Source organism: Mustelus asterias, chromosome 21, assembly GCF_964213995.1.
Source record: "Mustelus asterias chromosome 21, sMusAst1.hap1.1, whole genome shotgun sequence".
NCBI lineage: Eukaryota > Metazoa > Chordata > Chondrichthyes > Carcharhiniformes > Triakidae > Mustelus > Mustelus asterias.
Window position 1 is genome coordinate 13,803,440 of NC_135821.1, and position 72,089 is coordinate 13,875,528.

The following is a 72,089-nucleotide window of genomic DNA, read 5'->3' on the forward strand; positions in this document are numbered from 1 at the left end:
ATAATGTCTCACATTCCACCATATTGTATTAAAAAGGTTACAGAATGGTATACATTTTCACACAAATCAGGCTTCGAAACGGACAACCAGTCTGGATGAACGCAGCCCAGCATTGGACCAGTTAGCGGGTTGTGTCACCGACTCTGATCAAAGTTGTTCGAAGAACAAGAGTGCACACATCAGATTAAGCTCATGTGCCGATCCAATAGACGCCGGCCTGTTTCTCCTGACTCCGAAACACCATTGTATACAAAAGGCAAAAAGTTACAACCTTGCAGCCCGCCAGATGTTGGGAGGGCCAAGTGAGGGAATAACCAGGCTGGTCAATTAACATTTAATATTGAGCCCTGCTGGCACAAGTCAAAGCCCCCCCAACACTTCATTTGGGATATTGTTTTTTGTTTTAAAAATGGACGAGAGCGACAGCCAACAAAAAAAAATAAAAGCTTCAGTCAAACCTTAAAGTACTTCAAAATGTCCATAAACGGATGCTCTGCCAAGCATGCTCCATCAGTACTTTGTCCAGTTGGAAAGAACTACTGCAAATGAGCAAGGTTTACAAGTAACAGCAGCTCTTTGTAACTCAAAAGATTGCAGAACAATGGCAAATCAAAGCTGGTGCGTCGCAAACTGGTTCTCAGCTTTCCTTGAGCAATCACCCTAGGTTTGGTGACGATACAGTCAGATGTTGAGAGACAAACCAGTCGTGCAGTTTTGAACGAAGGTGAATACCAACCGAGGCAGGAGGAGGAGGGGGAAGCAAGCACCCAAACCTAAAGCTTACATTTCTACCAAAATCTAAAAGCAATTACAAAGTTCAGACAATTGCATAAATCTACAAAACATTTAATACATGTTCAGAACACCCTTCATATTTAACCCATAGATTTTTTTTTTTAAACTTTTGATTTGTTTTTTGAAAAAGAGAGAGGTCGGTGCTTGGTGGTAATGATTAATCACTTTCGAAAAGTATGAGGGGGGAGAGAGCTAGCTCAAAAAACTTCACGATTGAGAGTAAAAGATCACAATTTTCAATTTGAGGGATGGGGGGGCGGAGAAAGAGACAAAGTACTGGAGGTTTGGGAATGCAAGGGCACTTTTACTGTTTCAATTCAAAATGTTAAGCTGGCTTCACCCAAGACTTCAGCAGAGTAAAGATTTTAACCGCGGGTTTTCAGAGATTGATTCGATCATGCAATAACCATAGTTAAAGGTCTTCCAGCCTTACAACATGGTGAGCAAGGTGACACACTTAAGACACAGAAACACTACATTAGTCCCAACTGCACGAGGCCATGCAATAGGCAACCATTACAACCATCAACTTTTTTTTGTTTTTTGTTTCTTTTCCAGGGGGAAGGGGGGCAGGGTTCGTTGTTTGGGGAGGGCAGACATTAAAATCAGCATGTTTTCTAAAGACATACCAATTTCATACTCAAAATCCAATGGACTATGAAAAAAAGATATAAAAGTATTGTACAAGTTTACAGCGTCACCCTGGAATACTGATTTCAGTTTTTTAAAATTTTATTTTTGTTGTTTTATCCATCAAAAAAATATAAACAAAGAAAATGGATGTACCAGTGTTCCAAGGGTGTTTTTCTTTATTATTCTTTTAGCAAGTGCCTGTCCTGGGTCAATTGGAATCGATACATAATTAAGGGGGATTGATTGCAAATTATATTTAATCTGTAAAGAGAGAGCGAAGGAGAGAGAGCGAAGGAGAGAGAGCGAAGGAGAGAGAGCGAAGGAGAGAGAGCGAAGGAGAGAGAGCGAAGGAGAGAGAGCGAAGGAGAGAGAGCGAAGGAGAGAGAGCGAAGGAGAGAGAGCGAAGGAGAGAGAGCGAAGGAGAGAGAGCGAAGGAGAGAGAGCGAAGGAGAGAGAGCGAAGGAGAGAGAGCGAAGGAGAGAGAGCGAAGGAGAGAGAGCGAAGGAGAGAGAGCGAAGGAGAGAGAGCGAAGGAGAGAGAGCGAAGGAGAGAGAGCGAAGGAGAGAGAGCGAAGGAGAGAGAGCGAAGGAGAGAGAGCGAAGGAGAGAGAGCGAAGGAGAGAGAGCGAAGGAGAGAGAGCGAAGGAGAGAGAGCGAAGGAGAGAGAGAGGAGAGAGAGAGCGAAGGAGAGAGAGAGAGAGAAGGAGAGAGAGAGAAGGAGAGAGAGAGAAGGAGAGAGAAGGAGAGAGAAGGAGAGAGGAGAGAGAAGGAGAGAGGAGAGAGGAGAGAGAAGGAGAGAGAAGGAGAGAGAAGGAGAGGAGAGAGAGAAGAGAGAGAAGGAGAGAGAGAGAAGGAGAGAGAGAGAAGGAGAGAGAAGGAGAGAGAAGGAGAGAGAGAGGAGAGAGAGAGAAGGAGAGAGAGAGAAGGAGAGAGAGAGAAGGAGAGAGAGAGAAGGAGAGAGAGAGAAGGAGAGAGAGAGGAGAGAGAGAAGGAGAGAGAGAGGAGAGAGAGAGAAGGAGAGAGAGAAGGAGAGAGAGAGAAGGAGAGAGAGAGAAGGAGAGAGAGAGAAGGAGAGAGAGAGAAGGAGAGAGAGGAGAGAAGGAGAGAGAGAAGGAGAGAGAGGAGAGAAGGAGAGAGAGGAGAGAAGGAGAGAGAGAAGGAAGAGAAGGAGAGAGAGAAGGGGAGAGAGAGAGAGGAGAGAGAGAGAGAAGGAGAGAGAGGAGAGAGGAGAGGAGGAGAGAGAGGAGAGAGAGAGGAGAGAGAGAGGAGAGAGGAGGAGAGAGGAGGAGAGAGGAGGAGAGAGGAGGAGAGAGAAGGAGAGAGAAGGAGAGGAGAGAGAAGGAGAGAGAAGGAGAGATGGAGAGAGACAGAGAGAGGAGGAGAAGAGAGAGAGAGGAGGAGAAGAGAGAGAAAGAGAGAGAGAGAGAAAAAGAGAGAGGGGGAGAGAAAGAAAACAAAAAGAAGGGAGAGAGAGTAAAAGCAAGATCTTGCTCAATGCCCAACGTTTAAGTTTGGCCATGATTTTCAACTATGATATTACATCAGATAAGCCACTAATATCAGAATTTCCATTTGGAAGAATATTCCATAAATTTAAGAAAACAACAAAGCGCGTAAATTCCCTTTTCTTCCCTGGAATCTGTATCTTCAACTTTTACTACAAAGTCTCGCTCTTCAATGCTGTACATGTGAATGCAATGTTCCAAATTATCATACATCTGGCCAGGAACAAGCTTGGAGAGCGCATCCTTAACCCATGATTCCACAGGCTCCTGAGGCAACCACTGTTCGAAACTGGACTGCAGAAAGGATTCGTTGCCAGTTGAAATCTAAGGAGGCAGCAGGACCTTCTTGAAAATTACAGTTTACATATATTACTAGATGTTCAATACTGTACACATACAATGAACATTCATAAGCGGTTACACAAAGGATATAACACTGGTGATTGACAGAACTTTAATCAGAGACGCCCATTAGGCACAACCAAGTCTTGCTTCATGTGGCATTGCTCCTCTGGGCACCTACTTCCCATCAAGTCCCAAGTACACCTTAGGAACTCAGCCACGCTGCTGCGGTCCAAACCGCAATGTTTAATAACTCAAATGTTAAAGGCAATACTTAAGAAAAATTTCAACAAGATGTGACACAAGACAGGTTGAGTTTTATCACCATTTATGTAGACCCATTTCTTTCAAGTGACCAAAGTGGCAGTACCAACAAAAATCAACAACCAATGCCTTCAATGGAATGTACATAAAGGATACACTAGGAGCTATGGAATATGATTTAGAAGCAGATAACTTAAAAAGCAACTGTCATAGCCAAAAAAATGGGACTTGGGTTGTATCCTATGGCTCAGTGCATTTACTTATACCACACTGGGGAATTAAAACTATAGAAGTAAAATATAAGTTTCAGCAGGTCCACTAGATTAACGCACAGATTGGGGACTCCTTCCAACACACCTTTTCAAGCATGGTGCTGTCTGCTTAAGAGAAGTTTCAACAGGCTTATTTCACCCTAAGACCAGGCCAATTCACATGTGCCATGCGCAGACGACCTCACCGCATTTTTAATATTGAAACATGATGCACTGAAAGAACACTTAAAATTCCTGGGCACGGGCACACGAATGACGGTGGGAGCCCAGCGGGAGCTTGGATCCAATTTAGATTTTTGAAAAGAAAGAAACAGCAGTGAGCAGCATGGGTTGAAAGACAGACGGACAGACACACACACACAGGGAGGGGCAAGGGCCAAAACCAGAATACACACACACACACAGAGCACACGCAAGAGACAAGGCAGAATGAATCGATAATGATCAATAGTGTTGATAATACACTGCTGCTCCCAGTAAGGAAAGGATGAATAACTTAATTTGCTTCATTCACAAGTATATGCAATAAACTGATGCAATTTAGTAAATGAATGGAGGAATTTTCTGCCTTTAGTAAAAGCCTCGAGCTGTTTAGAGGAATATTTACTGAAAGGGTAACCTAATCCAAGTGTTATTCAGCATGCACGTGCCAGATGTAGAACAGATAGTGTTATAACAAAAGGTTTCAGTAAAAAAAAACCACACAAGGCAGATGTTGCCTTGCTTTGTCTGCCAATTCCTTCCTTCCAAAACTGGAGGCAATCTTCTTCAGGGACACAGCTCATAGGTAGTAAACGCTGGCCTTGCCAGCAACACTTACATACAGGAGAATGAATTTAGAAAAAAGAAAATGACCAGCGGAAAATGCGACTGAGCAAAGCGGGTCAAGAAGCCTGAAGATGCAGCGAGCCAAGGAAAGCTGTTCTGTTACTGGTCCTGGGGTGCGATCCCAGCACAGATAGTCACCTGGATACTACAGGAGAGTTCTACAGTATGCTGCACAAACTCAGAAGTCAGACAGCACAAAGTTAGGTGGAAATCAGGGGTCATTTCAAATGCATCAGGAACCCATTACCTTAGCAGATCAGGCTCCCTGTACTTTACAAATGGATGGCAACATCACTAAAAAAGGTACACTTTGAAAGCATCAACTTTCTAGAGAATGAACACCTCAGGTCGGTCAACAAGAAGGTGCATTCTTGGTACTCGTGGAACAAAAAACAGCAGCATTATAACCTGCCACGTCTATAGTACTGAAGTTCAGGTCTTTTGACCAGTTCAAACATAGGCATCCTTCATCTACAACAATGACAGGAGTTGTATCCGCCGATACTAAAACAGTCTCGCATGTTGTGCTCCAGATCCATTATACACCATGCTACCAAATGTAATGGTTGTAATTCCAAAATGTGACTACAGTGACAACGTAAAAAAGGTTCACACCCCAACATGCAAATCAAATTGAATTTGATGGTTCAGTAGTAAAAACGGCCACAAGTGTTAATTACCTTACTACTGTCTGCCTGATTGAATCATGAATTACAGGTATTTGCATAATTATACTCAAACTGTCCAGCAGGTTCTAGACTCAAGCCTGAAAGACAAACAGTACAAGCCTCAACTGTTTAGAAAATCAGAATAGTCCAAAGAGATTCTATTGTAAATGGGATGTAATTCCAGCAAATTTTACAATGCTCCTGAAAAGTAAGAGGACCATGAAAAGAACGGTACTTCCGACCAGTTCCCCTTCACCAAAAAGTAGCAACTTTTCTCCATTGCGTTCTGAGCATTAAAAAAAAACAACTGGCCTCCTGAAAAGCAGCACACTTGAATCGAAGTACGACCTTCCGACAGTCAACTGAAGGAAGAGGATTTTGTCACCAGTAACGCCTCAAGCATGCAAAGCCCGAACCTGCTTCACTTCCAAAACGAGTGAGTGGGATCGTGGGGGGGGGGGGGGGGGGGAACTGTACCCAATTAAACTTGTGACCAGACATCTAAAAAAAAAACCTTTTGCACTATTTCCAGGGGTGCGTAAAGCGACTGCTTAAAGCAACCACCACCAAATCTTCTTGCCGAAAAAATTGAGAAATACGGGTTCATAAGCAACCCCTACTTGCAAGTGAGATGCAACTGTCCACAGTCCAATCTTAAACATGCACTTTGCTTTGTATGGTTAAGTTTGTTTTGGTAAACCAGCTTTACACCATTTCAAATGCCTTTCTGCAAAAACTAGTAACCCTGCGCAAAAGGTGCCTTTTTAAAAAATATATCATTTCCAGATCTTTTTTTAAAAAAAAAACAGGACACTCGTAAAAGGTTACTTAACTTTGAAGAAAGAAAATTAAGGACAGTGTAAATTTACCCCCAAAAACCGCACAGTGAGGAAGCCCAGAGCAAAACAAAAAAAAGAAGTGAGAGCAGGTGACGGAGAGTATACACATGCAGGCAGCTACAAATCACATGTACCATGCCACCGCATTTAAAAAGGAGTTACCCGATTAAAAGAAAAAAAACGTTAAAAGCAAAACGTGCCACGCTGCGGACCGAGAACATCCACCCAGCTTCCGTGGATCAGAAACTGCTCAGGAAGAGCTGCAAGTCCTTTCAACTAAGACAGCAATCTCAGATACAGGGCGACATCACACACGCGTTTTTCTGCAAGTACTGGGGGTGGGGCAGAATGGGTGGATAGAAATAACATTTTATTGACGGTTCCTTTTTGTTTTAAAATACATTTATTACAGGACTTCCAAGTCTCTCATTTTTTTTTGTTTTTAAAGGGCCAATGTGGATTTAAGAAAGCCTTGGTGTTTAAAGAGCAAAATGCAGATCGTGGTATGCAAATGGATATTTTTTAATAAACTGTTCTCACTTTCTTCTTGTAAGACCTTTCTCCTGATGAATGGTCCGGAGGCTTGATTACTATGCCAGGATGCTTAAAAGGATGGGCCTGAAAACCATTCATGGTGGGCATAAGCTGGGAGGGGGAGAGAAAAGAAAATCCAACCGCATTTTGCAAGTTAGCCAGCATTAAATAGGAGCCCCAAATTCTGGCTACACTGAACGTCAATTGAACCATTGAACATGTAGGGGCTTTTCTTTTTTAAAAAAAAAACATTTTTACTACAGCCGCCACAGAAACACAGCAAGTTTCGTGCCGAGATGGTTTGCCTCTTTTTTGTTTTTTTTTGTTGTGAACTAGAACTGTCCGGGTAACGATGCAATTTATTTTCCCCAAAGACTGCCAATTGCTTGTAACAGGAACTTGCTAAATGTGAAAAGCGTGCCTCCTTTTCTCAGCCGACAATCAGAAATCCACATCCTTGAGCTGCTTGGATTTTATGTTGGAGCAAATTTCTTGGCCTGTGCTCGCACTCGTTTTTCATACTCTACTCTGTTCTGGCTGTGAATGGAAGAAGAACACAAGAGGGAGGTGTTACGGATTTGAGAGAGAGAGAATATAGAAATCTTTGAATGCTTTTTCACCTCAGAAAGTACAGTTAGTTTAATTTCGTCATCCCGGATCAATTAGGTAACAACCCATTCAAAAATGTTCTGCTGAGAATATACCAGAAAAGGAGTTTCTTCCGCAGCATTATTCGGGTAGCACTGCTGCCTCACAGAGCCAGGGACCTGGGTTCGATTCCACACTGTCTGTGTGGAGTTTGCACGTTCTCCCCATGTCTGCGTGGGTTTCCTCCAGGTGCCTCACAGCGCCAGGGACCTGGGTTCGATTCCACACTGTGTGGAGTTTGCACGTTCTCCCCATGTCTGCGTGGGTTTCCTCCAGGACCTGGGTTCGATTCCCGGCTTGGGTCACTGTGTGTGGAGTTTGCACATTCTCCCCATGTCTGCATGGGTTTCCTCCGGGTGCTCCGGTTTCCTCCCACATTCCAAAGATGTGCGGGTTAGGTGGATTTGGCCGTGCTAAATTGACCCTCGTGTTGGGGGGTTAGTAGGGTAAATATGTGGGGTTACGGGAAGAGGGCCTGGGTGGGATTGTGGTCGGTGCAGCCTCGATGGGCTGAATGGCCTCCTTCTGCACAGTAGGGATTCTACGATCCCAACCCCATGTACATCACTAAGACGAAGATGGGCAGTTTGCGTCCAGGTGGCCAATGCCTCAATTCAAAGCAAGTAAATGTTTCTTAAGAAATCTGGTGTTGGAGAATGGCAGCGTGGACTCTGGTGCGTCTCTTTTAGTTTTAATAGCCTTTATGGATAAGGCAGCGTTACAGGTCTATCCCGCAGGACTCAAACTGCTCAAGCTAATTTTGTCCAAACCTAATGCTGTCCAACAGCTCCAGTAACCCAGGTTCGATTCCTGGCTTGGGTCATTCTGTGGAGTCTGCACGTTCTCCTTGTGTCTGCGTGGGTTTCCTCCCACAGTCCAAAGATGTGCGGGTTAGGTGGATTGGCCATGCTAAATTGCCCCATGGTGTCCCGGGATGTGTAGGTTAGAGGGATTAGCGAAGTAAATGTATGGGGTTGGGGATAGGGCCTGGGTGGGATTGTTGTCGATGCAGACTCGATGGGCCAAATGGCCTCCTTTTGTACTGCAAAGTTTCTATGAACTCTATAATGCAAGGGAGGGGAGACTCTCATCACAATCTAAACTGGATTTCAACCTCATTCCCAAAAAACGTACCAATTAATTTAATAAAAGGAGCGCGAAAGCACAAATGGGTCTTTGAAACAACCCAAGACTTGCCGGCTCTTTTGTCTGTTTTTGAAGACATGAATCACAGGATGGTTAAAAAGTGAGACCATCTGGCAGAGACAGTGCCAGCTCTCAGCAAAAGCAAGTCAACCGGTCACTATCAACTTGGCCCTGTGTGTTTTCTTCCCAGATAACTATCCAAATCCCTTTAGACACAACTGACTGCCTCCATCACACTCGGGCACGACAGTTCAGATCCTAACCACATGCTACATCAGGCTTTGCCACTTTAAATTGGTGTCCTCTGGTTCTCGGTCCTACCAAAGAGAACAGTCTCCCCCCCCCCCTCCATACTCCCCCACATCCCTCAATTTTGAGCAGCAGTCAAATCTCCTCTCAGCGGAGCACAGCCTCAGCTTCTCCAATCTAGCCACAAAACCAAAATCCCTCATCCCCTAGAACCATTCGCAATCTTTTTCTGCAACCTTTCCAATATCTTCACATCCTTCCTGAAACAAGCCGCCCAGAACTGAATATCCAGTTGAACTAACCCACACGCTCACCATAACATCCTCGGCTTTTACCTTGCTGAAGAGAGGGGCATGTTGCTGAAGCTTTGCATCTTGCAGTCATCGGGACACATGCAAGAATGCCACATCTCAAGCAATTGCCACGTTGTATAGTACAGGAGAAAAGGGTGCCGATTGGTTGACAAGTCAACTCTGATTGCTTTCTCCATGGCAGGAGAAATGGGGAAATGGGAACTGTAGGCTTTCCAAACTCCCTCAATTCAAAAAGGCTCAAGGCTTTTGGTTATAGAGAATGCGCCCCTGTATTACGAACGTGTCACTTCTAGCACTGGTAATGAGTCATGTTACGAGTTCAACTGATCTCAGCTTGGTTGTTAGTGTACCCATTAGCACAGATTGTTCAGCTAGTGCTGTCAAATCATAGAATCACATCTTACAGTAGAAATTTTGGGGTTTTGCAAGCACAGGCTGGTTGTGTACTGTCTATACTCTGTCACAAACAGCCAAAGGAACATGATGTTGGATTCAATCAGCCAATCACTAGAACGTACGGTTAACCTACCTGGCATCACACTGGCACTGAAATTCATACATGATATTGCTCTATTGCATAGTGGGCAGGATATCTTTTTGGACCGATGGCAGCATCCTGTTAGTGGAAAATACCACTTGTTGCTACAATGCAGTAGCTGTACATGAACCGGCTTCACGCAGGTTTGCACAATACACGATGATCTGCTCAGGATTGTCCTGCATGATGCGCTTTGTTTCTGCATCAAGCTTTCAAGGTGAGCAAACAACTGGGGCCCTGTTCACAAGATTGCTGGTACGGATATTCTTAGTGTGTGCACCTACAACCTGCAAACTCACAAATGGGCCAAAGGCAGTCAGTTTTGGCCAGTCCACTAAAGATTAGTTTATTTATTAGTGTCACAAGTAGGCTTACATTAACGAAGTTCCAATGAAAATCCCCTAGTCGCCACATTCCAGCGCCTATTCGGGTACACTGGAGGAGGAAATTTACCATGGGCAAAGCAAACAACATCTTTTGGACTGTGGGAGGAAACTGGAGCACCCGGAGGAAACCCACACAGACACGGGGAGAATGTGCAGACTCCGCGTACACAGTGACCCAAGCCGGGAATCGAACCCAGGTCTCTGGCGCTGTGAGGCAGCAGTACTAACCAAATTATTTGCAAAGGCAAAATATCTGAAAAATCTGAACAAGTGCAAGCCGTTCCACGCTGCTACAACGCAGTGGCTACATGAATGATATTGTCCATAAACAGGATGCTACCGTCAGTCCAATAATTATGTAATGTCTACCACACAATTGAGCAATGTCATGTTATAAATTTCAGTGTCGATGCAATGTCAAGTACATAGGCTATACATCCCAGTGATTGGCTGATGGAATCAAACATCATGTTCTTTTGCTTGTGTAATCGGCAGAGTGTTTACTGCACTCAACCAGCCTAAAAATGCATCGATTAGTAGAGGTTTGGTTTTGCAAGTATACAATTGGGCAGCACTTGGTGAATAATCCTGAGTGTGCTCATAGCTGCACTAACCATCAATGTTGAGCTCATAACGTGGCTCATTTACACTTGCTAGAAGCCATATACATTCATGCTTAGGGACCCATTCTCTGCAAACAAAAGGAATATCTTCAAGCCTTGCGCCTTTTCCACCCCCCGTTGATTGTTCATGGCAATGCTCGGCCAGTCAATCGTTCTCCGATGGTATAAGCTGTTGATTGTTTGAAATTTGACATTCTTGCACTGGTCCTGAACACCTTATTAACCACTTTCTCAACCTGCCCTGTCACCTTCAAAACAAATGTACATATGCCCCCAGGTACTTCTTATTGCAGCCCCTTTAGAAATCCATTGGTTATTTTATACCGTTGTTTCGTGTTCCTCCTATGTCACACTTCTCTGCATTGAATTTCATCTGCCACATATCCACCATTCCGTCAGCCAACCCTCTTGAATTCTCTCACCATCTTCCTCACAATAGTTTCAAGGTTCGTGTCATCCACAAATTTTGAAATCGTGCCCTGCACGCAGTCAAATCTAGGTCATTAATATAGATCAAGGAAAGCAGAGATATTAGTGCCGTTCTCTGGGGAGCCACTGTATCCATGCTGTCCCTTCCTCCTCCCAACCCGTGTGATTTAACTTTGATGACAAGCTTGTTATGCTGCACTTAATCAAATACCTGTTGGAAAGCCAGATATATATCACATTACCCCCCATCAACTCTTACTTCATCAAAAACTGCTTTAATAAATCCAGGCTGGCATTCATTGATCTAAATTTGTCAAGTGACTGTTAATTTTGTCCTAGGTCATCATTTCCAAAGCCTTCCTACAACTAAACCTAACCTGAACCAATGATTGCTGTGCTTATTCTTGCACCTTTTTTTGACACAAGGATGTAAAAACATTTGCAATTCTCCAGCCCTGTATCTAAGGAGGTTTGAAGATTATGGCTAGCGAGCGGATCCTCAATGCTTATTTTTACTTCCCTCAGTATCACTTGATGCATCTCCTCTGTTGACTTATCAACTTTAAGTACAGACAGCACACCCCAATCTGGGGCACTAATATAGGTCAAGAAAAGCAGTGGGAAATAGGCATAGGATGCCCTTTTATGTTAGCTGCCAGTCTCTTCTCAAATGAAACAGTATACTATTGCAAATTGCGGGAAACATGTTGTATGATTTAAATCTGCAATCTTTTGGCTTTGAACTTGGAGCAGCTCATGATTAAGTTATACATACCCTAGTCTAAATCAATAGTTAATATATTTCCATTGAAGACAAATATTAGCAAAGTACTAAACACTGTCAATGGAACTGAAGCACTAATGGCCAACTAACCATTAGGGAAGTTGATGGCCTAGTGGTATTATCGTTAGACTATTAATCCAGAAATTTAGATAATGTTCTGAGGACCCAGGTTCGAATCCCACTTGGGTAGATGTCAAATTTTTCTTTTTAAAATCTGGAATTAAGAATTTACTGATGACCATGAAACCATGGCCGATTGTCGGAAAAACCCATCTGGTTCACTAGTGTCTCTTTAGGGAAGGAAATCTGCCGTCTTTACCTGGTATGGCTTACGTGACTCCAGGGCCACAGCAATGTGGTTGACTCTCAACTACCCTCTGAACTGAGCGGCTTGCTAGGGCCATTTGAATGGGCAACTAGGGATGGGCAATAAATGCTGGCTCAGCCAATAGAACATAGAACATAGAACAGTACAGCACAGAACAGGCCCTACGGCCCACGATGTTGTGCCGAGCTTTATCTGAAACCAAGATCAAGCTATCCCACTCCCTATCATCCTGGTGTGCTCCATGTGCCTATCCAATAACCGCTTAAATGTTCCTAAAATGTCTGACTCCACTATCACTGCAGGCAGTCCATTCCACACCCCAACCACTCTCTGCGTAAAGAACCTACCTCTGATATCCTTCCTGTATCTCCCACCACGAACCCTATCGTTATGCCCCCTTGTAATAGCTCCATCCACCCGAGGAAATAGTCTTTGAACGTTCACTCTATCTATCCCCTTCATCATTTTATAAACCTCTATTAAGTCTCCCCTCAGCTTCCTCCGCTCCAGAGAGAACAGCCCTAGCTCCCTCAACCTTTCCTCATAAGACCTACCCTCCAAACCAGGCAGCATCCTGGTAAATCTCCTCTGCACTCTTTCCAGCGCTTCCACATCCTTCTTATAGTGAGGTGACCAGAACTGCACACAATATTCCAAATGTGGTCTCACCAAGGTCCTGTACAGTTGCAGCATAACCCCACGGCTCTTAAACTCCAACCCCCTGTTAATAAAAGCTAACACACTATAGACCTTCTTCACAGCTCTATCCACTTGAGTGGCAACCTTTAGAGATCTGTGGATATGAACCCCAAGATCTCTCTGTTCCTCCACAGTCTTCAGAACCCTACCTTTGACCCTGTAATCCACATTTAAATTAGTCCTACCAAAATGAATCACCTCACATTTATCAGGGTTAAACTCCATTTGCCATTTTTCAGCCCAGCTTTGCATCCTATCTGTCTCTTTGCAGCCTACAACAGCCCTCCACCTCATCCACTACTCCACCAATCTTGGTGTCATCAGCAAATTTACTGATCCACCCTTCAGCCCCCTCCTCTAAGTCATTAATAAAAATCACAAAGAGCAGAGGACCAAGCACTGATCCCTGCGGCACTCCGCTAGCAACCTGCCTCCCATCCGAAAATTTTCCATCCACCACCACCCTCTGTCTTCGATCAGACAGCCAGTTACCTATCCAATCGGCCAACTTTCCCTCTATCCCACACCTCCTCACTTTCATCATAAGCCGACCATGGGGGACCTTATCAAACGCCTTACTAAAATCCATGTATATGACATCAACTGCCCTACCTTCATCAACACACTTAGTTACCTCCTCAAAAAATTCTATCAAATTTGTGAGGCACGACTTGCCCTTCACGAATCCGTGCTGACTATCGCGTATTAATCCGCATCTTTCTAAATGGTCGTAAATCCCATCTCTAAGGACCTTTTCCATCAATGACGCCCATTTCCCACAAATTAATTTTTTTTAAAAGTCATTTCAGGACAAAAGCTGAATTGAGTACATAACCGAAGCAGCAAGAAAGTGCAAGTATTTTGGTCCCATGTTCAATCCGTAGATAATCCCAGACTCAGAACCAAAACTATTTATTTACAATCACCCAAAAACGGCAAAATCCTAACCAAATAGGACAGGGTTGTAAATCATATGGCTTCGGTATACTAAAGTTTATTTATTAGTCTCAAGTAGGCTTACATTAGCACTGCAATGAACTTACTGTGAAAATCCCCTAATCGCCACACTCCGGCGCCAGTTTGGGTACACTGAGGGAGAATTTAGTATGGCCAATGCACCTAACCAACACATCTTTCGGACTGTGGGAGGAAACTCACGCAGACACGGGGAGAACGTGCAAACTCCGCACAGACAGTGACCCAAGCCGGAATCGAACCCGGGTCCCTGTCGCCGTAATCACGGAGCTGCCCAGGCAACTGCTGTTGACCATGACGTACTAGGAAGTGGATAGCTGAACAGGATGAACATTGGCGAGGCAGGGGAGAGTGGGGATGGAGTAAATATGTTGCAGCGATTCAATTAACATTTTTCCCTAGCAGAATTATTTCTCAAGTTAACTGGTCACCAGATGGGGAGTATAACTATCACTAGGCTTATTGAAACCATGCTTTTTGTTAACAAGTCCTACGTACCAGTAGATTGTGTATGCTTCTGCTTGTGCTGGGTCTTGAATGTTTGGCTCGTTAAGAAGTTCTTGAATTCCTAGCAATATCTGTTTTGAAAGAAAGAGGGAGGACGGTTCAGTGGTGGAAAGCAAAACAAATAGTGAGAAGGAGCAGGCTCCACAAAAGGTTTTTTTTTTAAAGAAAGTGAAAGTTAGTTCTGACCTGCTTAATAGTAATAGCAGGCCTCCAATCCTTATCCTCCTCTAGAATGGATAGACACACAGTACCAGAGGGATACACATTCGGGTGGAATATTGGAGGCTCAAATTTACCTGTTGGGAAGTTAAAGAAAAAAATGTCATCTTGAACCATGCAGGTAGATTTTAGGATACATACATACACGTATACAGACACACAAGATTGCCCAGCGACAGGTAAAATGAGTAAACTTCTTGCATCATATTCCTTCTGTTCCAGTTAACCGTAAAACAGGAGATTACCACACAACAGAAGCAAAGTTTTCAGGTTTCATTTGTTCTACCCCAAGCTCCTTCATCAACCACCCCACCCAGTCCACTTGCTCCACACAGTGTTTAAAAGTTTTATTAGTGTCACAAGTAGGTTGACATTAACAGGGCAATGAAGTTACTGCGACAATCCCCTAGCCACCACACTCCTGATCGGGTACACTGAGGGAGAATTTAGCACGGCCAATGCACTTAACCAGCATGTCTTTCAGACTGTGGGAGGAAACCGGAGCACCCGGAGGAAACCCACGCAGACACGGGGAGAACATGCAGACTCCGCACAGACACAGTGACCCGAGCCAGGAATCGAACCTGGGTCCCTGGCGTTGTGAGGCAGCAGTGCCAACCACTGTGCCGCCCAGTGAGAGCATCTTGCAGACTTTTGCCTCGGAGGCATCCATTTTTTTTTTAAAGTTAAAATAAAATTTAGGGTTTACAAGTCACAACAAACAGACTGGAATAGGTACCATTTGAAATCGCGGAACAAATCTTTTCAGGGCATAAACATTTCCTTAGTATTAACGGTGGGGGTTGTGTGCGAGTGCAGAAGTCCATTCAAATTGGTGACAGCCCCATAATAAGCAGCAGACCAGGTCAGTTATCAGAATATGGTTGCCTTCCCCCACCTACTTAAACATCTTGTGTTCTGCATAGTTCAGTCAGATTCACATACAGGACAAATTGTCTCCACATGAAGAGGCTACTCCACAAAATAATATAGCTTAATTGCTACCAGCGAAATGCTTTCCACAGAGCAATTTCTAGGCTTTAAAAGATGCACTTAATAAAAACCCTTTTAAACTCAGATGACAGCAGAGGCTGCTGTCGAGTGGCTTGAAGAAAATGCTTCATAATCTCCACATCTGCTGCAGTAGATCATGAAGAACATATAGTACTCCAACTTCTGAGTGCAGGATTCAAATCCAACCAATGTTGATTCAATCTTTACTTTCCATTCACTGGGTTGTCATTTTATCCTGTGTGCAAATTGCAGGGGTACTGCATGTACACAGAATACAATAAAATTGCCTGTCTGAATGTCCGTTCAATCAGGTAACTGCTCTCCCAAGAAATGTCCTCCAAAAGTCAAAATGAATGCTGAATAATTTCAAAGTAAAAAAACAAAATCTCAATCTTCCATGACTGTGACTTTTCACAGTAAGAAGTCTCACAACACCAGACTTCATACTGTGCCCAACCCAATCCAACACCGGCCATCTCCACATTGTGACTTCTCAGTTCAACTGACGAAATAAAAATTGAATTAAATGGCACCAAGCCCCTCTCATTTACCCCAGAGCATTCAGCACTCAAGCACTGACAGAGGTTTGGAGCAAGTCAGTTATTTGGGCCAAGAAAAGAAAACCAAGACAAGAAATGCTTACACTTTGGTGGCGACGAAGGGTAGTCATCCTTGAACAGCATTCGAAGCTTATACTGCCCACCTTCCCACGGCGTCTAGAAGAGAAGAATGTCTTGTTAGCAGACAACCAGATACACCGGTCTAAGTTATTAATCAACACAGCTTTAGTGGGTTCAGTCAACCACTCGCCACAATTCTTAGATATATACAAGCTCAACCCAAACCAATTCTCAAGGTATTAATAACTGATAATGCACAAATTACTTTTGGTAAACAATTCCGTTGTATACGGGCTCTTATTCTAAAGTACTGCTCAAAGCTACAGGAGCCTCTCTTATTTCTAAGAAAATAAATGCAATACAAAAACTAGATTAGATTAAATACAAAAACTAAATTAGATTAATGAACAGACTGATAATTCCAACCAATAAAAATACAAAGCATTCTAATGGTCTAGTGGTATATCATTAGACTATTAATCCAGAAACTCAGCTAATGATCTGGGGTCCCAGGTTCGAATCCTGCCATGACAGATGGTGGAATTTGAATGCAATAAAAAAAAAAATCTGGAATTAAGAACCTACTGATGACCATGAAACCATTGTTGATTGTCAGAAAAACCCATCTGGTTCACTAATGTCCTTTCGGGAAGGAAATCTGGCGTCCTTACCCGGTCTGGCCTACATGTGACTTCGGAGCCACAGCAATGTGGTTGAATCAACTGCCCTCGGGTAACTAAGGATGGGCAATAAATGCTGGCCAGCCAGTGACACCCACGTCCCATGAACAAATAAAAAAGGTATTTTGGAACTTGTGAATGATAAATTTGGGAATGTCAATCATTCTCCTCAATTGTACTACTCTGACCATAATTTACCAGCTTCTACTTACCAAACTACCTCATACCAATCCTATATCAACAGGACCTACAGGGGTTCAAGAATCATAGAATCCCTACAGTACAGAAGGAGGCCATTCAGCCCATTACATACATAGAACAGTACAGCACAGAGTCTGTAACGACCACAATCCCACCCAGGCCCTATTCCCGTAACCCCACACTAGGTTCAATTTAGCATGGCCAACCAACCAAACCCGCACATCTTTGATTATTGGTAGGCAAGAACGTGGGGCTGAAGTTACAAGCAAATCGGCCATTGTCTTACTGAATGGTCGATATGCGTGATCTTCTTGGAGATCCTCTCCACTTTGAGCTGGCGGTTTGCAGTGTCGGTGGTCACCATGATGTGGAGATGCAGGTGTTGGACTGAGGTGGGCACAGTAAGAAGTCTCACAATACCAGGTTAAAGTCCAACAGGTTTATTTGTTATCACGAGCTTTCGGACTGCTGCTCCTTCATCAGGTGAGTCTCACTGAATCGTGGAACAGGTTCAAGGGGCCAACTGGCCTAAAGTAGGCTACTGGCCTACTCCTGCTCCTATCAGATGTTTGCACAGAAAGCAGCAATATGTCTTGTCCTTGGCTGGTAAGGCAGCCAAAATAATCATTCGCATCTCATTCTATCCATTCCCCTCTAATGTCCTATCTTCTGTAGGCAATGTTCCAACATGAAATACTGCCATAGAAGAGGTTGCAAGTCACCATGCCTAAGCGGCAAGTCAACAACTGTAAACTCGAACAAAAGTTGTGCAACTGTGAAAGGCATCACAGCTGAGCCAGGTGCTGTTAGCATCTGGCATCCCATTTCCAGGAAGGTTTGCTTGGTTAGTATACAATGCAGAAAGCTCAGTAAATCATACTGTGATTCGGAGTTCAGTGGGAGACACCAATTCTGGCAATTACACAAACAAATTTGTGATCATATTTTGAAATCCAACCTTCCCCACCCTATTAATATCCAGTCTTAATATCCCAAATACAGTAACTGGCTTCTTGAAAAGTCAGTTTCCCCCTCACACTCCTCCGCCACCCCATAACTTTCCTGGGTCTCTACACGTACTATCTAGCGAGTCATTGGAATATACACTTCTTAGCACCTAGAGGAAGGAAGAAAATAGGAAAAAAAAACACCCAACTGAGCAGGGAATGGGAGGACTGAACTCAATACAAAGCTGTTGGGTGTGACCTATATTGTCACTGTTGATACTGATTTTTATTTAAGTACAGATCATATCACGCTATTACACTTTTTGTCTACAGATCTTATTTGAATGGAGGTCATATTGGGTCTTTTCCCCAAGGAGAGGCAGTGGCGTAGTTGTATGCACACTAGACTATAATTCAAGGACCTGGGTAAAATCCCGTCACGGCAGATTGTGAAATTGGAGTTCAATAAAAATCTGGAATTAAAAGTCTAATGGCGACCATGAAACCCAGTCGATTGTCGTAAAAACCCATCTGGTTCACTACTGTTCCTTAGGGAAGAAAATAGTCTGGCCTACATGGGACTCCAGATCTACAGCAATGTGGTTGACTCTCAAATGCCCTCTGGAATGGAGGGCAGTTCAGGATGGGCAATGAATGCTGGCCCAGCCAGCGACACACACATCTTATATAGTGAATAAAGTTCAGGCTTCCTGGTTTGATGGAGAAACCTAATAAGACGATTTCATCAGGCAATCAAAATCACATTGGAGAGACGAGGCTTACCTTCCTTAAAGGCACGAGCAAAACCAGTTGGATTTTTATCACAATCCAACAGTCTCATGATCACTTTATTGATATTGACTTTACTTTCAGATTCATTTAATAAAACTGCCTTCAGATCTTATTCTCTGGGTCACTAGTCCAGATCTCTGTATTCCTAATGCAATCACATACCAATCCACTACCCTTCCGATATGCCTGCATTGCCGTAAAACACAGTAGAGGGGGAAATTTCAGCAAGTTTCAATTAAGCTAGATGTCACATCCAACAGCAAGAAACTGCCAGCAAAGTGATCGATTCTCACTAAAGCAAAACTCGGCTTTATTGTGTTACTGGTACTATACAGCATTAGGTAGGAACATCGAAACGATGACAAAATATAAAAGGAAAGGATTACATTAGACATGAAATTCAGCTAAACTTTGGGAACACTGAAGCCATTGGCTTTGGCCCCCGCACAACATCCATTCCCTCAATTTAAACATTGCACACACTACTCTCAGGCTAGATTATTCACATTGACCGAATCCTGTGTGACCTAGCCGAGTTCCCAACGCCACGACCTCTCCATCTCAAATACGACCAACGTCTAATAGTGCCCATCTCAACCAGTCGCAGCCAACCTGCTGCTCAAATTCTCATCCAAGACGCTTGTTATCTCCAGCTGAATACTCCAAAACTCTCCTGGCTGGCCTCCCACCCTCCAAAACTCTTTTTTTATTCATTGATGGGAGTCGCTGGCTGACCAGCATTTATTGCCCACCCCTAGTTGCCCTTGAGAAGGTGGTGGTGAGCTGTTTTCTTGAATCGCTGCAGTCCATGTTCTGTGGGTTGCCCCACAATGCCATCAGGGAGGGAATTCCAGTTGCCCACATCATAACTTGCACAAACTTCCGCTCACCCATCAGCCCATGGCTAAATGACTTGACTTGGGGCCCCATCAAACCTGCACCATCCTCATGCTTAAATACTACTTTGGCATCACCCTCCCTTTGTGTTCCAGCTCTACGACCCTCCATTCCACGTGCACCACCCCTAATAATTGTGCCTTTGACTGCTGAGGCTCCTAGCTCTGAAGCTCTGTCTCTAAACCTCTTCACTTTAAGATCCTCAAAACCCAGCTCTGAATGAAGTGCAAGGTCACTCAAATATCTCCCTTTGGATCAATGCCATTTTTATTCATTTATTCTCCCGTCAAGTGCCTTAGATCAGCTTCTTACCACAGAGAGTGTGTAAATTCAAGTTGCTGCTGTTAATTTAAGATGCCATACATATAAATGAAGTGCCAGCAAGAAATTTGCGATGCCATTTTACACAGTCAGAAGCGCTCGAAACTAAAACAGGCCGGAAACGCACAACTGAACTACTGTTACCACGGAAACACTAGTGCTGGACTCCAGCTAATAGCATTTTTTAGGCTCTCAAAATAAACTGAAATTATCACTCACAAAGAGGTGCTTAGCTCAGTGTAAACTTGGTCCTCAGTTCCCACTGCTTGCTGAAGCCTTTCATGGGAAGAAACCTCTATGCGCACACTCACTGTTGCTATGGAATTATAGTATGTCTTAATGAAGGGGGAAGTGGGAGATGAGAGAGAGAGAGAGAGCACTTAGTGGCAAAGATCAGTGTTCAAAAGAGACATGCGACAAAATTATTCTGGAAGGGAGAACAAAAAAAGGGTAAGAATGGCGAACTGAACATTGGCAGGACAAAGAAAGATGTTCTGCTTAGTCAATATGAGGAGCTAAGCAACAAATTAAGATGCTGAACCTCAAGAAGGTAATAATCTTTGGATTATTACCTGAGCCATGTGCAAATTGGCATTGGGCAAAGATGATTAGAGAAATGAATGCATGCCTCAAAGACTGGTGTGGTAGAAGTGGGTTCATGGAGCACTGGCATCAGTACTGGGGAAAGTGGGGGCTGTGCCCTTGGGACAGTTTACCCCTGAACCATGCAGGGGCCAGTGTTCTAGCGAGCTGCATAAGCAGAGAAGCAGACAGGGTTTTAAACCAAATAGATGCAAGGGATCAAATTTGGGAAAACGTGGTGAATCAAAAAGTAGACACAAGGCAAGAGAGAAAGGTACTAACATAGGAAAATGATAAACAGACCGTGACAGAAAGGGTTGGTGTACAAATCTAAGAGCAAATCAGCAGACAAGACTATAAAGGTTACAAAAACAATAAAAGCACAAAACTAAAGGCTTCGTATCTGAATATAGAACATAGAACAGCTACAGCACAAACAGGCCCTTCGGCCCACAAGTTGCGCCGAACAATTTCCTCACCTTCTAGGCTCATCTATAACCCTCTATCTTACTAACCTCCATGAACCTATCCAAAAGTCTCTTAAAAGACTCAATCGAATCCGCTTCCACCACCACTACCGGCAGCCGATTCCACGCACCCACCACCCTCTGAGTGAAAAACTTAATAGAATATAACATTCCCTAACTGGGAATGTACATAGCATTCTAAACAAAACAGACAAACTGATAGTACTTGTTTATTTCCACTTGCACTATCTTATAGCCATTAGAGATATGACTACAGAATGAAATAAATTGGGACCTGAATATTGATGGGGACATGATACTTAGGAAGGACAGGAAGCTAGGAAAAGATGGAGGAGTGGCTCTATTAATTACTGACGGCATTAGCACAATAAAGGGGGATGAAGAGAGTTCAGGAGGCCAGGATGCAGAAGCAATAGAGTTGAGAAATGATAACAGCAAGAAGCCACTTGTAGGAGTGGTGTACAGGCCCCCCTAACCATACCCACAGAGTTGGATGGGAGAAATAATGGGAGCTTGTCACAAAAGGTACGGCGATAATTATAGGGGATCTTTAGAATCATAGAAACCCTACAGTGCAGAAGGAGGCCATTCTGCACTGTAGGGTTTCTATGATTCTATGATATAGATTGGAAAAATCAAACAGGCAAAGATAACCCAGATAAGGAGTTCATAGAATATTTTTGGGATTGCTTCTTAGAACAGCACAATCTGGAGCCAACCAGAGAGCAGGCTATACTAGACCCGGTATTGTGAGATAGGATTAATGACCTCATACTAAAGGCACTCTTGGGTAACTGCAGTCATAAACTGAAGGTAATATTCAATCATATTGAGGGAGAGAAGATTGGGTCCAAAAATCAGCATTCTAAACACAAATGAGGGCAATTATGAATGTATGAAAGCAGAGCTAGCTAATGTGCACTGGCAAGTGAGGCTAGGGATACGTCAATAGAGATACATTTGAAAGGATATTTCAGAATACACAATATAGATACGTTCCATTAAGAATGAAACACTCCAAGGGAAAGACTGACCATTTGTGGTCCATTAAAAAAAAGCATATAACTGCGCAATGGTGGCAGGTGAGAAGCAGCAAAGAATAACTAAAAGGAGGAAAAAAATTGAATACGAGCCAAAGCTAGCTAGAAATTTAACAGATAGTAAGAGTTTCTATAGGACCAACTATAGAGAGTCTGGGGAATCAGGAATGAAAAATAAGGAGATGACAGATGAATTGAACAGGTATTTTGCATTGGACTTCATAAGATACAAGGAACATCCCAGAAAAAGCTGCAAGTCAGGAAATGGAGGGAGGGAGTGGAAGCGGATACGGTAGTGACTTTTAAAGGGGCGTCTTGACAAGTACATGAATAGGGTGGGAATGGAGGGATATGGTCCCCGGAAGGGTAGGAGGTTTTAGTTAGGTCGGGCGGCATGGTCGGTGCAGGCTTGGAGGGCCGAAGAGCCTGTTCTTGTGCTGTAATTTTCTTTGTTCTTAGGAAAGTTGCAATCACCAGGAGAGTAAACTGTTGGAGCTGCAGGCTGATAAGCCCTTGGGTCTTCATCCTAGGGCCTCAAAAGAAGCACGATAATTGTGCCGGTTTAATTTTCCTAAACTCCCTCGATTCAGGGAATGTTCCATTAGGTTAGAAAACAGCAAATGTAGCTTTTTTATTCATTTACGCGAAGTGGCCTTCGCTAGATAAACCAGCATTTATTGCCCATTCATAATTGCCCTCAAGAAGGTGGTGGTGCGCTGCGTTCTTGAATCGCTTTAGTCCATGTGGTGTACGAATACCTACAGTGCTGTTAGGAAGGGTGTTCCAGTATTTTGACCCAGCGACAGTGAAGGAATGGCGATATATTTCCAAGTCCGAATGGTGAGTGGTTTGGAGGGGACTATCCAGGTGATAGTATTCCCATCTATCTGCTGTCATTGTCCTTCAAAATGGTGAGTGGTCATGGGTTTAGAAGCTGCTAAGGAACTTGTACTTGATACACACTGCTACTACTGTGCATAGGTGGTCGAGGGAGTGAACGTTTGTGGACGAGGTGCCAATCAAGCAGGCTTCTTTTATCTTAGATGGTGTCAAGGTTTGAGTGTTGTTGGAGCTGCACCCATCCAGGCAAGGGGCGAGCATTCCATCACATTCCTGACTTGTGCCTCGTAGATTGCGGACAGGACTTTGGGAGTCAGATGGTGAGTTGATAGTGGGATTCAGCGATGGTAATGCCATTGAATATCATGGGGCAATGGTTAAACTCTCTTGTTGGAAATGGTCATTGCTTGACACTTGTGTGGTACAAATGTTACTTGCCACTAGTTGGTCCAAGCCTAGATATTGTCCAGACATGGATTGCTTTAGCATCTGAGTCGCCGCATATGGTGGACATTCTGGAATCATCTGCAAGCATCCCCACTTCTAACCTTACAATGGAAGGGAGACCATCGATGAAGCAGCTGAAGATGGTTGGGCCTAGGACATTCCAAGGAACTCCTGCAGTGATGTCCTGGAGTTGAGATGTCTGACCTCCAACAACCACAACCACGTTCAGTTGTGCTAGATATAACTCCAACCAGGAGAGGATTTTTCCTGATTCCCACTGACTCCAGTTTGTCCAGGCTCCTAATGCCATACTGTCAAATGCTGCCTTGACATCAAGGGCAGTCACTCTCACCTCTGAAGTTCAGCTCTTTTGCCCATACTTGAATCAAGGCTGCAATGAAGTCAGGAGCTGAGTGGTCCCGGCAGAACCCAACTGAGCATCAGTGAGCAGATTAAAGCTAAGCAAGTGTCACTTGATAGCACTGTTGATGACCCCATCCATCACTTTACTAATGATTAAGAGTAGACTGATGGGGCTATAATTGGCTGGGTTAGATTTGTCCTGCTTTGCATGTACAGGACATACCTGGGCAATTTTCCAACTTGCTGTGTCGATGCCAGTGTTGTAGCTGTAGAGAACAGTCTGGCTAGGGGCGCAGCAAGTTGTGGAGCAAAATTCTTACAGTACCATTGCCAGAGGACTGTCAGGGCCTATAGCTTTTGCAGTGTGCGTCTTCAACCATTTCTTAATTATCACATGGAGTGAATCAAATTGACTGGAGACTGGCATCTGTGATGCTGGGGATCTCCAGAGTGGGTGGAAATGGATCATTGGCTCAGCGCTTCTGCCTGAAGATTGTAGCAAGTGCCTCGACCTTCTGCACTGATGTGCTGGACTTCTCCACCATTGCAGATGGGGTACGTGTGGCACCTCCTCCTCCAGTGAGTTGTTTCATTATCCACCACCATATATGGCTGGAAGAAGCAGGACTGCAGAGCTCAGATCTGATCCTTTGGTTGTGGAATCACTTGGCTCTGTCTATCACATGCTGCACACAAGTACTCCTGTGTTGTAGCTTCATCAGGTTGATATTTTATTTTTAAGTATGCCTGGTGCTGCTCCTGGCATGCCCTCCTGCACTATTTTGTTACATATTTATTAGTGTCACAAGTAGGCTTACATTAATACTGCAATGAAGTTACTGTGAAAATCCCCTAGTCGCCACACTCCAGGTACACTGATCGGGTACACTGAGGGAGAATTTAGCATGGCCAATGCACCTAACCAGCACCTCTTTCAGACTGTGGGAGGAAACCGGAGCACCCGGAGGAAACCCACGCAGACACGGGGAGAACATGCAGACTCCGCACAGTCAGTGACACAAGCCGGGAATCGAACTCGGGTCCCTGGCATGGGGCAGCAGTGCCACCATGCCACCCCAATCTTCATTGAACCAGGGTTGATTCCCTGGATTGGTGGTACAGTTGGGGATCTGCAGGGCCACGAGGCGATTGTGGTTGAATATAATTCTGTGGCTCATCAGTGCCTCATGGTTGCCCAGCCTCAAGTTGCGAGATCTGTTCAAAATTTATAAAATCTAGCATAGTGGTAATGCCACACATGATGGAGAATATCCTCAATATGAAGACAGGACCTAGTCTCCAAAAGGACTGTGCAGTGGTCACCCCTACCAATACTGTCACGGACAGATGCACTGATGTGATCAAGTATGTTTCATTGGTCCCTCACCATTTCCACAGACCCTTTAGGACTTAGCCAGTAGTGCCAAAAGAGAAAATGCTGGAAAATCTCAGCAGGTCTGGCAACATCTGTGAGGAGAGTAAAGAGCTGACGTTCCGAGTCCAGATGACCCTTTGTCAAAGCTAAAAGGCATAGAAAATTTGGAGATATTTATACTGCAGGGGGAGGGAATGAAAGAGGAGTCACAGCCACGGAAACCGGGAGAAAAGACTGCTAATGGCAGTCCACAGACAGAATAAAGGGTGTGTATGGCCAAACGGCAGAGAAGCTGCGACAGATAAAGAGGTTGGGAGAGGAGGGAAAAAATGGGACAGAGGTAGAATGTAGAAAAGGGGAAGTGGGGCGGAGAAAAGGTAAGGGAAGGGGATGAAGTAGGGAGAAAGAATGGGGGGGGGGGGGGGGGAAGGAAAAATGAAGAAAGACAATAAAAGAAATAAAAAGATAGAGAACAGTAACAAAATTAAATAAAATAGAATGAAAACAAAAGAGGGCCAAGGTGGGGTAGAGCAAATCGTCTGAAGTTGTTGAATTTGATGCTGAGACCGGAAGGCTGTAAAGTGCCGAGTCGGAAGATGAGATGCTGTTCCTCCAGTTTGCGCTGAGCTTCACTGGAACATTGCAGCCGGCCAAGGAGAGACATGTGGGCATGGGAGCAGGATTGTGCATTAAAATGGCAAGCAACCAGAAGTCAGTCAGTAGTGCTGCTGCTGAGCCACTCTTGGCAATGGATGTTGAAGCCCCCCGCCCAGAGTATATTCTGCACCCTTGCCACCCTCTAGTGCTTCTTCCAAGTGGTGTGGGGGTGAGTGGCGAGGAGGTTATAGCAGTGCTTTTAGGAAATCTTAATACAGTCAGGCTGAGTCAACATGGTTTTGTGAAAGGGAAATCACGTTTAACCAATTTATTGGAGTTCTCTGAATTAACATGTGCTGTGAATAAAGGGGAAACCAGTAGATGTACTGTCCTTACATTTCCAGAAGGCATAAGGCACCACATCAAAGGTTATTGCAGAAAATCAAAAATCATTGCGTGGGGGTAACATATTAACATGGAGAGAATATTGTCTAGCCAACTGGAAACAGAAAATAGGCATAAACAGGTCATTTTCTGGTTTGCAAAATGCAACAGGGATCAGTTCTGGAGTCTCAACTATTTACAATTTACATAAATAATTTGGATAGATGTACGATAGCTAAATTTGCTGATAATGCAAAGACAGATAAGATAGTAAGATGTGAAGAGAACATAAGGAGGCTACAAAGGGATATATAGGTTAAGTGAGTGGACAAAGATCTGGCAAAAGGTGTGCAAGGTGGGAAAATGTGAGATGTCCATTTTGACAGCAAGAAGAAAAGATATTATGGATTACAGAGCTCTAGATGCAGAGGGATCTGGGTGCCCTAGTGCATGAATCGCAAAAGGTTAGTGTGCAGATATAGCAAGTAATTAGGAAAGCTAATAAAATGTTATATTTTATTGCAAGGGAAACCAAGTACAAAAGTAGAGGTGTTATGCTTTCGTTAGTAAGAAGTTTAACAACACCAGGTTAAAGTCCAACAGGTTTATTTGGTAGCAAAAGCCACACAAGCTTTCGGAGCTCCAAGCCCCTTGGAGCTTGGAGGGGCTTGGAGCTCCAAAAGCTTGTGTGGCTTTTGCTACCAAATAAACCTGTTGGACTTTAACCTGGTGTTGTTAAACTTCTTACTGTGTTTACCCCAGTCCAACGCCGGCATCTCCACATCATGCTTTCGTTATACAGGGCATTGATGAGACCACATCTTGAGTAGTGTGTGCAATATCAGGTCTTCTTATTTAAGGAAGGATGTAAATGCTTGGAAGCAGTTTAGGGAAGGTTGATGGGCCTTATACCTAGAATGGGAGGGATGTCTTATGAGGAAACATCGGACAAGCTAGGTTACTATCTGCTGGAGTTTAGTAAAGCAACAGGCATCACAATTGAAGCCTTTAAGATCCCGAGGGGTCTTGACAAGGTGGATGTGGAGATGATATTTCGTTGTGTGGGAGAATCTAGAACTAGGTGTCACTGTTTAAAAATAAGAGGAAAGAGGAGAATAGTTTTTTTTAAGAAAGCGGATCATGGGCCTTTGGAACACTTCCTCCAAGGGCAGGGAAAACAGTCTTTGATATTTTTAGAGTGGAGCTAGATAGATTCCTGATGGGGAAGGGGGGAAAGATGATCAGGGGTAGGTGGGAACATGGAATTGAGATTACAATCAGATTAGCCATAATCTTATTGAATGATGGAGCAAGGTCAAGGGATCAAGAGGTCGACGCATGCACCTAATACACGTTCACAAGTTTGTATTTCGCCGACCACAGATTTTCAGGATTGTAACTACTGGGCTAACCTGTTAAATTGCAGCTGCAAGAAAACTCCTAACTTAGTGCACAAGTGTCAGATTGAATGAGACTGAATTAGTTGACAAAAGAATTTTGTCCCCCCCCCAAAAAAAGTCAAGCTATGGGCAGCACAGTGGTTAGCATTGCTGCCTCACAGCGCCACGGACCCGGGTTCAATTCCGGCCTTGGGTGACTGTCTGTGTGGAATTTGCAAATTCTCCCCGCATCTGCAGGGGTTTCCCCCACAGGCCAAAGATTTTCAGATTAGGTGACACAGTGGTTAGCACTGTTGCCTCACGGTGCCAGGGATACAAGTTTAATTCCTGGTTTGGGTCATTGCCTGTGTGGAGTCTGCACGTTCTCCCGTGGCTGCGTGGGTTTCCTCCAGGTGCTCCAGTATCCTCCCACAGTCCAAAAAAGGTGGTTAGGTGCATTGGCTGTGCTAAATTCTCCCTCAGTGTACCCGAACCAACGCCGGAGTGTGGCGACTCAGGGATTTTCACAGTAACTTCATTGCAACGTTAACGTAAGCCTACTTATGACACTAATAAATAAACTTGAACCTTAAACTAAATTGCCCCTTAATGTCCCGAGAGATGTAGATTAGGGAATTAGCGGGGCAAATGCATGGGGTTACAGGGATAGGGTGGGGGCCTGGGTAAGATGCTCTGTCGAAGAGTCGGTGCAGACTTGATGGGCTGAATGGCCTCCTTCTACAGTGTAGAGATTCTACGATTTGGAGTGCAATGCCTGAAAGACTGGTGGAAGCAAATTCAATAGTTAGTTTCACAAGGATTTGGATAACTACGGGAGGGAAAATTTGAAGGACTATTAGGAGGCGAGACTGGCACCAATTGGATAGCTTTTTCAAGGGCTGGCATGTACACAATGAGGCAAGTGTCCACCTCCTATGATTCTACGAATGTAATCCTGACATACTTTTTAAAATAAATCAGCGCATCCTTGACTTCATGCTTTGGGTAAGAAAATTTCCCTTTCGACCAAGTGCAATGATAAAGGAAGACAAGTTGCTTTTGGCTGACTGTAAACCAAGTGAGAAACAGACTCTGAGCTGCACCACTAGTCTACGACCACAACAGACTTAAGTTTTATGTAGCACCTTATCACATCTTTCAGAAACATCGCAGTGTTTCATATATATATAATAATAGAGACAAATTACTTTGATGTCTCATCTCTCATGCAGACAAAAACTGCAGCCCTTTCTGCATACAGAACAGCACGGAGATTAACAACTACTTTCACTTTGAGTGAACAATGTTGAACTGGGCATCAAAAAAAAAGCTCCCAGTTCTTCCTGAAAGATACCATGGAGGGGGGGGAATATAGCCTATCTGAAGCACTGACAGGAACATCTCAACAGAAGGAGGATGCCTCCTCCTCCTGTGTCATGCACCAGAGATGGTTCAATGTTTTTCCACCCTTACTTCTCCAAGGCAAGACCGACGGAGCACTAACATTTTAAATAAACATTATGGTAGGACAAACAACAACTTTTGAGCTTGTAAATCAGATTTAAAAGGAGTGGCACAAATTTTTAAACAAATGTTTAATTTTAAAGTTTTTTTTCCCCTTTCCCCTAATGTCACAAGCGTCCCCTGCTCCCAAGCAACTAAACTTCCCATTGGAGTCATAACTAAGTTGAAGTGCAGATGCATATTATACTTACTGCCTTTTTACCAGGGATAGCACATTCCCAGTTCATTAAGTTTAGAGTACCATCTGGATTCTTTGTGGGTACTGCAACAAAGCCCTGTCAGTAAAACAGAACAAAAGAAAGAGTTAGGACTGACAGAGTACACTTAGTATAAGCGATTCCTTCATATGTGGGCATCCAGACAGGGGTGTAACTTTGATTCAGCTTCACTGAAGAGTATTATAGGGCACGAAATACACTAAATTTCACATGAGAAAATAAATTTGCTGCTTATATTTAACCGTGCTACTCACAGAGGAGGATTTTCAGTAATTACAAGAAACGAGACATGAAGACTACATTTGTTGGCTGCTCCGATTTACATAAAGACAAGCAGATTGAGCTTTAAGCTACAAGTCAAAGGCTGACAATTTGGAGAAAAAATGTATTTAGTGCCCAGTCAGTCGTTTTTCCTTTTAAGTATATCTGCTCCCTATTGCCACGGTCCAAGCAGTACCACTAGTACAAGAAAACCAGGTGACACCATATAGCTCACTGGTCTGCGGGGGTCAACTTTTTTTTCCCTTCAAATCTCTGCCGAACAAGAAATGCCTTGGATTCTGCAAGTTTGGGATGCACTGAAAAAATTGAATAGAACATAGAACAGTACAGCACAGAACAGGCCCTTCGGCCCACGATGTTGTGCTGAGCTTTATCTGAAACCAAGATCAAGCTATCCCACTCCCTATCATCCTGGTGTGCTCCATGTGCCTATCCAATGACCGCTTAAATGTTCCTAAAGTGTCTGACTCCACTATCACTGCAGGCAGTCCATTCCACACCCCAACCACTGTCTGCGTAAAGAACCTACCTCTGATATCCTTCCTATATCTCCCACCATGAACCCTATAGTTATGCCCCCTTGTAATAGCTCCATCCACCCGAGGAAATAGTCTTTGAATGTTCACTCTATCTATCCCCTTCATCATTTTATAAACCTCTATTAAGTCTCCCCTCAACCTCCGCCGCTCCAGAGAGAAAAGCCCTGGCTTCCTCAACCTTTCCTCATAAGACCTACCCTCCAAACCAGGCAGCATCCTGGTAAATCTCCTTTGCACTCTTTCCAGCGCTTCCACATCCTTCTTATAGTGAGGTGACCAGAACTGCACACAATCGACCAAGTTTTAAACTTAAGTTTACTCTGCCTGTGGCATGCTGTAGATGGGTGCTAACTGCTGGCAGTCTCTCAAAGGAAAAGCAAAAATTAAGAACTCTAATCTGCTCAAATCGGGTGGTATGCTTTAGTGGGAGGCATACCAGGATATCATTGGATTTGCATCTAAATATTCTGGGCAGGAGAACATTGGCTCATCCAATCTATTTTTCTAATCATCTAATCAGATTCGTTAATGAGATTAGAGAACCAATGAGTTGTGTTTCATAACCAACACGCCTGGTGTCCTACCCAGTGTAAACTTCACAGTGGCACAGCGGTTAGCACTGCTGCCTCACAGCAGCAGGGACCAGGGTTCGATTCCCAGCTTGGGTGACTGTGTGGAGTTTGCACGTTCTGCCAGTGCCTGCGTGGGCTTCTGGTTTTCTCCCACTCTCCAAAGATATGCAGGTCAGGTTGACTGGCTATCGTAAACTGTCCCTTTGTGTTAGGGGCACTAAAAGGATAAGTACATGGGGTTACGGGGATAGAGCCTGGGTGGAACTGTGGTCGGTGCAGACACGATGGGCCAAATGGCCTCCTTCTGCACTGTACGGATTCTATGACCATCTAAACCTCTGCTACAGATGTCCCAACTTGCACCAAGTCCTGTTCAGTCACCATTCCTGTGCTCGCTGACTTTCACCGACCTCCAGTCCAACAACATCGCAAAGTTAAAATTATGTTCCATTCCCTCCAGGGAATTGTTACTCCCAATTCCTGTAACCACCTTCAACCCTACAACAGAGAACCTGAGAGCTGCTCCAATTCCAGCCTCTTGAGCATCCCTATTTTTCATGGCTCCACCACTGACAGTTGCCTAGACCCCAAGCTCTAGAATTCCATCCTTAAATCACTTTTTTTTTTTACATAGGACATCCAAATTAGGAGTCGGCCATTTGGCCCTTCGAGCCTCCTCTGTCATTCAATATGATGGCTGATCTGATTTCAACCTCTGTCTACCCCAATAATCTTTCATCTTTGCTCATCAATAATCTACCTAACTCTGAATATTTTTAAGGCAAAGATTCTGCTTCCACCGCATCTTGGAGGAAGCAAGTTCCTAAGACTCGCGATCCTCAAACAAAAATTCTCCTAATCTGTTTTAAATGGACGACCCCTTATTTTTAAATAGCAGCCCCCCAATTCTAGATTCTCCCACAAGGGGAAACAGCCTCTCTACATCCACCCTGTCAAGTCCTCTCAGGATTCCTACATGTTTTAATCAAGTCGCCTCTTATTTCTCTGAACTCCAGCAGATACAAGCCTGGCTTGTCCAGTCTTTCTTCATAAGACAACCTGTCCAGTCTAGATATTAGTCTAGTAAATAAGACCAATAGGAGACACAGTTTCGAGATGTGCTCTCACCAATGCCCTGCACTTGCATTCAATTCCCTTCACAAGTAAGATGCACCTTGAATCTTCCTCCTCACTAAATCTCACCTGCCCTAATATCATGTGGCTCAGTGTCAACCTTTTTTGCTAAGGCTTAAAGTTTATTTATTAGTTTCACAAGTAGGCTTACATTAACACTGCAATGAAGTGACTGTGAAATCCCCTAGTTGCCACACTCCGGCGCCTGTTCGGGTACACTGAGGGATGCCAATGCATCTAACCAGCCGTCTTTCGGACTGTGGAGCACCTGGAAGAAACCCACGCAGACATGGGGAGAACGTGCAGATTCTGCACAGAGAGTGACCTAGGCCAGGAATCGAACCCAGGTCCTCTGGAGCACTTTGGGGCATTTACTACATTAAAGACATGATATATGTATTTTTTTTAAACATATAAAAAGCCTGCCATAACATCCCATTCTATCATTCCAAATGAAAAGCTATTTTACAATCCTACATATCACCTTCTTATTTTCTTTCAACACCAAATCTATCCTGTTCCTCAAATCTTTTTCTGGACGTAAATTCTTGCTACTGGCAAGTCCTTCCTCTTCCGAGTAAACTTTTATGGTAGACAAATATTCCCCACCTCAGCCTTTTGTTCAAGACCTATCACTAATAATGCAAGACCAAGTGTCTTCTACTACTAACCCTGTGCCACAAATGTTCACCCAGGGCCGATCTGGCTTACTACAACAGCTACCCACGTAAGATGGGCAGAGATTGACATTGAACAATTTCAGTCAGCGAATCAATTTATACTGGAGATTCTGAACTTAAGCAGTAAAATTAAACTTCAATATTCTTCTCGTCTGGACCAAGTGGGGGACTACCCACTTCCAGTCCCAACAATTTAATTTAATCAATCTTTATTTTCTGATCAACAGGGAGTCACATTCAGTGCAATTTAAAGAATTGCATTTTAACAGAATATTCCAAATTCCTACCCCTCAGAGCAACAACGCCCATGTTTATACATCACAGGAAACTCAGCAAGGCCAGAGGACCATAGAATCCTGTAGTGCAGAAGGCCAGTTGGCCGATCGAGTCTGCACCAACCACAATCCCACCCAGACCCTATCCCCATAACCCCATGTATTTACCCTAGCTAATCCCCCCAACACTAAGGGGCAATTTGCTATAGCCAATCCACCTATCCTGCACACTTTTGGACTGTGGGAGGAAACGGGAGCACCCGAAGGAAACCCACACAGACATGGGGAGAATGTGCAAACTCCACACAGACGGTCACCCGAGGCTGGAATTGAACCCTCGTCCCTGTTGCTGTGAGGCAGCAGTGCTAACCACTGTCCCACCCACAGTGGGGCACATTTGGTATCAGCGAGTTGCCTACATAATAACGAGTGCACCTCAAAATGTATTCCACTGGTTGTAAAACCCCTTTGAATGTCCTGACCTCATGAAAGATGCTAATACCAAGGTTCTTTTATGGAAGATGCATAAACAACCTGAGTCTAATCCCCAAGTGTGTAGGAGTCCACGGCGCAAGATATTGCTCACCTTGTGTCTCACTACACTAAAATATTAAATGCCACAAAAGGTCAACCAACAGAATGCAAAATAATTTCAATTCAACTCAAAGCAGCTGAGCAAGCGCAGATATTTCTGACAAAAAATAAAAACCCTTGATCAGATCGGATCGGGTCATCCAGACTCAAAATGCTGGCTCTATTCTCTCTCTGCAGATCATAGAAACCCTACAGTACAGAAAGAGGCCATTCAGCCCATCGAGTCTGCACCAACCACAATCCCACCCAGGCCCTACCCCCATATCCCTCTAACCTACGCCTCCCAGGACACTAAGGGGCAATTTTAGCATGGCCAATCAACCTAACCCGCACATCTTTGGACTGTGGGAGGAAACCGGAGCACCCGGAGGAAACCCACGCAGACACGAGGAGAACGTGCGAACTCCACACAGACAGTGACCCAAGCCGGGAATCGAACCCAGGTCCCTGGAGCTGTGAGGCAGCAGTGCTAACCACTGTGCTACCGTGCCGCCCTGATGCTGTCAGACCTGCTGAGTTTCGCCAGTATTTTGTATTTTAGATTCCAGCATCCACAGTATTTTGCCGTCATAAAAATCCTTATCCCTAGGATATTCTGCATTTTTAGCTGAGAAGGGCAGCAGGAAAGTGACCACTTTGATCTTGTACTGGTAGCACAGCAGTTTTCCCGAAGCAAAAAAATAAATCAGCCAAAGCAAGCAGCAATACCAATTTAAATTTGGAACGAGACAGAGAAAAGAGAAGTACACTTAGCTGAGATAGCAAACCACTTGGATTACTGATTCAACTATGCTGCAATTATCAGGCAGGCAAGCTTTTAGGAAGCAATGGCCTCTTTCAGTGCTGTATTCTGCTAGAGTTGAACTGTAGCCTTCAAAAGGGAAATAATAAAGAGAGAAAAATATTGCAGGGATTCAGGACAAGATCAAGAATTCGATGGGTCAAACAGCCACCTCCTGCGCTGTATACTAATTCATGATTCTAAGTGTCAGATAGATTTGCACTTTCCACTACGATGTGTGCTCTGCAGTCAACACTCGAACGATTCAAGCAAACATTGGTAAAACTTGCACAATAATTCAGAAGTCAAGCCTGGCGACCAAGGCTTGCAATCCTCTAAAGGATTATTCCACTTCTTGATATAAATATTCCTGAAGGAGTGGCCGACGTTGCTGCCAAAAAGTATACTTACGAAAGGATGATCCTTTCTCCAGGCTTTCCTTTCTTGCGCAAGTCGACTCAAAGCAATTCCGGACATAGTTTTACTTCAACAGTCCCCTGCAGAATAAATAAGCAATTAGCCATAGCTTTCACGAATCCATCCACCCGGGGCACCGGGGCAGTGTCTCAGGTCAAGGGGTGAATCATTTCGGACGGAGACGAGGAGAAATTTCTGCACTCGGTCAGGAATATTTGGAATGCTCTTCCCCAAGGGCGTTGCAGATGCTCTGTCACTGGTATACTTAAGTCAGAGATTTTTTTGGTCTCAGGGAAACGAGGGACATGCCAAAAGGGTAGGAAAGTGGACATGAGGCAGGAGGCCAGCCATGATTGTACTGAATGATGGAGCAGACTCTACAGGCTGTCTATTTTTTATGTACTTTATTGCCCAGAATTTTAACTCTTTCCTGTGCTCTCACTGGGATTTCAGTAAAGTACAAATGGCAGGTAGTTGAATTTGTCTTTTTTTAAAAAAAAATACCTGTCCTGAAGGAGCTCTTTGGGGAATAACAAAACAATTGCCTGATTCCTTCTCCCAAGCTTGCACTGTGCCTTTGTGCAAGAGGACAACAGCTACAGGTCAGTCACTGATACTGATAACAAGCGCCGGAGCAACTAAGGCAACAAGTTAAAAGCAAAATATACAAAAGCATAACCTTAAAAAAATGCATGAGTAAAAGGTGACCTTTCCCATTGTATACACAAATCAACTTCAATCCACACCCCCCCCCCCCCCCCCCCCAAGGAAAAAATCTTTCATATAAAATCATGAGTGGCAAAAATGAAAGAGTGAACGACGAGCTAAAACATCATGAAGTTAAAGATGAGAATGAAGAACTCCGATCTGATACTTGGAGTGAGAAGCAACTCCGTAAATCGCTCCAAAATATAAAAAGAGTAGGCCATTCGGCCTTGCTCCACCATTCATTCTGATCAAATTCAATATCCCGATCCCATCTTCCCTCCATATCCCTTGAGCCCCCAAGAGCTATTTCTAATTTCTTCTTAAAATCACACAACATTTTGGCCTCAACCGCTTGCTGTGGTAGTGAATTCCACACATTCACCACTCTCTGGATGAAGAAATTTCTCCTCACGGCAGTCCGATCCTCAAATTATGACCCCTAGTTCCGGACTCCCCCACCATCAGAAACATCGTTTTTTTAAATCTACCTTGTCATAGAAACTTAACATTAGACATGCCCCCTCTCTAAATGCCAATGAATATAACGGAGAAATATCAAGCAGCCTCATGTCACAAGAGCAAAGTCAAATGTCAACTCAAGCCCACTCTCCGCAGTAGGAACGATGCAAAAGTCACTGCAGCTTTCAAAAAACTAAACAGGTATTCCACTAAAACCAAGAGAAATAGATAAACCAAACGTTAAAATTTAAAATCATGATCCACCACTTGTTCTTTGTGACAGTATGAAATTACTTTTTGCTCAAAGTTCTACTGATCTGTCTGGAAATACGCAGCAGGTCTGGCAGCATGTGTGGAGAGAGAAATAGAGCTAAACATTTCAATTTGATGACCATTCAAGATCACTGACCTGAAAGCACCAACGTCACTTCTGTCTGCACAGATTCTGCTAGAACTCAGTATTCCTAGTGTTTTCAGTTTTAAGTTTCAGATTCCAGCATCTGCAACATTTTGCTTTTGTCTGAAATTTCCATACGTGCAAATTCCACACCCTCTGTCCCTCTCTACTTTCCATCCGATCGCACATGCACCCTCCCCAGAAAGTGCAATGCCCCACACGCTCCACTCCATTGTGAATTGTTGGTTTTGTCTTGTGTTTATCCACTCAAAAGAAAACCCCTGCATTGCCACTTTCCTCCCGTTTTATAGCACCCAACATTTAAGGACTGTGTTTCCGGATGTATCACAGCTTGGTCTGGGCTCCTGCTCTGACCAAGACCGCTAGAAACTACAAAAGGTCATGAACATAGCCCGGTCCATCATGCAAACCAGCCTCCCATCCAGTGACTCCGTCTACACTTCCCGCTGCCCTGGAAAAGCAGCCAGCATAATCAAGGACCCCACATACCCCGGACATTCTCTCTTCCACCAGGAAAAAGGTACAAAGGTCTGAGGTCACGTGCCAACTGACTCAAGAACGGTTTCTTCCCTGCTGCCACCAGACTTTTAAATGGATCTACCTTATATTGAGCTGATCATTCTCTACATCCTAGCTGTGACTGTAACACTACATTCTGCACCCTCTCCCCTATGTACTCTATGAACTGTATGCTTTGTCTGTACAGCGTGCAAGAAACAATACCTTTCACTGTATACGTGGCAATAAGTCATAGCTTAAAAAATCAAATCTATGGTAGCTGCATCGATTTAAGGTGAAATTGGCAAGCAGCTGTCAGAGCAGGTCTATGTTTGAAATCTGAATGGCCCACACTGACCAAGATCTATAACTGCACACTGTTTATAATTCCAGAGGCACTTTATGATTGTATTGCCATTCAAACTTGAACAAAAACTTAACAGGATAAATTTACAGACTCAATGCACAAAGGATGAAACACCACTCAGCATTGGAACTTGGCCAAGTTTTGTTACAAGTCTAAACCCAATGTGGTGTCCAAACAGGAGGTTTTAATTTGAAAGGTCATCTTCGTAGCCTTGCATTAGACCGTAAGACATAGGAGCAGAAGTAGGCCATTCGGCTCAGAGTCTGCGCCACCATTCAATGAGATGATGACTGATCTGATGTGATAATCCTCAGCTCCACTTTCCCGCCTTATCCCCTGACTGATTAAAAATCTGTCCATCTCAACCTTGAGCCATACTTAATGGCCCAGCCTCTACAGCGCTCGGCAGCAAGTATTCCACAGATTCCCTATCTGCTTGAGAGAAGAAATTCCTTCTCATCTGTCTTAAACGGGCGACTCCTTTTCTCTGAGATTATACCCCCTGGTCCTATATTCTCTCAGAAGGGGGAAGAACCCCACTGCATCTACCCCATCAGCCCCATGAGAATCCTGTATATCTCAATAAGGTCGCCTCTCATTCTTCCAAAGGGTACAGGCCCAACCACTCATAGGAAAATTCCTCCATACCCAGGATCAACCTCGTGAAGCTTCTCTGGACTGCCTCCAATGCATCTTTCATTAGGTAAGGGGACCAAAGCTGTTCACAGCATCCCAGGTGTGGTTTTTTATAGTTTAGTAAGTAGTCTCACAACACCAGGTTAAAGTCCAACAGGTTTATTTAGTAGCACGAGCTTTCGGAGCGTTGCCCCTTCATCAGGTGAGTGCCTCTCACCTGATGAAGGGGCAGAGCTCCGAAAACTCGTGCTACCAACTAAACCTGTTGGACTTTAACCTGGTGTTGTGAGACTACTTACTATGCCTACCTCAGTCCAACGCCGGCAACTCCACATCTTGTATAGTTTAGCAAGACTTCCCTGTTTCACAGAGCATAAAAAGTAACAGCCAACATTCCATTTACATATTGAACTTGCAAGCTAGCTTTCTGTTATGTACAAGGACCCCAAAATCCCTCTGTGCTGCAGTTTTTCTCCATTTAAATGCTTAACTCCTTTATTCTTCCTACCAAAGCACATGATCTCACAATTTCATACGTCACATCGGCCATGTTTTTGCCCACTCACTTAACCTATCTACATCCCTCTGGATACTGCCATCCTCACCACATGCCTTCCCACCTATTTGTGTCATGAATAAACCTGGCAATCGTACATTCACTTCCCTCCAAGTCATTTGTCAATAATTTTGGCTCCAGCACTGGTCCCTGTGGCATGTCACAAGTTACAGGTTGCCATCCTAAAAATGTTCCCCTCATCCCAACTTTTTGTCTTCTATGAGTCAGCCAATCCATGTCAGGTGAGAAAATATTAAAAATAAAAAAGTTTTATTTCAAGGATAAATAAATGAAACAAGCGTAATCCCCAGAAAAGGGGCAATTGGAACCATAAAAACTGCCAAATGATCCACAATTGTGCTGTGATCTGGTAGACAATTCATATTAATCCAAGCTGAAAGGATGGGCAGTTAACCATGGACACAAGTGCATCAGTCCAACTGCCAGGAGCTCTACAACTCAATCCTCAGAGGAGTGACCAGGTTCCCACCTGCAGCTGAAATCTAGCTGTGTGGTGAACTTGTGGGAGAAAGCTACTTCCCCTGTTCTGCCTCCACCCAAGCTCCCCTTTATCCCACGGCCACAGTAAAGCACAAGGAAATGAACCAAGTCGCTATATACTTGAGCAGCAGTAAAAGTTCCACATGTTTTGTCGTTCAGGAATCAAACTAAGGCGAGAACTTACACCAACACAAAATGATTACAGAACCACAAAACTGGTGATGATCCACCAGGTTTTCAGAAAAATCTCAAAACAGGGCTCCCAAACCTCTTTAAATATTTAAATTGATCTAATTTGCAGGTACACCTAAAACAATGAGGATCAATCTGACGGCAGTAGCTTAGACTCACTGCCAATTTGTATAGTTGCGCCCCTCAAAAATACAATTGAAATGCATATCAATTTCCAGCTCAGTGTGCTCAAATATCTTTTGCTGAAGCTGTCAGGATGTTGGATTAAGCCTACCAATGTATATTGAGTAAACACCCCAATTTAGTAGAAAATTGAGGGGTAGGGATTCAAGGGGATAGATGTCATCATAGAAACCCTACAGTGCAGGAGGCGGCCATTTGGCCCATCGAGTCTGCACCGACCACAATCCCACCCAGGCCCTACCCCCATACCCCTACATATTAACCCGCTATTCCCTCGAACCTACACATCTCAGTACACCAAGGGGCAATTTTTAGCATGGCCAATCAACCTAACCCGCACATCTTTGGACTGTGGGAGGAAACCGGAGCACCCGGAGGAAACCCACGCAGACACGAGGAGAATGTGCAAACTCCACACAGACATTGACCCAAGCCGGGAATCGAACCCAGGTCCCTGGAGCTGTGAAGCAGCAGTGCTAACCACTGTGCTACCGTGCCGCCTAAATGTGGAGGAACCTTTTCTTCTTATGGGGAGGTACGGCACAAAGTTGGAGTACTGTGTACAGTTTTGGTCTCCTTACTTGAGAAAGGATATACTGGCACTGGAGGGGGTGCAGAGGAAATTCATTAGATTGATTCCGGAGTTGAGAGGGTTGGCTTATGAGGAGAGACTGGGGCTATACTCATTGGACTTCAGAAGAGTGAGGGGAGATCTTATAGAAACATAAGGTTACGAAGGGAATAGATACGATAGAAGCAGGGAAGTTGTTTCCACTAGAGGGTAAAACTAGAATTAGGGGGCATGGCCTCAAAATAAGGGGGAGCAGATTTAGAACTGAGTTGAGGAAGAACTTCTTCACACAAAGGGTTGTGAACCTGTGGAATTCTCTGCCCAGTGAAGCAGTTGAGGCTACCTCATTGAATGTTTTGAAGGCAAGGATAGATAAATTTTTGAACAGTAAAGGAATTAAGGGTTATGGTGAGCGGGCAGGTATGTGGAGCTGAGTCCATGAAAAGATCAGCCATGATCTTATTGAATGGCGGGGCAGGCTCGAGGGGCCAGATGACCTACTCCTGCTCCTAGCTCTTATGTTCCAGAGTGTGGAATCAGGAAGCAACTCTTCACAAAAAAAATAGGAATCTGGAACTCTCCCAAAAGGGTATGGATGCTGGATCAACTGAAATTTTTAAAAATTCATTTTACAGAATGCTGGGTAAGTCAGCACTTATTGCCCATTGCTGATTACTCTCGAGAAGGTGGTGGTGAGCTGCCTTCTTGAACCCCTGTGGTACAGGCACACTCGCAGTGCTGCTAAATTGTATTTTTGTTGGGTGTCGCCAGGGGGATGTGCAAAAGTACTGTAAATAGAGATAACACAGGTTAACCATGATCTGACTGAACAGGAGCTGAATGTCTTTCAGTCCCAAGTCATAGAGCCAGTGGACCTCAAACAGAGCGAATAGAGAACAGGATATTTTACAGTGTTCAGGTATCTGTGGGCTTTGATAGCGTTTTCCAGGAAAATTCTCATTTATTTGTTGCAAGACACAAAACTGCAAACGATAGAAATACGCAGCAAGTCAATCAGCATCTGAACAGAGATTAATATTCTGGATAGTGCTGCATGATCAATCTGAAATGTTCACTCAAATACAGTACAATTAATTAATAAATAACATGAGAGAGAAATGTTACCAAGTTCTGTACCTTCAAGTTGGTTGTGGGAACCTTAGTGTTTTCTCGTCACCACACGCTCTCAGTCCTGTGTACGGAAGATCAAAAGAAAAGCAAAAATAGGAATGTGAAGGCTGGACATTAGTTGTCATCTTTAAACATTTTCTCACAGAAAAAAGTTACATTTAAAGTACAGGTGCCAATCTTACTCTCGAAACCCAGGGCGATGCCTCAAAGTGAGGAGCATGGTTAGAATTTGATTATTGTCACATGTATTAGTATACAGTGAAAAGTATTGTTTCTTGCACGCTGTGCAAAGCATACCATTCATAGAGAAGGAAAGGCGCGCAAAATGTAGTGTTACAGTCGTAGCTAGGGTACAGAGAAAGATCAACTTAATGTGAGGTAGGTCCATTCAAAAGCTTGATGGCAGCAGGGAAGAAGCTGTTCTCAAGTTGGTTGGTACATTGTCCTCCGTCTTTTTCCCCGACAGAAGGTGGAAGAGAGAATGTCCGGGGTGCGTGGGGTCCTTGATTATGCTGGCTATTTTGCCGAGGCAGCGGGAAGTGTAGACAGTGTCAATGGACAGGAAGCTGGTTTGAGTGATGGACTCAGGCTTCGTTCACGACCCTTTGTAGTTTCTTGCGGTCTTGGGCAGAGCAGTAGCTGTACTAAGTTGTGATACAACCAGAAAGAATGCTTTCTATGGGGCATCTGTTAAAGTTGGAAAGAGTTGGAATGGACATGTCAAATTTCCTTAGTCTTCTGAGAAAGTAGAGGCGTTGGTGGGCTTTGTTAACTGTAGGGTCGGCATGGAGGGACCAGGACAGTTTGTACATGATCTGGACACTTAAAAACCTAAAGTTATCTGCCATTTCTACTTCGTCCCCATTGATGTAGACGGGGACATGTTCTCCACTATGCTTCCTGAAGTTGATGATAATCTCCTTCGTTTTGTTGACATTGAGGGAGAGATTATTGTTGTCGCATCAGTTCACCAGATTCTCTATCTCATTCCGGTACTCCGTCTCATCGTTTGAGATGCAACCCACTATGGTGGTGTCGTCAGCAAACTTGAAAATCGAGTTGGAGGGGAATTTGGCCACACAGTCATAAATGTGTGAGTATAGTAAGGGGCTGAGGATGCAGCCTTGTGGGCACCGGTGTTGAGGATGATTGAGGTGGTGGTGTTGTTGCCCATCCTTACTGATTGTAGTCTGTGGGTTAGGAAGTTCAGGATCCAGTCACAGAGGGAGGAGCCAAGCCCCAGAGTTTGGAGATGAATTTCATGGGGATAATGGTGTGGAAGGCTGAGCTGCAGTCAATAAATCAGAGTCTGACATAGGTCTTTGTTATCTAGGTGTTCCAGGAAGTTTCCAAAAGAAATGTCCTTAACATGGAAGATTGCAAGAGCAGAGGATGTTTTGCCATAGGAAGTGGTGTTAGGCAGAGCTCACTCAGTTTTAAGGGAACAGAAGACTTACAGGGTTAATATCCTGAGGTTAAACTACAGGAGTCCTTTCCCCAAGAACTACTGATAACTGCCAAACCAATAAAATGCAAATAGTTACCTATGCAGCTCTGAACTCACAGGATATTCTATCATTACACAATTTCTTCCCAGACCCACCATTCAAGATGACTGTGGAGTAAATCACTTATTCAGCTTTCCCTTAAGCATGGGCTAACATTCTTTAATCAAGACTCAGATGTCTAAGAACTACTGTGCAAAGCACCTCAGCAAAAAGCAACCAGAAGCAACTAGACAAAAGGTGGTTAGAGTACAAATGCAAGTGGGGAACAAAAACCACAGTTTTTGGTTCAAACTCCAAACAATAATGGTTCCTGGTTTATTTTACCTTTAATTATTTCCACACAGCCTTAAAGGTGTGAACTACTTTTAACTATTTTCCTACTAACAATTTGATAGGTAAACATCCCAGAGCTCAAGAAGGTACTTAGTTCAATTCCTTGCATGCCTCAGAGTTAGTGACCTCAGTCGAACATATACCACAAGTTAGTTTCAATGCTCCCAAGTCAAGTGGAGGAAAAGGCAGGCATGCAGCAAATATTTTGCTTCCTGGCTATTGTTTAGTGACCTCTTCCAGAAAGTGTACAGGAGATGTCAGAGGATGATAGGTTCAGACCCAGCTGTGCAACTATCCTCATGTTACCAAAGGGCTGTTACCCCAATGAGCCAGTACCTTCAAGAGGAGGAGGCGGCTCAAGATTTAAAGCACAAATTGCATTCAAAGCACCCACAAAACTCAATTTATTGCAACTCATCCTATTAAAGGGCGACACGGTGGCACAGTGGTTAGCACTGCTGCCTCAGCGCCAGGGACCCGGGATCAATGCCAGCCTCAGTTCACGGTCTGTGTGGAGTTTACACATTCTCCCCGTGTCTGTGTGGGTTTCCTCCGGCTGCTCAGGTTTCCTCCCACAGTCCAAAGATATGCGGGTTAGGCGGGCATTAGTATCAGGGTAAAGTGGGGTTATGGGAATAGGGCCTGGGTGGCATTGTGGTCGGTGCAGACTCAATGGGCCCAATGGTCTCCTTCTGCACTGTAGGGATTCTATGAGAATCATAAACGAACATTAAGAGACTGTGCTGTTTCAACCTTTGTTCAATTAAATATTGAAGGCACTTTTCCCATTTCTTTAAATAAGGCAATTCTGAAGATTCCCAATCCAGAGGTGGAGAAACAAAAGACAGAAATGTTACTTGTGCCGCAATGTGTGCCTGTGCCCATGAAAAAAAATATTTTTCCAATTGTCCCCTGGTTCCTCAGAAGATTATAAAACGTTGCCTGTATATTCCAATGCTGGCTCCTAGCACCCAGGATAATATTCTATTCAACAAAATAAGAATTCTACTGTAAATTAAGCTCAGCTAATCCAAATGGCACGTGCATGGTTTGAAATAAAAACAAACATTTACAGGTTCTCTCTCAGAGACCGGAGTACAACCTCCGCTAACACTCCAGTGCGGTACTCTGAAGGAAGTGCTTCACTGTCAGAGGTGTTTTATTTCAGATGAGCCTTCAGCCAAGTTCCCCTCAGGTGGGACATAAAAATTCCTTGGCATCGAAGTGCAGCTGGGGAGGCTACACCCACCTCACTTCCCCGCAAGTGTTTTGGCCAATACTTCCTTCTCTACATTGACACCACAATTAACTGAATTGGCCATTTATCTGGTGTTTTTCTTGTGTGCAAAAAGTTGGGTGCCACCTTTCACAGGAACAGAAGGCCATTCAGACGATCAAGCCCGCTCTGCATTAAACTACTCCTGCTTTTTGTTCCTATGTTAAAGTTTGTAAAGTTTATTTATTAGTGTCACAAGTAGGCTTACATTAACACTGCAACGAAGTTACTGTGAAAATTCCCTAGTCGCCAACACTCCGGCACCTGTTCGGGTACACTGAGGGAGAATTTAGCACAGCCAATGCACCCTAACCCGCACGTCTTTTGGAGTAGGCCATTCGAGCCTGCTCCACCATTCATTTTGATCGAATTCAATATCCTGATCCCTCCTTGATCCCCAAGAGCTGTATCCAATTTATTCTTGAAACCACACAACGTTTTAGCCTCAACTACTTTCTGTGGTAGTGAATTCCACACATTCACCACTCTCTGGGGTGAAGAAATTTCTCCTCACCTCAGTTCTAAAAGGTTTACCCCTTTATCCTCAAACTATGACCCCTAGTTCTCAACTCCATATCATAGCTGATCAGTGCTGAAATTGCAATTTACCCATGTTTGATCCATAAATCGCTCAGAAAACAACCTAACAATTTGAACAAGGGTAAGCAACACAACCTTTTCACACGTGCAAGGAAACCTGGGTAAAAACAGGTAAAACCTCTGCTTTTTGAGATCGGATAGTGGAAAAAAAACGTTTAAAAATCACTGAAGGAAAACTTTTTTAAAAATCGACTTCATTCAGAAGTCAGTACTAGAGTTATTCTTTTCACAACAGGTCACAAACATCTGGGGACAGGCTCGATGGAACCAGTAAGGTAGTCTCCTGACTTTTTTAAAACACATTTCTGGGTCTTGGGGAATTTTTCACCTCTTTCACATTACAGAGCTGTGAAGAGTGGTGGTCAGCACTTGGGTCATAAATTTCCAGCCACCTTGTGCGAGACAAACCTGATGAACCGACGTTCCCTTTTTAGCCCAACAATTCAGTTTTCTAATTCCAATTTTAAGTTTTAATTACAGTTTGCAACCCCTTCCAATATTTAACACAGCAAGAGACTGCAGCACGTGTACTGGTAATTAATATATGGATGACTGTCAATATGTTTAAGCCTTCAGAACAGTGTTTTACTATAAACCGAGCAGACTTCAGCAATCTCAGAAATTTATATAGAGGGGGAAGACACATCTGTAGGCCATTTATGCTTTCAAGCCTGCTCCAGCATTCAACGAGATCATGGCTCAACTCCATATACCCAACTCTGCCCCATATAGAAACTAAAAGCCAGAGGCGGCCATTCGGCCCTTCGAGCCTGTTCCGACACTTTTTGATCATGGCTGATCATCAAATTCAATATCCTGTTCCCCCTCACCCCCATATCCCTTGATCCCTTTAGCACCAAGAGCTATATCTAATTTCTTCTTGAAACCACACAACATTTTGGCCTCAATTACTTTCTGCGGTAGTGAATTCCACACATTCACCATCCTCTGGGTGAAGGAATTTCTCCTCAGCTCTAAAAGGTTTACCCCTTATCCTCAAATTATGTTCCCTAGTTCTGGACTCCCCCCCCCCCCCCCAACACCAGGAATATTCTTTCTGAATCTACCCTATCTAACCCCGCTAGCATTTTAAGTTTCTATAAGATCCCCTCTCACTCTTCTAAACTCCAATGAATATAATCCTAACCAACTTAATCTCTCCTCATATGACAGAACTGCCATTCCAGGAATGAGCCTGTTAAACCTTCGCTGTACTCCCTCTATAGCTAGGACATCCTTCCTCAGATAAGGACACCAAAACCACCCACAATATTTCAGATCTGGCCTCACCAACGCCTTATACAATTGCAGCAAAACATCCCTATCCTCAAATCCTCTCGCTATGAAGGCCAACATACCATTTGCCTTTACTGCCTGCTGTAACTGCGCGCTTACTTTCAGTGACTGATGCACAAGGACTCCAAAGTCTCCTTAATACTGTTGGATAACAAATACAGATTGGCTGATTTTAAATTAACAAGTGGCCTAGCATTGAAATTTCCAAACTTCTACCATCCTTTGTTTGCAAATGTTTCCCAATTTCACCCCCGAAAAGGTCTGGCTAATTTTCAGATAAATTGGAATATTTACTAAATGGTGAGAAACTTGGGACTGTATGGAGCAAAGATATTGAGTACAAAGAATAAGTTTCCCTTCATATAGCACCTTTCATGACCTCCCCTCAGAACATCCCAAAGCACCTCACAGACAATCAAGTACTTTTGAGTTGAAGTCACTATTGTAATGGAAACAAAGTCGTCTTTTTGTGCACAGGAGGGTCCCGAAGGCAGCAATATGATAATGGCCTAATAATCTGAATAATATTGGTCGAGAGATAAACATTGGTGCTAGGGATAACACTCCTGTTCTTTTTAGAACAGGGTTTTCAATTTTGGATATGGTACCTCAAGGAGGGTGTATTGGTCTTGGAATGGGTGCTGTGCAGATTTACCAGAACGATACTGGAACTTAAAAGGGTTAAGCTACAAGCATCAAAATACATTTTATTTATTAGTCACAAGTAGGCTTACATTAACACTGCAATGAAGTTACTGTGAAAATCCCCTAGTCGCCACGCTCTGGCGCCTGCTCGGGTACACTGAGGGAGAATATCGGAGCACCTGGAGGAAACCCACGCAGACATGGGGAGAATGTGAAACTCCACACAGAGTGACCCAAGCCAGGAATCGAACCCAGGCCCCTGGAGCTGTGAGGCAGTAGTGCTAACCACTGTGCCGCCCTGGAGTGATCCAATCAAGGTGGCAAATACGTTCAGAAGATTTGATTAGAAAAAGAGGGAGTTATTTCAGCTGGCGTGGGAAGAAAGAAGAGGGGACATAAACTTCAAATTAAAGCTAAGCCATTAAGGAGCATTCTTTCATATTCAGGGCAATAGTAATTTGGAACTCTAGCCAAAAGGCTAAGAGAATGTTACAGCAGTTGGATCTTTCAAGATTGAGATTGCTAAGATTTTATTAGGCAGCAGTAGCAACGTATATGGAGCAAAACTAGGAAGTCGAAATGAAGGAGATAGCCGTGATCTAATTGAATGGCAGGGCAGGCCTGAGAGGCTAAATGGTCTACACCTATACCTCGTATAGGTGGCCCACCAGGAGATTCCTGAACAAAGTCACATGAGCGCCTCAGTGCAGCTGATGTCATGAGGTAAACAAACAGAAAATGCTGGAAAATCTCAGCTGGTCTGACAGCATCTGTGGAGAGAGTACAGCCATTGTTGAGTCAGGAGGACCCTTCATCAGAACTCCTTCTGACTCAAAACGTTGGCTCTATTCTCTCGATGTGGAGATGCCGGCGTTGGACTGGGGTAAACACAGGAAGAGTTTTAACAACGCCAGGTTAAAGTCCAACAGGTTTATTTGGTAGCAAATGCCATTAGCTTTCGGAGCGCGGCTCCTTCATCAGATGGAGTGGATATCTGCTCTCAAACAGGGCATACAGAGACACAAAATCAAGTTACTGAATTCTTACACTATTCTCTCTCCACAGATGTTGTCAGACCTGCTGAGATTTTCTAGCATTTTCGGTTTCAGATTCCAGTATCCACAGAATTTTGCTTTTATCTTTGATGTTACGAGGGGTCCTTGCAATGGAGTGTATACTGGGTCAGAAACTTAACTCATGGTCAAATAAAACACAGATTGCAATTTTTGCTTAGCCTAAAACAATGATGGGGTAACAGATACAATCAGCAGCATGGATACAGCTCATTCAAGACCGGTTAGCAAGCAAGCAGTCTGACAATACAATGGCAGCAGAAGTGTTGAGGGGTAGAGTTAATGCATACATGTGGAAGCTGAACTTGTGTTTTTTGATTTATATTATCAAACCATCGTTAGAGTTCAGTCAAATCTCAATTTGCTTCTCTCACTCTAAACTCCAATGAATACAATCCTAACCGACTTAATCTCTCCTCATATAACAGGCCTACCATCTCAGGAATCAGTCTGGTAAACCTTCGCTGTACTCCCTCTATAGCAAGGATATCCTTCCTCAGATAACACCACCAAAACTGCACACAATATTCCAGATGTGGCCTCACCAATGCCTTATACAATTGCAGCAAAACATCCCTATCCTCAAATCCTCACTATGAAGGCCAACATACAAACTTGAGGGGTGCAGCAAACATTAAGGATGATACCAATTGACTGCAACAGGACATCAGGTGTCAGAATGGCCAGATAGAGAAGTGCAAGGTGAATGCATTTTGCTGGAAGGGGTGAGAAGCAATACAAATTTAATGGCACTGTCCTCAAGGGTGCGCATGGACAGAGGGACCTCGCTAACAACTCTACTGGGATCTGTGTGCTTGAGCTGTACGGTGTGTGGGATCCGAGGCTTCATCAATAGATCTTACAATGCAGAAGGAGGCCATTTGACCCATCAAGTCTGCACCGACCACAATCCGACCCTAGGCCCTATCCCCATGCATTTACCCTAGCTAACCCCTCTGATACCAAGGGACAACATAGCATGGAAAATCCACCTAATCCACACATCTTTGGACTGTGGGAAGAAACCGGAGCACCCGGAGGAAACCCATGCAGACACGGGGAGAACTTGCAAACTCCACACAGACAGTGACCCAAGCCAGGAATTGAACCCGGGTCCCTGGTGTCGTGAGGCAGCAGTGCTGACCACTGTGCCACCGTAGATGTAGAGGACAAAAGAAGGGAAGTCATACTGAATCTCTGTAAAGCTCTGGTGAGATCACAACTAGACTATCGTGCCCAGTTCTGGTCACCACACTTTTATGAAGGATATGAGGTACTCAAGAAGATGCCAAGAACATTTACCAGATTGTCCAGGAATGAGGGGTTTTAGCGACAAGGTTAGCTTAGAGAAGCTGGATTTTTTTCCCCAAGAAAAACAAGAAATGAAGGTTTTCTTTTAAAGAAGTGTAGAGGATAACGGGTTAGGATAGGATAGACAAAAGCTGTTCCCATTAGATGCAAGTATAATGTCTGGGGATTACAGATTTAAGGTGTTGGACAAGAGATGCAGGAAGGATATGAGAAAGTTTTTTAAAAAATAACAAGTGGTAATGACCAGGAAGTCGTTGGCTACAAGGGTGATGTAAGCAGAGACAAAAAAATTATTTCAAAAAGGAAATTGGACAGGCATTCAAAGGAAATCAACTTGCAGGATTACAGGGATACAGGAATGGGACTTACTGGAATGTGCCAGAGAGCCAGCATGGACTCTATGGGTTGAATGGCCTTTCACACCATAATGATTCACGGCTGCAGATGAGGAGGAAGAGGAGGGTGCAATAGACAGATCTTTGGAAGACAAGAGAAACAGTACAGGATGGGAAGAGAAGCAAGCCATGGCTGGAACAAAGCAAGGGAAATCCCATTGAGTTGAACATAATTAAGTGAACATAGTGCCCACAGTAAACTGGCAAACTTTAAATTGCAAAGAACTCCAGGAGAATGATCAATGCATTTTACAAGATGTTACACAAGTCCTACAAATTGAAACTTTGCTCACGATTTGAGACTAACCTCTCATACTTCCCCAAGTTGACGTGAAACATATTTCTTTCTAGTTTGAGCTGTGATGTTTTTATTGGACCCACTTTCACAGAATTCAACACACACCATGTTGAGTTGCATTTTCACAGGAAATTCAAATTGCTATTCAGTGTACCTACCCCATTGAACATTAGTCTACTCCATCATGGTGTCACAGACTACGTCATGGTACCACAGGCATAGGGGACTAAATGGCCTTCACGACTGGTAAACATAGCACCAGAGCTGGCATGCATGACCCAATTACATACTGCTTTTAGCTAGCTCAACTTAGTTGAAAGTAGCATCTTGAGCAAATTAGTGCCTCTACCAGCGCACATTTCAAAATCTGCTGAACTAATCCCCAGGGGCAGTGTTAGTTTTAAGGTCCACTGAATTGGTCACATCAAATTAAAAACTCATATTATTAGGTATCCCCACCCTAAAGAGCTTCAGAAAAATTCCTCCACCCATCCTGCTCCCAGTTCCCTGCCAATAACACGAGTCAGTTTTTTTTCCCATTGCTACAGAAAAGTGACTGCCCTCTGCTCATTGTTCCCCTCGAATGGGCTGACCAATAAATAGGTGGAAAAAATAAAATCATAGTAGCAGCATGCGTATTAATCTTCATCAATACTCAGCATCAGGATGGTGGATTCTGTCGAGCCAGAAAACTTGGGACACTATTCAATTTGCAGCTTTATCTAATCAGAAGTTATTTTTACGTAAAAGCAAAGCTTCTCAAATCCAAGACACAACCAATTATTTTCTTGCTAACCAGGGCCATGTTTATTTCCAGCTTTGACCAAGCTTTCAAATGAGGTCCCTCAAATCCAAAGATGGTATCTCATGTCTTTCTCAATCGCCTTTCCCACAATCAGATTTGATTTATTCTTGTCACATGTATTGAGATACAGTGAAAAGTATTGTTTCTTGCGCGCTATACAGACAAAGCATAACCTTCATAGAGTACATAGGGGAGAAGGATAGGAAAGGGTGCAGAATGTAGTGTTACAGTCACAGCTAGGGTGTAGAGAATGATCAGCTTAATATATCTTAATCTTTGGATAAAGCTTTGATTTGCTTTATTGTCATATGTATTAACAGTGAAAAGTATTGTTTCTTGCGCATTATACAGACTAAATATACCGTTCATAGAGAAGGAAACGAGAGAGTGCAGAATGTAGTGTTACAGTCATAGCTAGGGTGTAGAGCAAGATAAAAAAAGAGTTAGAATAAAGTTTTAGAAGCATAGAACAAGAGTAAAAGATAGAATTAGAAGGTATGCTGGGCGCAGCTTTCAAGAAGTCGCCTCGCTCCGCCGCCATCTTGGAACTTGAAAGCTCCAGGGTACTGCATTGGGAGGCACTAAAGAACACAGACCATGTCCCTCAAAGCTCCTGATTTCCTTCAAACTAACTTGGGGTTGTGTGGGGAAGGAAATGAAACGCAACTGTAAGTTGTCTATAAACAGAGTTACACAGCAGTATTGAAAGCAGCATTGCCCGTCTAGACTGATCAATAGGGCAGCACAGGCAGGAAAGAGAGGGGATAAAGTTAAAACATTTAACCTCCAGTTGAAAGTCAGAATTCTTCCATCTTCAATTTTAATTTATGGTACATATCCCCTTCAATTAAATAAAAATTAATGAGTGAACATGAAATGATGTTAGGTACCAATCCATAGCCATCAGCAGTTGGTCTATTTGGAGGCCTGGATAATTATCATTAGGCTACCTGATTTCAGGGAGGGAATCTGGGCCCAATCTATCCTCATTTGGGCGGCGATGGCCGAGTGGTATTAATCGCTAGACTATTAATCCAGAAACTCAGCTAATGATCATGGACCTGGGTTCAAATCCCGCCACGGCAGATGGTGGAATTTGAATTCAATTTTTTTTAAAATCTGAAATTAAGAATCTACTGATGACCATGAAACTATTGTCAGAAAAACCCATCTGGGTCACTAATGTCCTTTAGAGAAGGAAATCTGCCGTCCTTACCCGGTCTGGCCTACATGTGACTCCAGAGCCACAGCAATGTGGTTGACTCTCAATTGCCCTCGGGCAACTAGAGATGGGCAATAAATGCTGGCCCAGCCAGCGACGCCCATGTTCCATGAATGAATTTTTAAAAATTCAATATCCACTTCAGCAGGAGATCAGTTTAAAAAGTTTATTTAGTGTCACAAATAGGCTTACATTAACACGGCAATGAAGTTACTGTGAAAATCCCCTAGTCGCCACACTCCGGCGCCTGTTCGGGTACACGGAGGGAGAATTTAGCACGGCCAACGCACCTAACCAGCACGTCTTTCAGACTGTGGGAGGAAACCGGAGCACCCGGAGGAAACCCACGCAGACACAGGGGAGAACGTGCAGACTCCACACAGACAGTGACCCAAGCCAGGAATCGAACCTGGCTCCCTGGTGCTGTGAGGCAGCAGTGCTAACCACTGTGCTACCAATTACCTAGAGAAAAATAGTGCTCAGTGGAGAACAATTATTAAATTTCCACTCCCTAGCCTGGATACTGTGACACCCCCATCTGAAATCAGCTTGCGGAGCCCAAGATTGAGCCTGGGAACCTCCTGCTCCTCACTACTCAGTGAAAACATCAACTTACAGCATTGTGGTGGGAGTTCTTAAAAAGTCCATTTAAATTTCTCCTCCCCCATTATGTTTGTGCTGCTTCACAATCACCTTGAAGCTTCCATAACTAAAGTTCTACTGTCAATTTTGGAAACTGTTGAATGAAACATTCCTACAGGCAGAGCAACTGACTACATCTAAAGGTTGCCAAACTCAGGTTTCCAGGCTCAAGTCCTCAGGCAAGCAAACTCTGCCCGGATCAAGTCAGAATCACACAGCAACTGTAGAATCTTGGTCGACAAGAACATTTTCTGCACTATTTTTCTTTAGGTAGTTGGCGATGTCTGTCATGTGGAGCTGAGCCCAACAATCCAGCCCTCGAGGTCCACAGAACTATTTGCGTTTCCATTATTCATGTATTGGTTTGTTTTGTGTGAGCTTTCAGCATTATTTGCCACAAATGGTAGGTAAAACAGTCATCTGAACTTCTGGTGTCAGTTAATCTCAGGCAGGTAGCCTCAGGACTCGACAGAAGAGAAGAAAACAAATCACTAGGATCCAATGATCTCTGCTAGTCTGCTGCACATGTGCTTAATTGAAGACAGATGTGCTGGTACCTACAGCTGAATAGCCTGCCAACACTCACTAGTCTCAAAGTGCAGCACCTGGCCAAAAAGCTCTGCAGGCAGACAGCTTAGGCACAGTCAACATCTTGGGCCCAAGGGAGAAAAATTGGGATCAACTTAGACACTTCATGTTTAAATGCTTGGATGCGATTGCGAGACTCATTTTAAAAATCAAGGTCCTAATCATATGAGAATTGCCTGGAAGAGAACACCTCTCATCTACTTACAAACTAAATAGATTCCTTTGAGGTTACTACATATAGGTCAATGCAAGAAACGCTGTGAACATAATGGGGTTGGCCAATCATTTCCCATCCTCAGAGATGGGAGTACTCAGCCTGACTGCTAGCTTAAAGCTAAAACGTTCACTCCTAAATGGGAATAAGGGTGAAACTGATAATGCTAGATAGTAAACTTTAAACAGTATTTCACAACTTCCCTGATGCAACAAAGTCAGTAAGAAGTCTCACAACACCAGGTTAAAGTCCAACAGGTTTATTTGGTAGCAAAAGCCACGAGCTTTTGGAGCGCTGCTCCTTCGTCAGGCAAGTGGTCAGGACTTACCTGACAAAGGAGCGACACTACGAAAGCTAGTGGCTTTTGCTACCGAATAAACCTGTTGGACTTTAACCTGGTGTTGTGAGACTTCTTACTGTGTTTACCCCAGTCCAACGCCGGCATCTCCACATCATGGCAACAAAGTCATACAGACCACAAAGTTCCAGGCTTAATTCCTCATCTACCGGGACTTAATTGACGTTAACTGGAAAAGGAGTGAAGGCAAAACGATTTAGCAAACGACTACAGCTGCAGATGCCTCCAGCCAAGCTGCTCCGGTCCAGTTACACTAATTACATCTACCAAAGTGGAAAACTGTTCAGGTGTGTCGCATCCACAAAAAGCCCAATGCAAAGGAAGGCACCAGTGCTAAGTAGTACTTACTCACCAATAGATGTTCCCAAACTGGGGTCTGCAGACCCCCAGGGGTCTGTGAAGGGTCTCCAGGGGGTCTGCAAAGCTGGAGGCCACCAGGTAACCAGCAAACGTTGATTTGAACACGCAAAGTTTGAAAAGAATTAGAGAAATCAAATAGGCCAGGACAAGGCCTCTTGGAGCACTGGATGCTGATAGGCTGACTAATTGGGGTTCTGAGCCTCTCAACATTTTGAAAAATCCAGTGTTAAATGCTCAATTTGCATTCTGCCAAGACCACTTGATTCCAAAGCTGCGCTCAGAGTCTTTGCCCATAGATAGCTGAATTCCAGAAGTGAAAGCAAGAATGACTACATCAAGGCAGCATGTGAGTGACTGTGGTGTTAAGGGGCCCCGGGGAGAGAAGAAGAGAGAGAGAAACTTCATTGGAGGTCAAATCTTCTCAGCCCAGAACATTACTGAAGGTCCACAGGTCAACATCAGAGGTCCAACTACCTTCAGCTGCTCCAATGACCTGCTTGCCATCGTAAGATTAGAAGGCAGGTGTTCACTGGTGACTGCATGGTGCTCCGTTCCAGCCACAGCTCCTCAAGTGAAGCAGTCTGTGCCCACATCAGCAAGATCCCGGGCAACATTCAGGCTTTGGCTGATGAATGGCAAATAACATTCATAACCACACAAATGTTGACATCGACCATCCCTAATAATTAACAGAATCTAACCCACCTTTGATATTCAACATGATCAAATCTCCCACTACTCTTGGGATCATTGTTGACCAGAAACTGAACTGAATCAGCCATATAAACATTAACTGCAGAGATCAGCAGCTGGGATTATGTGGCAAGTGACTCATCTTGACTCCCCAAAGCCTGTCCACCATCTACTAGGCACAAGTCAAAAGTGTAATGGAAAACCATTTGTTCAGGCTCTAGGGGCCGAATGGCCTGTTCCTAATTCATATGTCACATGCCTGGATGAATACAGCACGGACACAAGAAAGTGGATACCATCTCTGTCAAAACAGACCATTTCATTGACACTCCATTTACTACCTTAAACATTCACTCCCTCCACCACCGAAAGTGTGGCAGTAGTGTGTAGCATCTACAAGATGCACTGCAGTAATTCACCAAGGCTCCTTCGCCAGCATCTTCAACATCCACAGCCACATAGAAGGCCAAGGACAGCAAGTGCAAGGGAACACACCACCCCCACTTGGAAATCTATCACTGCCCCATAGCTCTGGAACTTCCCACGTAACTATACCGTGGGAATCACAAACTGCAGCAACTCACCCCCGTCTTGGAGAGCATTTAGGGGTGGGAAATAAATGCTGACCTTGCCAGGGGCTCCCACAGCAAAGGGACAAGGATGGAGGTCAGGCCCAGCTGACCTTTCCTCCATAGTCCAAGAGCCTGTTAAAATCACCGTCCCGAGTAACTACTTTGAAAATCTTCAGTTCCATAGTGGCAGGGAGAGAAGTAGGACAAAAGTCTGGCCTCCCCAACGTTCAAGAGGTTTGCCAGAAATGGTCAGTCTTAATTGCCATCTCTGTCTAGAACACGTGTAGGCATCGGGAGAGAACAGGTTCAATCTTTATCCTGAAAAATTATGGACATTATGATCCCTGTAAAGACCACTGACATGAAAGAACCAACTTTCCAACAACCCCAACAGAAGAAACCAATGGACAAGGTTTCACTTTAAGACTTTTAGTGTAACAAACCAAAGAATTAACAGGAAAATTCTACTCAGTAGAAACTATAAACTACGTTTTAAGTAGCTAATGCAAGGATAAATCTTGTGGATTTCTTAGGACAGGCTCTTGGCATGTATTTGTCACTATGTGGAGTCCCCATGTTTCTCACAACCAATTTCCTCCAGTAGAGTCCAACCACACTTCATCATGTAGGCTCCGATCCTCAAGTCACTTCTGACAATCACTTTACTCCATCCAAGTTCCATGGATCAAATTATCACCTCTTTCACTCGGGTCATAGCAATCCTGATGGTTTAGCTATCCCAGAGGCACCTTCATTCAACAACACCCCGGCACGTAGTCCAGCTCCTCAATGTGCCTGAATGGTTTCCACAGCTTTTTTTGGTTTCAAACTTTTCAGCTGGCTCCCACACCAAGAATCTGCATCCGTTCTCCTTCGACTGAAAACATTTTGAATCGCACTAGTACTGGCAAGTTGGAATCACATCTCCCAACTTGGTTATTCTTCCCAATTAGCTTCTGCTTCATTAGCAACCAAGACACAGGTTTTTTTCTCAGGGGCAGCACGGCGGCAAAGTGGTTAGCACTGCTGCCTCACAGGGACCCAGGTCACTGTCTGTGTGGAGTTTGCACATTCTCCCCACGTCTGCGTGGGTTTCCTCCCACACTCCATTGATGTGCAGGTTAGGTAAACTAGCCATGCTAATTGACCCAAGTATCAGGGGATTAGCAGGGTAATTGTGTGGGGTTATGGGAATAGGGCCTCAGTGGGATTGTGGTTGGTGCAGACTCGATGGGCCGAATGGCCTCCTTCTGCACTGTAGGGATTCCATGATCTAAGCCTGATGTTACAGCCAAGAAATCCAATTAACAAACTTGCCCCCCCCACCCCACCCCACCCCCCACCCCCCACCCCAAGAAAACAGGACATTTGTGTTTCAGCTTCAGCTGGAGATAGTCTCAAAAAATATAGGCATGTTGAAAATGTTTTACATGCATTTATGAAGATAGACAAGTCTACGAGAGAGCAAGTAATAAATAGGATTTATTGGGATGCAATGGAGAAAGTGGGAGGATGCTAGCGTGGAGCATAAATATAAGCAGAGCACTGTTGGATCAAATCCCAGTTTGAGTCAGTGTGCGTGGAATTTGCACATTCTCCCCATGTCTGCGTGGGTTTCCTCCGGGTGCTCCAGTTTCCTCCCACAGTCCAAAGATGTGCGGGTTAGGTGGATTGGCCATGCTAAATTGCCCCTTAGTGTCAGGGGGACTAGCTAGGGTAAATGCATGGGGTTATAGGGATAGGGTGGGATTGTGGCCGGTGCAGGCTCAATGGGCCAAATGGCCTCCTTCTGCACGGTGGGGATTCTATGATTCAAATGGACTGTTGCTATAAAATTCTCCTCAATCCATGGAGTCAATGTAAAATAAGAGGGTCAATATCTGGACTGAAACCTTCATCTGAATATTAACAGCATTCATCTCCTATACACACACACATTAAATACAAATCATTTTTCAAAGTTAACTTGAACACAGTACTTTTGCCACTCACTTCTAATAGAATCACTGCAAACTAATTTTACTTTAGAATCACAGATCCTTTCTGTAACAGTATTCCAATAAACATCACATTTTCAAAACACTGCCCTGCCAAACATCTCCCACATGCACACTTTCTACTCTGCTCAATACTGGAGTAGACACGACAATGATCTAGTAAGCACGGTACCACATTTGATCCAGAGAGAGCAAGACATCATGCTACCTGACCCCCTTGCTTTCAAAAATTGAAGTTACCCAAGTTTTGAAAAACAGATGATGGAAGCACAAAACATAGCAACACAAAAGTATCCTCACCTCTTCCAACAAATAACCTAAGATGTACCATGGATTGGCCATGCTAAATTGCCCCCAAGTGTGAGGGGAACTAGTAAAAGGTAATATATGTGGGGTTAAGGGGTAGGACCTGGGTGGGATTGTCATTGGTGCAGTCTCGATGGGCCAAATGGCCTCCTTCTGCACTGTAGGGATTCTATGAAATAAGCCAAATTGTATACCGTATGGCACTCGATTAAAATAGTTTCCAATTTCTACTTTAAATTCACATTTAGAAACCAGTAATCAAAAGCCTCCAATTCAAGTTACTACCACAGTTTGACTTATTACTGTCACATGTATTAATATAGTGAAAAGTATTGTTTCATGCCTGCTACACAGACAAGGCATACCATACATAGGAAGGGAGAGTGCAGAGTTGCAGTCATAGCAAGGGTGTAGAGAAAGATCAACTTAATGAAGCATTGTTAGAAAGTTTAAAAGAGTTAGAATAAAGTTTTAGAAGCATAGAGCGAGTGTAAAAGGTAGAATTAGAAAGTGCGCTGGGCACAGCTTGCAAGAAGTCGCCTCACTTGACTAAAGCATGCGTTGATAAAGTAAACACTTTGTGAAAGATGACTATTTTCTTTAAATGAAAAGAAGTCTACATTGACCTATTCCCTTTTAAAATGATCGAGCACATACAGACACTTGGAATAGAGGCTAGGTGAGTGTGTATGTGTACCTACAGATTTACAACACCCAGAATAAAAAGGATGAGTGACAGTGTGCACCTATACATCTACAGGAAAATATTAGATTTACAACATCTGGAATAAAAGAATGTGTATCTAAATATAAGCATCTTCAGGAAAATATTAGATTTATAACACCTGGGAAAAGAGAGGATGGGGGTGTGTGCGCGTGTACCTATATACCATATGCATCTGAAGTAAAAACTTAAGATTTATAACATCTAAAATAAAGATGAGTGCATGCACCCAAATATCACACACATCTACCAGGAAGATTAGATTTACAACACCTAAAATTAAAAAAATGATGTGTACATACCTATAGATCACACACATATACCAGAAAATATTAGATTTACAACACCTGGAATAAAGATGGGCGTGCGTACACAAACCTACATATCACACACACATCTACAGGAAAAGATTAGATTTACAACATCTGAAATAAAAATGATGGGTGAGTGTATCTATATATCTATTAGATATAAGATACACACATGGAAGTAATATCTATTAGATATAAATAATACATATCTGTTAGACATAAAGTTTATTAGTGTCACAAGTAGGCTTACATTAACAAGCTTACAATAATACATGTACGTATTATAGACACACGTGTGGGAATATCTATATGTGCACACATACACAATATATCTTAGATATATACACATGTATCCACAATATATTAGATATATACACACTATATGGGAGAATCTATATATATGGCCATGCATACACCTGTACACTATATTAGATATATACTCACATGCTGCGAGTATCTGAAACACGTGCATAAATACATCCTAAATATATACAGACATGTGTACACATATATATAAAGTTATATACACACATGTATATTTGGGAGTATCTATAACACGTGCATAAATACATCCTAAATATATACAGGCACATGTGCATACACACATTAGATATACACAAACATATATATGTGTGGAGTATCTATGTGCATGCATACACATATATATTTGGGAGTATCCCTAACATGTGCATAAATACATCCTAAATATATAGACACATGTGCACACATACATTAAGTTATATACACACATGTATATTTGGGAGTATCTATAATGTGTGCATAAATACACATTAAATATATGAGATATATATATACACACACACACGTGTAAATACATACAGGAGGTATGTGCATGCATACACATAAACACTGGCCTAGTTTGCGGCTCCCATAAAGCAGCATGCAGGATAGCTGCGGGGGGGGGGGGGGGGGGATGTAACTACTGATTAACATTTTATGAACCACGCCCTGTTATTGGAAAGGGGGGGGGGGTATGATGATCATGCAGCGCTGCTTACCTTCAGTGAGTGTTGTCGAGGGGGGGGGGGTTGGTGAAAGGGGTGTTTTTATTTCCTCTGCTGTTGCTGCTCTCTCTCTCTCTGTGTGTGTGCGTGTCTCTCTCTCTCTCTTTCCCCCCCCCCTGGCCTCTCTCTCCCCTCTTCATTCACATTCACTCACTCACTCTCTCACACACACACACACAGACAACAAGGGAAACGGGCCGGGCGGCAATATGGCGGCGCCAGGACCCCCACCCGCCCCGGGCCACCCCTCCTCCACCACCCTCCCCGTCAGGACCCCAGCCTGGCCGCCTAACCGCCTGAGAGGGGTGACAGAAACAAAAACCACTTCCGGTCCCCAATTCCACCAACCCCACACACACCCAATCCCATCAACAACAAAAAAGTGGGGGGGGGGGGGGGGGGGAAATCTCACCTTGGTGTTTTTGAAATCATTGCATTTTTTAAAAAAAAAATCCTTGGGGGGGGGGGAAAGAAATAAAAAAAAATAAGGGAAGAAAAGTAGGCGCGTGTTTCGCTACCTAAAAGATTCAGCCCCTCCCCCCCGGTGCCGGTTGGAACCGGTTCGATCCGGTCCCGATTTGAAAATAAAACCGTCTCCCCGGGCTCTTTTCCTCTCAGATTCGGCTCCATTTAGAATCACGGCGTTGGGGGCCAGGGGAAAGCAAATTGACCGCTCTCATATTTCCCTCCCGACTGAAGATTGTCCTCTTAAAGGGGCAGCGCCCCGGAATGTTCCAGAAGGCGCCACACATGGAGCTGCGATGACGTCATTGGCCCAACTCCATTGAACTTTTCTAGAAGGAGATTTGGGGGTGAGGCTCATGGGGAAGAAGGGTGTCAAACTTCCCCCCCCCCCCCCACACCCTCCCTTCATGTACACCCAGCCATTCATTTGGAGTGGAAGCCCCCCCCCCCCAAACCTGGAGGCCACTCAGCCCATCCATGCGCCCCTCCATGCCAGCCCCTTCCAGGCGTCCCGTCTTCTTGGGTGTGGGCCCCAATCCCCCGAGGGGGAAAAAAGGACAACTGGCATCGTCGTTCCTCTGGCCACCTCAGGACGTCCCCCAACCCCGCGTCGCTATTAATGAAATTCTTGCGAAGTGCGCAGTCACTTTTTATTTAAATTGGCGGCACGGTGGTTAGCATCAGGGACCCGGGTTGGATTCTGGTCTCGGGTGCCTGTGTGGGCAGCGCAGTGGTCAGCACTGCTGCCTCACGGTGCCAGTGACCCCAGGTTCGATTCCAGGCTTGGGTCATTGTCTGTGCGGAGTCTGCATGTTCTCCCCGTGTCTGCATGGGTTTCCTCCGGGTGCTCCGGTTTCCTCCCGCAGTCCAAGAGTGTGCGCGGCTTAGGTGGATTGGCCATGGTAAAAAAAAAATTGCCCCTTAGGATTAGAGGGTAAATATGTTGGGTCAAGGAAATAAGGTTTTGTATTAAGCTGATCTTTCTCTACACCCCAAATGTGACTATCACTACATTCATCAAGCTTATTTTTATTAGTGTCACAAGTAGGCTTACATTAACACTGCAATGAAGTTACTGTGAAAATCCTCCTAGTGGCCACACTCTGGCACCTGTTCGGGTACACTGAGGGGGAATTTAGCACGGCCAATGCACCTAACCAGCACGTCTTTCGGACTGTGGGAGGAAACCGGAGCACCCGGAGGAAACCCACGCAGACACGGGGAGAACGTGCAAACTCCACGTAGACAGTGACCCAAGCCAGGAATCGAACCCAGCGCTGTGAGGCAGCACTGCTAACCACTGTGCCACCATGCTTTTATAGATCCCAGAACTCAAGATGATAGTTGCTGCCTTGCCTTGACTTTGGTAAAAGTTGCTAATTCTATGTTGTTCATGACGAAAGAACAGATTGAGGCATAGTCTGGCTGAAGAAAAACTTTGTAAAAGTTTTTCATCTTGCACTCATCAGTTCAATCGCAAGAATCCCAATATCAAGGTAAATAACTTTATACTGTACAAGAAGAGAGTGCTGATTGGTTGGCAAGTGGACTGTGATTGGTAGAGGTATTGCCATGGAGAATGCACCAGTTACTGGTGACTGACTGTCAACTGTCAAGAATTGTTTGAAAATTTAAATCAGGAGTTTGACTCTGATTGTCAAGGCATTGCCCTGAGGAATGAACCAGCAAATAGCAATCATTTATTTTGTTTAGCTGAAACAGGTGTAATGTGTGTACCTGATCTTTCTGTCTGCAAAGAACATGGCCCTATGTATTAATATTTGTGGTGTCCAGTACAAGTCCAACTGACAATCTTAAATATAGTTTTGGTACAACAATGTTGCCTGAAAAGGAAATGATTGTTTTTATATGTTCACAGAGTAGTGGAAAGATTCATAGGACATCGGGGGAACTCCCCTGTCCTTCAAAATAACTCAATGAGAGCCTGATTCAGCATCTCACCTGACAGACAGCACCTCCAACAGTGCAGCACACCCTCAGTAGCAATTTAGATTTTATAGTGGAAGGCCTCAGAAGGAGTTCACCAAGTGGGTGGAAGTTCAGAGCGGGAAGGGGTCAATAACTTTGCTGGGTGTTTTCTACAGGCTGCCCAATAGTAACAGGGATGTTGAGGAGCAGATAGGGAAACATCCTGGAGAGATGTAGTAATAACAGGGTTGTCGTGATGGGAGACTTTAATTTCCCAAACATTGATTGGAATATCCCTAGGGTAAGGGGTTTGGATGGGGAGGAGCTTGTTAGGTGTGTTCAGGAGGGTTTCCTGACACAGCATAGAACATAGAAAGCCACAGCACAAACAGGCCCTTTGGCCCACAAGTTGCGCTGATCATATCCCTACCTCTAGGCCTATCTATAGCCCTCAATCCCATTAAATCCCATGTACTCATCCAGAAGTCTCTTAAAAGACCCCAACGAGTTTGCCTCCACCACCACCGACGTCAGCCGATTCCACTCACCCACCACCCTCTGAGTGAAAAACTTACCCCTGACATCTCCTCTGTACCTACCCCCCAGCACCTTAAACCTGTGTCCTCTCGTAGCAACCATTTCAGCCCTTGGAAATAGCCTCTGAGAGTCTACCCTATCCAGACCTCTCAACATCTTGTAAACCTCTATCAGGTCACCTCTCATCCTTCGTCTCTCCAGGGAGAAGAGACCAAGCTCCCTCAACCTATCCTCATAAGGCATGCCCCCCAATCCAGGCAACATCCTTGTAAATCTCCTCTGCACCCTTTCAATGGCTTCAACATCTTTCCGTGGATGTGGATAAGCCTACAAGAGGAGAGGCTGTACTCGATCTGGTACTGGCTAATGAGCCTGGACAGGTGTCGGATCTCTCAGTGGGAGAGCATCTTGGGGATAGTGATCATAACTCTATCTCCTTTACGCTAGCATTGGAAAGAGATAGGATCAGGCAAGCTAGGAAAGTGTTTATCTGGAGTAAGGGGAAATATGAAGCCATCAGGCAGGAGATTAGAGGTGTAAATTGGAAGGAGGCATTCTCGAGAAAAGTACCGAAGTAAGGTGGCAGATTTTCAAGGAATGTTTGTCTGGAGTTCTGCATGACAACGTTCCGATGAGACTGGGAGGTTTTGGTAGGTTACGGGAACCGTGGTGCACAAAAGCTGCGCTGAACTTGGTCAAAAAGAAAAGGAAAGCATACAAAAGGTTCAGAGAGCTAGGCGGTGATAGGGATCTAGATGAGTATACGGCTTGTAGGAAGGGACTTAAGAAAGAAATTAGGAGAGCCAGAAGGGGTCACGAGAAGGCCTTGGCAGGTAAGATTAAGGAGAACCCTAAGGCATTCTATAAATATGTGAAGAGGAAAAGGATGAGATGTGAAGGAATAGGACCTATAAAATGTGAAGGTGAGAAAGTCTGTACAGAACCGGAAGAAATAGCAGAGGTGCTTAATGAATATTTTACCTCGGTATTCACGGTGGAAAAAGACCTGGGTGGTTGTACTACAGGATTGAGATGGACTGAAAAGATTGAGTATGTGGACATTAAGAAAGAGGATGTGTTGAAAATTTTGAATAGCATCAAGATAGATAAGTCACCGGGACCGGATGGGATGTACCCCAGGTTACTGTGGGAGGCGAGGGAAGAGATTGCAGAGCCTCTGGCGATGATCTTTGCGTTGTTGTTAGAGACGGCAGAGGTTCCGGAGGATTGCGGATGTGGTTCCTATATTCAAGAAAGGGAATAGGATAGCCCAGGAAATTACCGACCGGTGAGTCTAACCTCAGTGGTTGGTAAGTTGATGGAGAAGATCCTGAGGGACAGGATTTATGAACATTTAGAGAAGTTTAGTATGCTCAAAAGTAGTCAGCACGGCTTTATCAAAGGCAAATCGTGCCTCACGGGCCTGGTGGAGTTCTTTGAAAATGTGACTTAACACATTGACGAAGGAAAAGCAGTAGATGTGGTTTACATTGACTTCAGCAAGGCGTTCGATAAGGTCCCTCATGCAGGACTTCTCGAGAAAGTGAGAGGGAATGGGATCCAAGGGGCTGTTGCCTTGTGGATCCAGAACTGGCTTGCCTGGCAGAAGGCAGAGAGTGGTTGTAGATGGGTCTTTTTCTGAATGGAGGTCGATCACCAGTGGAGTGCCCCAGGGATCTGTTCTGGGACCCTTGCTGTTTGTCATTTTCATAAATGACCTGGATGAGGAAATGGAGGGATGGGTTCGTAAGTTTGCCGACGACACGAAGGTTGGTGGTGTTGTGGATAGGTTGGAGGGATGTCAGAAGCTGAGCGTGACATAGATAGGATGCAAGACTGGGCGGAGAAGTGGCAGATGGACTTCACCCCGGATAAATGTATAGAGGTCCATTTTGGCAGGTCAAATGGGATGAAGGAGTATAATATCAAGGGTAAGACTCTTAGCAGTGTAGAGGATCAGAAGGACCTTGGGGTCCGGGTCCATAGGACTCTTAAATCGGCCTCGCAGGTAGAGGAGGTGGTTAAGAAGGCGTATGGTGTGCTGGCCTTCATCAATCGAGGGATTGAGTTTAGGAGTCGGGAGATAATGATGCAGCTTTATAAGACTCTCGTCGGACCCCACTTGGAGTACTGTGCTCAGTTCTGGTCACCTCATTACAGGAGGGATGTGGAAATGATTGAAAGGGTGCAGAGAAGATTTACAAGGATGTTGCCTGGATTGGTTGGCATGCCTTATGAGGATAGGTTGAGGGAGCTCGGTCTTTTTTCCTTGGAGAGACGAAGGATGAGAGGTGACCTGATAGAGGTGTACAAGATGTTGAGAGGTATAGATCGGGTGGATTCTCAGAGGCTTTTTCCCAGGGCTGAAATGGCTGCTACGAGAGGACACAGGCTTAAGGTGCTGGGGAGTAGGTACAGAGGAGATGTCAGGGGTAAGTTTTTCACTCAGAGCGTGGTGGGTGAGTGGAATCGGCTGCCGTCAGTGGTGGTGGAGGCAAACTCGATAGGGTCTTTTAAGAGACTTCTGGATGAGTACATGGGACTTAATAGGATTGAGGGTTATAGGTAAGCCTATTTATAAGCCTTGGTAGGTAGGGACATGACCGGCGCAACTTGTGGGCCAAAGGGCCTGTTTGTGCTGTAATTTTTCTATATTCTATGTTCTAAGTGGAACCCGAAATCTCAATTTTGTGACTTAGAGGCAAGAATGCTACCTCGGCACTGAATTATCGTTGACAAGTATAGACTAAATCGGACGCATTAATTTAGGAATAAATGAACAATGGGGTTTTGGGAATACGGTCATTAAATCAGCTCACCGCGATAAAAATGCCTCAATGACTATCGGCCGGTGGCTCTGACATCCATCATTATGAAATGCTTCAAAAGGTTAGTCATGGCACGAATCAATTCCAGCTTCCCGAACTACCTGGATCCAGTACAGTTTGCCTACCACCGCAATAGATCCACTGCAGATGCCATCTCCCTGGCCCTGCACGCAACCCTGGAACACCTAGACAACAAGGACACCTATATCAGATTCCTATTTATTGACTACAGCTCAGCCTTCAACACTATTATGCCTATGAAATGCATCTCCAAACTCCGTGGCCTGGGTCTCGGCTCTTCCCTCTGCGACTGGATCCTGAACTTCTTAACTTACAGACCACAATCAGTAAGGATAGGCAACAATACCTCCTCCACGACCATCCTCAACATCGGTGCCCGACAAAGCTGTGTTCTCAGCCTCCGACTATGCTCCTTATACACCTATGACTGTGTGGCCAAATTCCCCTCCAAGTCTGCTGATGACACCACCATAGTGGGTCGGATCGCAAACAATGGCGAGACAGAGGACAGGAATGAGATAAAGAATCTGGTGCACTGGTGCAGCAACAATAATCTCTCCCTCAATGTCAACAAAATGAAGGAGATTGTCATCGACTTCAGGAAGCGTAAAGGAGAACATGCCCCTGTCTACATCAATGGGGACGAAGTAGAAAAGGTCGAGAGCTTCAAGTTTTTAGGTGTCCAGATCACCAACAACCTGTCTTGGTCCCCCATGCCAACACTATAGTTAAGAAAGCCTACCAACGCCTCTACTTTCTCAGAAAACTAAGGAAATTTGGCATGTCAGCTACGATTCTCACCAGCTTTTACAAATGCACCACAGAAAGCATTCTTTCTGGTTGTATCACAGCTTGGTATGGCTCCTGCTCTGCCCAAGACTGCAAGGAACTACAAAAGGTCGTGAATGTAGCCCAATCCATCACGCAAACCAGCTTCCCATCCATTGACTCTGTCTACACTTCCCACTGCCTCGGTAAAGCAGCCAGCATCATTAAGGACCCCATGCACACCGGACATTCCCTCTTCCACCTTCTTCCTTCGGGAAAAAGATACAAAAGTCTGAGGTCACGTACCAACCGACTCAAGAACAGCTTCTTCCTTGCTGCTGTCAGATTTTTGAATGGACTTACCTTACATTAAGTTGATCTTTCTCTGCACCCTAGCTATGACTGCAACACTACATTCCGCACTCTCTCCTTTCCTTCTCTATGAATGGTATGCTTTGTCTGTATAACGCGCAAGAAACAATACTTTTCACTGTATGTTAATACATGTGACAATAATAAATCAAATCAAATCAATCTAAAGTGGCTCGTAGGTTACTCAGCCTCATTACAAGATATATAGAATATTAAAACTAGGGTTGCTAACTGATTATCCTGGAGGGTTCATCACATGATTTGCCCCAAGTCTCCAACCATTAATAGCCAACATATCCATCCTTGTGACGTACAGCTTCCTATACCAATTGAAAAGCAAAAAACCCTTTACCCAATTAGATGACTGTTGCCAAAGAGTTCTTTTTTTCCCATTTTCAATATTTTTATATTTGGTAAAGAGAAATGTTGAAAGATATTTTAAAACTATCTTCTAATCTCTCAAGAACCTACAACTACAAGTTGCTGGTGGCACAGTGGTTAGCACTTCTGTCTCACAGCACCAGAGACCTGAGTTCAATTTCCGCCTGGGTCACTGTCTGTGCGAAGTTTGCACATTTTCCCCGTGTCTGCATGGGTATCGTCCGGGTGCTCCGGTTTCCTCCCACAGTCCAAGAGACGTGCTTGTTTGGTGCATTGACCATGCTAAAATTCTCCCTCAGTGTACCCGAACAGGCGCCGGAGTGTGGCAACTAGGGGATTTTCACAGTAACTTCATTGCAGTGTTAATGTAAGCCTACTTGCGACTCTAATAAATAAACTTTATAAACTATTATATTTCTCCAGGACTGCACACAGCAATGTCCTGGAAATTGATTATCTCTTCCTGGAGACTCCAGGCCAATCCTAAAGGATTAGCAACACTAATTCAAACAAGAACCTACAACTACAAGTGGCTAGTCAGACATTATTTGCAAAATCATGTACAATATCAGGATGTCCACCTTTAGGAAAGGAACAAAGGCCTCAGAAGGAGTTCACCAAATGGATAACTGATGAGGGAACTTAACTACGATGAGAGACTGGGTAAATTTAAGTTATATTGTCTCGGTATAAAGAGGTTATGGGAAGATCTGTTTGAGGCAGTGAGGAAATCCAGAACCAGGGATAAATAAAATGTTCACTGAGCTGGTTAGAAGTTGAAAATAAATCTTATGTAAAGTTGGAAGAATATAGAATGCACTTATCTCAGACTACCATAAGTGTAGAAACAAAAATTATGTTACAAAGAGTTGAAGGTATTTGCAGGGGAGTTAAGGGTCTTGGAAAAAGGATGGGAGATTGGTATAAAGGTAAAATGAGCTTTCCTGATCGTCCCATATCTATGCTGTGTGGCCAAACAGCTGCCTTATCTTATGCCGTAGATGGCATAAATTTGGTGGTTTTCTTCTCCATGGTTAAAGATGGGATTGGAAGTTGCAATGAGTATTGAAGAACAAAATAGTTCAACCTGGGGCCATAAAAATAGCAACAACTTTTTATGTAACATTTATTTATTACTTTTAGCAAAGACAAAGTCACAAGCCATTTTAGAGAGATGAAATCAGAAGTAAAATGTCTGCCAAACCAAAGAGCATTGGAGGCAGAGGCACAGTTGCCAGTGTTGGGGTGAAGGGAGGGGAATCAAACACAAAAGATAGAATGGAGTTCATGTTCTAGTTCTACAGGTTGTTACATGGATACAGGGTGAAAAAGGATTTGAAGGAATTTAAAGACCAGGATAAAAATGTTCGGTTTGAGAAAATGTCAAGGTAAGGATTAAGGGCGGCACGGTGGCACAGTGGTTGGCATCGCTGCCTCACAGCGCCAGGGACCCAGGTTCGATTCCCCGTTCGGGTCACTGTCTGTGTGGAGTTTTCACATTCTCCCCGTGTCTGCGTGGGTTTCCTCCGGGTGGTCCGGTTTCCTCCCACAGTCCAAAGATGTGCAGGTTAGGTGGATTGGCCATGCTAAATTAACCCTAGTGTCAGGGGGGATTAGCAGGGGTAAATATGAGGGGTTACAGGAACTGGGCCTGTGTGGGATTGTGGTCGGTGAGGACTCGATGGGCTGAATGGCCTCCTTCCACACTGTAGATTTTATGATTCTATGGTGCTGTTGGGTTCATTTGTTCATTTGAATAGGTGAGGGGACAGCACTGATATGATTTTTTTAAATGGTTTTCTTTTTGGTTGATTGGCCATTCTAAATTGCCCTTTAGTGTCCTGGGATGCATAGGTTAGTGGGTAAATATGTAGGGATATGTGGATAGGGCCTGGGTGGGATTGTGGTTGGTGCAGACTCGATGGGCCGAATGGCCTCTTTCTGCACTGTAGGATTCTATGAACCCAGTTTCTATTCAACAGAACTTAAAACTAACATGATCAAAGCGAAAAGAAAAAGCAAACTTGGAGGCTGGCTTCTAAGCAAGCCAATCCCTGTACTGTACTGGACTGAGCTAGATCTCAAAAACTGAAAACTGAACACATGGTTCCAAACTATATATCAACCATTATCTTATTATTGGAAATGTTTTCCATAGGCTGTCTCCGACTTAGAAAAACAATAGTGCTTCAAATTTTTAGGTGTCCAGATCACCAACAACCTGTCCTGGTCCCCCCCATGCCGACATTATAGTTAAAAAAACCCGCCAATGCCTCCACTCTCAGAAGACTAAGGAAATTTGGCATGTCAGCTACGACTCTCACCAACTTTTACAAAGAAAGCATTCTTTCTTGGTATGGCTCCTGCTCCTGCTCCTGCTCTGCCCAAGACCGCAAGAAACCACAAAAGGTTGTGAAAGTAGCCCAATCCATCACGCAAACCAGCCTCCCATCCATTGACTCTGTCTGCACTTCCCTCTGCCTCAGCAAAGCAGCCAGCATAATTAAGATACAAAAGTCTGAGGTCACGTACCATCCGACTCAAGAACAAGCTTCTTCCCTGCTGCCGTCAGACTTTTGAATGGACTTACCATGCATTCAGTTGATTTTTCTCCATATCCTAGCTATGACTGTAACACTACATTCTGCACTGTCTTGTTTCCTTTTCTATGAATGGTATGCTTTGTATAGTGTGCAAGAAACAATACTTTTCACTGTATGTTAATACATGTGACAATAATAAATCAAATCAATTCTTGCAGCTGCTGTTGTTTGCCTGAATTGTGTACCCTTCAGGAGTGCAGTCAATTTTTAGCTAACCTTTTGCCTCCTGATTCTACGTGTAGTCAAGTTAGCAGAGTTAGTTGCATTGGCAGAAATATCTTAAAATGAAGTCTTTGCATGGACTGAAGCAAACAGGGCTAAGCATACATAGGATCTCTCAGCTGCATAATGTAGGATGCAAATCTTGTTCTATATCTTTTTTTGACCTTTCAAATCAAAAAGAATTACATTCAGTATACTGTTCCCAATCAATAAACAGTGTTACTCTCTGGTTGTATAGCAGAAGATGCTCTGGATAAGTAGAAATAGATCTGGGATGTATGTTTTCACCAGGTGAATCTGGGAACTGTCAATTTGTAATGTTGTTCAATCTATACGTTTGAATTCTCTTTGAGGTAGCAATTATTAGTACTGAGAGTGAAACATTCTCACACTCTGTACACAGTGTGAACATCAAGAATATCTAGGAGCTTTAAAACACCTGTAACAATGCCTCCACCCCAAAAGAGCACTTATACAGCACGAGTAATTATACTCCCACTCTGGCCATTGGCCTCCTCCATGACACCAATCTTTTTTTGCATAGGAGTCATTAACATTGAGCAATAAATTGAAATTGTTCCAGGTAATATCAAAGAGAGTCAAAATCTTCATTTCTGCGGTCCACTGAATATAAATCTTTAATTCCAGAGGTGAAAGGACTTGGCTAAGTTGAGAAAATGTGAGTTAGAAACCATAGAAACCCTACAGTACAGAAAGAGGCCATTCGGCCCATCGAGTCTGCACCGACCACAATCCCACCCAGGCCCTACCCCCATATCCCTACATATTTACCCACTAATCCCTCTAATCTACACATCTCAGGACACTAAGGGCAATTTTTAGCATGGCCAATCAACCTAACCCGCACATCTTTGGACTGTGGGAGGAAACCGGAGCACCTGGAGGAAACCCACGCAGACACGAGGAGAATGTGCAAACTCCACACAGACAGTGACCCAAGCCGGGAATCGAACCCAGGTCCCTGGAGCTGTGAAGCAGCAGTGCTAACACCTGTGCTACCGTGCCGCCCTAATTTGATATTCAACGACACAGTGTTCAGAAAGAACTGAAAAGGACATCATGTAGCCGTGTACATCAGACACAATTAGGAGGTAAGTGAACTTGATCACATAAGCGGGAAAGTGTTATGGTCAGGTGAGGAGGGCTCATAGACTCCCTACAGTGCAGAAGGAGGCCATTTGGCCCATCAAGCCTGCACCGACAACAAACCCACCCAGGTCCTATCCTCGTAACCCCACATATTTTCCCTCCTAATCCCCCCTGACACTGGGGGGCAATTTAGCATGGCCACTCAACCTAACCCGCACACCTTTGGACTGTGGGAGGAAACCGGAGCACCCAGAGGAAACCCACGCAGACACGGGGAGAACGTGCAGACTCCGCACAGACAGTGACCCGAGGCCAGAATTGAACCCAGGTCCCCAGAGCTGTGAGGCAGCAGTGCTAACCACTGTGCCACCGTGCTGCTGGGTTGATCGACCTCCCTTTTTTCCGCACCTCATTTGGCCTAATAGGGGTTTTTGAAAAGGATATACTTGCCAATTCAGTGAGTGTTTAACAGTTTATGCGCTGTGCTCACAAAAAACAGACAGGTTTTTGAGTTTTTTTAGAAGTGGGTCGTGGGCGTTGCTGGCTGGGCCAGCATTCATTGCCCATCCCTAATTGCCTTCAAAGAACAGTTAAGAGTCAACTACATTGCTGAGGATCTGGAGTAGGCACAGTAAGAAGTCTCACAACACCAGGTTAAAGTCCAACAAGTTTATTTGGTAGCACAAGCCACAAGCTTTCAGAGCGCTGCTTCTTCATCAGGTGAACACCTGATGGGGTGGGCCTGGGTAAGATGTTGTTTTGGAGAATCAGTGCAGGCTTGATGAGCAGCATGGCCTCCTTCTGCACTGTAGAGATTCTATGGTTCTAATTGTATATAATTACATGTGACAATGATAAATCAAATCAAAATCAAAGCTTTTTCCTAATTTGTCCTCAGAATATGAACCCTTGTGCAAGCTCACTGTTGATGACACATGACATCACAGACAGACAATGGATGAAGCTGGGGGTAGGCTTCAAACCACTATTATTTGCTCCAAAGCATCTGAGAAAAATGTTACCCGTCTACAGAGATATCACCTGGACGTAACATTTGATTTGATTTATTATTGTCACATGTTGGTATACAATGAAAAGTATAGTTTCTTGCGCTATACAGACAAAGCATACCGTTCTTAGAGAAGGAAAGGAGAAAGTGCAGAATGTAGTGTTACAGTCATAGCTAGGGTGTAGAGAAAGATCAACTTAATGCAAGATAGGTCGATTCAAAAGTTTGATGGCAGCAGGGAAGAAGCTGATCTTGAGTCGGTTGGTACGTGACCACACTGTGGACTACTATTCTAACTATTGGGACTTAGATCAGCTGGTGTGAACAATGACAGGAGGGATAGTAGAATGCCTGCTGTTCTCACAGCATTCCAGACACTGCCGAGTGACAATGGCCCTCAGTTCACGAGTGAAGAATTCAGCCACTTCACAAAAAATTGGGATATTGAACACGATGCATCATCTCCGCACTATCCCCAGTCAAATGGAAAGGCTAAGGCAGCAGTGAAAATTGTTAAAGAAACCATCAAGAATTCAAACAAATCTCTCACAGACCTTTACTAGGC

At 44.1% G+C, this 72,089-nt stretch overlaps 1 protein-coding gene across 1 annotated transcript; it reads right to left on the reverse strand.

Moving 5' to 3' along the window:
* Positions 1-6,498: 6,498 nt before the first annotated feature.
* LOC144509084 (SUMO-conjugating enzyme UBC9) lies at positions 6,499-59,556 on the reverse strand. The gene is made up of 8 exons (XM_078237420.1): positions 59,274-59,556; positions 40,734-40,788; positions 34,502-34,587; positions 29,207-29,290; positions 16,182-16,254; positions 14,492-14,601; positions 14,297-14,376; positions 6,499-7,216 (listed from the first exon to the last, which is right to left on the reverse strand). The coding sequence occupies exons 3-8, from the start codon at positions 34,565-34,567 to the stop codon at positions 7,153-7,155; spliced, it is 477 nt and encodes a 158-aa protein (XP_078093546.1). The 5' UTR covers positions 34,568-34,587; positions 40,734-40,788; positions 59,274-59,556; the 3' UTR covers positions 6,499-7,152.
* Between the last annotated feature and the right edge of the window lie 12,533 nt (positions 59,557-72,089).

Coding starts and splice junctions, on each gene's coding strand:
- LOC144509084 (XM_078237420.1), bottom strand. CDS start 34,567: ATGTCCGGAATTGCTTTGAGTCGACTTGCGCAAGAAAGGAAAGCCTGG. Junction 14,602..16,181: donor CCCTTCGTCGCCACCAAAGT/GTAAGCATTTCT, acceptor ACTTCCCAACAG/GTAAATTTGAGCCTCCAATA. Junction 14,377..14,491: donor CTGCTATTACTATTAAGCAG/GTCAGAACTAAC, acceptor CTTTCAAAACAG/ATATTGCTAGGAATTCAAGA.